A 66,992-nucleotide genomic window follows, 5' to 3' on the forward strand; every position below is an offset into this window, starting at 1 on the left:
GCAAACACAACGACAGCAATTATATATTTCGAAAAAACGGGTGCCGTGCAATTGATGTGCGCAGGTAATTTCAAATGTCTAGGGTAATTATACGCTTTGAAAGTAATTTCTGAATACACATTGTCGAACTTTTCATGCGTTATACGAGAAGGATACTTTGTTCTCCAGGTCTCCTGGGTGAACCATACAAGGCGCATTGCTTATATTTCTTTGAAGTAGGAAGCAGCTAGGGTGTGGGTTACGTACGATAAATGTTTATTCTGTGTAAGGTGATTACGGCCTTTGGTGAAAATTACTTATTCAGGTGTTTCAGAGTGTCATACTAGTTACCCGCAGCGTTTCCCGGAGTCCTAAAAGAACTGTGCATGACACCGAATCAGTGTTCTGTGGACACTGGGGATATGCAAAGTGTAATGTGCGGCTAAGCTTTAACGTTTCCGGCTTAATTAGGAGCACCGCAAATAATTACTGAACCTTGTTTTCTATATTTTCCATGTCCTATACGAGGGCATGGAAAACTTGCTATAGGTTCCCTTGGTGTCGTCGGTAAACTAAACAAGCCACCATATTTATATAAGCCCAAAGTAAGGGATAGGCTGCGGTTAATATGTAGGCAAACTTAAGAGTGTACGTTAATTAGAGCCTTTGCAGAAATTATTTATGCAAGCACTTCGTATCGCGACATGTTTCGCAAACAGCGCGTAGAAAGTAAACCGCTGCCCAAGGAGACTATAAATGCCACCAAGATGAAATTTAGTTGGGGGACATTGTGGCCGATGTCCTAGAGAATTAAAATGCGTGTGGATGAGTTACTTTCTTCGTGAAAAAGCACAATGTGCGGGCAAGGTTCCAAACGTTGTTATTCAATAAAGGCAACGTTCCGAAGTATGTGGTGTAATTGCCGAAATTTTCGGCTCAAGTAGAACTTGTCATTGCAACTGCTCCAAAGAAGCAGCTTCGCTGGAAATTGTGTTGTCATTCTGCAAGGCCGCACAAGTCATCCGTTTTTTTTTCTGGGTGTCCACATAAAATCAATAATCAATCGCGACATTTTTTGTCGTTCAATTTAGTGAATAACTCCAGGGGAAGGAAAGACAGGTAACGTGCAGTTCAAATAACACAGAGACTCACTTCGACATATTCCGTCTTCTGTTACGTGCCTGCTCGCTCATTTAGATCAATTTAGCCCAACGCCCGATTTTCTTGGTACTAATAGAAGCAACTCATCTTCTGACGAGGCTGGTATTTTTACTTCTGTCGCAATCTTTTACCAAGCGGTTGTTCTGCGACTGAGCGCCACTGTTCCCGTGTAGCGCAGGAAGTCTGTCGCTTCCTGCGGCAGTCCGCCGCTGATAATTCGAGAAAAACCGAGTGCTCCCTTGATGTAGCACGAGGCGAAATCCTCTCTTCATATTTCTAGAGCTGCAAAATATACCGTAGTATGTCGCAGACTTACGTTGGAGTAGCGTAAAGCTTTGATTGAGTGGTCACTTCTATAGCAACGCTTGAGCAGCTCCTTGGACAGTTTCACAGTAAAGGTGTCAAGCAAATTTTCGCAGCCGCTTTCGTGCCGCAGTGAAGGCTGGCTAGCGGAGTCATTTTTCTTTTTTTTTACCCGTAATTAGGGGTTTTTATTTATCGTGTCGTGTTTTGCCGGCGCCATGTTCGAAGTCACCTCGGAATCTGTACTCGCTGTGGCGCTGAAAGCTGGCTGAGTAGTCTAGCAACGCCGCCTGCATGAGAGGCTCGAAGTTACCGCATGACCAGGGCATTAGTAATAACATGCAGGTGGCGTCGGTGACGAAGTGTTTCTAAGAACATGCAGAAAACACAGAACAGGCAGAACCCCCAGTGTTAGCAATGGGTGCGGGAACTCACTCATGCAGCGTGACAGCCTTTGATGTATCAGTTGCTCAAAGTGAGATCAATCCGTTTATTTTTTAGATACTTGGCGAATGAAAGCAACTTTTCCGTAACGGGGAATGTCTGTTTCTAGTCTTAATCTTGGACTGATACCGATGATAAAAATTAAAGGATATCACGTGCCAAAACCGCTATCTGATTATGAGACACGCCGCAGTGGATGACTCCGGATTAATTTTGACAACCTAGGGTTCTTTAACGTGCACCTAAATCTAAGTTTTTACACTTCGCCCCCGTAGGAATGCGGCCGCCGTGGCAAGGGATTCCGAAGATAGTGCAGTCTAAAATTTTTACAACACTGAAGATGCCTCTGATAATTTTTATCATACAGCTGATAACATTGTGAAAATGGAGATGGCGATGATAATGTCGATGACAAAGTTGTAAAGCGATTCGACCTCCAGTTAACGTCGATCAAACGTTCTCGTTCCAGCGTGGCTCTCATAATAAATTGCATGATTCATGCACCTCTTTTTCATCCCCAAAATCACCCAGAAAGACAGTCGTTTATTGAACTACAGATTTAATCACCTACCGCTGCTTTTTCTGAAGCACATGCATAAACTTTAAGCTCGGTCACGTCATTTCCACTGACTATATTCCCTCGGCCAATAGTGCGCCCGAATTAGTCATCCATATTCAAATTTTCAGAGACAAATATGCGCGCCAAACACCAGACCGGAAACGTGCCCAAACTAACATGAAATCATGGAACATGAGGCCTCTCTTCGAGTGCCACCTCCTACAAACTAGTCGTATCTAACAATTCGAGAAACGTCTGAATGAATTGTACTGACACCAGGCAACCCTGACTTTTATTCTGGGAACCAACAGAGAAGACGAGCAACCCCATCTGGCAGTGACATGGCGTTGAGTGTAATGTTTTACATCAACACGTAAGGCACGTCCACAAATGCCGCTTAAATCATTGTCCTGCGGCCCGCAGAAATGCTCGTCGCCTCAAGCACTTCCTGGAGAAAAAGAAAAGAATGGCGCACTTGTAACGGTGACACTACAGATAGGTGAAACAAAGTGTTCCTGGCACAGATGATCTCGATGAAGATGTCATGGCACGGATGACGTCACTGCTTTGCGACGAGTGTTCGTTCTTTCTCAAGGCAGACGATGAGCTTAATTGAAAATGAGCAGCTTAAGAAGAACTCGTCGGCACCAGTTCATGGAGCTGCGCTCTAAACTACATCAATACTCGGGACAGGTGTCCGTTTCTTGCAGAAACATTTCTTCTCCCGGTTGCAGAGCGTGGGAGTTGTTAGCGCAGTAGAGAGTTTGAGTCAGACTCTTCTTGCCTCTGTAGGATGATGAAGAAAAAGAAAACAAAACGAGAAAAGTGAGCAATACGACAAAGCGCGGGGAGTCGAAGTAGAAAGGACTACACTTGACGAATGCTTTCTTTCTTGACGTAATACTTCTGCGGAAACCGCAAGGTGGAAAGGTTTCCTTTGTAGCACTTAGCTAGGTTTGGGTGGATGTCTTATTTTCCCTTCATTAATAGCTTTCTTATGCATATTATGCACCGTGCTTGCTTTAAACAGTAATAACAGTGTTCCGGAGCTTCAGGAGGCACAAAATTACGACAAACAAGCAGCACACTAGTCCAAAGGGACATTTGATTGCTCCATATAAACTCCAAATTATTCCGTAAAGGCATACGGGAACACTATGCCATTCATTAAAGGAATACCATAGCTTCATAGAGGGACCACATCATTTTCTAGAGGGACCGCGCGACCTCACAGAAGCCCCGCATTACCTCAAAGGGACAGCTAAAATTCGTAAAGGTACCGCATGACATCACGGACACTCGTAATAACTCCAAACAGTCACTCTGACTTCGAATAAATATCTGTGAACGCCAAATCACTGCTACCAGAATTTCCAAAAGAAAAAAAAAACGTTTCTAGATAGCACCTGATCGTCTGCATCGCGGTTTTGGAGTTTTTCTCATGCTTTCCCTTGCTTGAGCACATTTTTTTTTTTTTTTTTGACGACCGATGTTCACTATGACCGAGTTTGTCACCACATACAAGGGCGAACCAGAAAGTGTTTGCTCCTATTTTTTTTAGCCAAAATGTAAATGCGAAGTGAACATATTCATTCCCAGCAGTGGGCCTCTCTGATCGGCCCGACCTGATCTGCCGGTAGCTCCGCGACATGGCGCTGCTGTCAGGTGTTGAAGATGGCGGTTGCTTCACACTTCCACGGCGTACAAGCAACTAAGTGTGATTCGTTTTCTATGAAGCAAGGGACGAACGCCCATCGAAATCCACAGGTAAATTCAGTCCACGTATGGGGAAGGGCGTCTCACTTCGAGAAGTGTTCCTGGCAGGACAGCGATTCACGTGCAACGATTAAGCCAAGAGAGCAGTCCTACGGTGGTTCCAAAGTCAGTGGGACAAATTCTACCACAGGGGCATTTCAGATTTAGTGCTGCGGTGAGACAAATGCCAGAACCGATGTGGAGACTACGTGGTAAAATGGTGTAAGGCACGTAGAATAGTACGTCTATTTGTGGTTGCCTGTACCTTCTTTTGGCTAATAAAAAATAGGGGAAAATACTTTCTGATTCGTCCTCGTATATGTATACCTATTTAATCTTTGCATTTCGAATAAATGATCAGTCAGGCAGCGAATACCCCGTGCTTTTCCGATCTTCCATTCGTTTCTGTGTCGATTATTATAAACAGCTTTACCGAGGCGAGAAAGAAAACGTGTGGACGAAGCGTGTCAATTATTAAACGTTGCAGAGTTAAATTTTATGAATAAGTCCAAGATTCACCACCTCAGAGCAAATCCACGTCATATTTTGAGGCATGTAATCGAAGACTTAGAGCTGTAGTTTTACCTTCAAACAGAAAACGCAAATTTTATGACATCTCTTTATCTACAACATTTTTTACGAAGCACGCAGCCAGTCATACTCGCTATGCTGTGCCAATGTATTGACTGAAATTACTGACAGTTTTAAAGCCTAATTTAACCTTAAAATAATATAAAAAAGTTGTGGTCTCATGCAAGATATGCTAACTCAACTCGTGGCGCTTCTTGCATAACTGACATAATTTACTACGTCAAAAGACGAAACAAGTAAGTGGGCGGTGTGTTTTTTGACATTTCAATAGTATCATCCTAACAATCAGGACTATGTTCGGGTGTATCTTGTGCCCAATCATGCCACTGGAACTTAGGCAGTCTCTAGCCAACATATATCGTTGATCGACACCCACGGCCAGACACGCCGCCCGACAGCTCAGCATCTTCGACAAAACACTTTGCAGCTAGCACTATGTGCTTCGTTTGAGTAAATAATACAATTAAAGCTGCACGCTTGGTAAATTGCAGAAGGCTTAGGTCGCAATAAATTACGACATCGTCAGTTTCGACACCAACCATTGCTGCTGTTGCCGGCTATGTTCCACGACATCCGAACGTGGTGTCTCCACTACACCGACAATTTCTATATTATCCCGGCTCTAAGAAAACACGCTAAGAATGCGCATATATCACTGCAGTGGGGAGGGGTTCAGACCGCTTGAAGAAGCTGTCGAAGGGCCGCAGCTTGACCGAGTGCACGAACAGCCGGTTGTCCACTTCGGGGTCCAGGTTGTTCCACTGCAGGCCGAGCTCCCCGGCGTCGGTCACTTCTTCCCGCGTGGTGACGTAGTAGGTGTACCGACGCCCTCCACGAATGTCTTGAGGTCTGCGCACATAGCGTTATGAGTGCAGGGAAAGCAAACATGCGACACTGTGCACGAGCTGTAAATACGGGTGGTTGAGTTGCTTATGACGTCAGATCTGGAAGACGTTGGAAGATGTGCAATAAGCGCGAAGTGTGTGTAGAGCACCGGCGCACTAATTGCACATGCAGCAAGAGAAAGAGAGAGCAAATGATAAATGAAAGGTAGGCAGGTTAACCAGGACTGAGCCCGGTTGGCTACCCAACACTGGGGAAAAGGAAAAGGGGACGGAAAGATTAAAAGAAGAAGAGAGAGTCCACCGGGGATACCATTCGGTCACTCAGCCCGGATACAGCAAAATCAAGCGGCTGGCATTGACCTGTCGTCGGGAAGCTTGGTAAAGCCCATGCGCTCCCACATTCTAGAGCTGTCCTCCTTTACCATCTGCGGGGTTGCTATGTTATGCAACCAAGATCACGAGGGATGTCACTGAGGTGGTTTCGCTGTGATGAGTAACATCGTCCTGCTCTGCAAGAAGTAGGACTTTTTTGTTGACAAATTGAGAAGCCTACCGAAGCAAGGGCCTTGCACCTATGCCAACGGTGGCTGAACAGGCGTGTACAGGTGCATATTCTATGCACGCTTGCATACCCCGCCTGCTAAAGAACATATCTGTCTGTTCTCAGAAAGGCACGTGGGTAAAAATCAATGCTCGACAAAAGCTTGATCACTATTGCTCTATTTAGATTGGCGCGCGCACAGTGACTGACCGACCATATAACCAGCCGCTAGCCGTATAGCAATGCGAGGAGCACAGTCTTTAACCGCACAGAAGCAAAAAGAACGGCTCGAAGTGCAGAAATGTATGCGTGTACTTACCCCGCGCGTCCAGCGTCCCGCCGTCGCTGCATTTTCACGAGCCAGCACACTTTATTTAGAAACAAGCCATGCACACACGTGCGAGCGAGAGACACAGAGCCCGTCCATTGCCACAAGCCACGGTAGGGACCTTAGGAGCCCGAGCCCTGTGGCGTCCTCTGGTGGCGGCTCGAAGAGCGAAGCCCCCCAGGGGGTGATTGCCTCGCAATAAGAATCGCAAATGGGAGAGACACAAACCTTTTTCCAAGCCTGACATGAAACTTCCCCTTCAGATTGAGGTAGAGCTGTCCGAAGGCGTCCCACACGGCTCGCTTGGGGGTCTTGGACATCTGAACGGCCACCTGGTACTGGTGCACTGGGTGCGAAAGAGGAGAAAACAGCAGCGCTACCGCAAGAAACGTCCGCAGTGTGTGTTCGACTGGCATAGAGCTCTACATCTGAGGGTTTCTCATTGCGTTGATTTCGCTGTGACGCCACAAATAATAAAATTTCCTTGCAATACCAACCCGAAGGGGCATTGTAAGCTGTATTTATTGTACACTGCAAGGTGGAGATGGACGCCTTTAAGTAAGTGTCATTCGCTTAGCTGTACCCGTGTGACCTCTTTGCATGTCTTCTTTGACAAAACGCCGGCTCCAAGTCAAGGCTTCCACTAGTTCGCCCACAGTCGATCAGTTGTACTGTCAATATTTACGTGAGCACATTGTCGTGGTTCACTTTGCTTTGAGAAAGGCCGACAGGCATGTATGGTGGGGCAATGGTAGCAGAACAGCTTGCGCCACAACTGAGACATACAGACACTGCCTTCCTATCGGATGGTGACGGGGGTCGCCTCGCATTCTGTTGACCATCTGCGTACCATCAGGCGGTAGCTAACGAAGGGAGATTCAACAGGGTGGGTTGACAGTATTGCCAAAGGCACCACCAACCACAGCACACGCAATATGTGGACAGTTGCTAGCACGTTCCCTTCAACAATATACCTAACTGCCCACTATATGTAAATACGCGCATTTCAGTCATCGTTTAACGAAAAGGCCATCCGCATCGTGGCCTCCGAGATGGCGAGGTGCACACTGCCCGATCTTACATTTAATTCTTTCATCTCGAAGGCGAGGCCGCGAATTGATGGCAATATTTGAGCCGTTCCGCTCAATCGCGGATCAGTCGCGCCGCATGCAGCGCCACTTCGCGGGAGCCAATGAAAACAGGTCGTTCGAGCGGCGTGACCTTTCCTTGACTGCCGCGTGGCGGCATTCGCCGCGAGAAGTGAGAAATTGAAGTCCGCACGCCGCAATAACTACCTTTCATGTGGCGGATATTGCAGGTACTGGCGCCGGCAGGCAACGGAAAGAGGTCAAGCATTAGCGCTGCCCCAAGGCAGACCTCAATAGCTGACCAATAATTATCTACTTTGTGTCATACATAGCAGGCAAGGCTACGAAGGCTAGCGAGGTTTCTCTCACTGCTCGCCTTCGGGGTAAAAAAAAAGCAGTCAGATCACACGCTCTGTGTGATTCGATGTTATAGGAAGCAGTGAGCGGGGAGCCTACCGAGTTAACAAAACGACCATGAGAGCACCAATACGTAGGCGGCTATTTCATGACCTATATGACAGGCATGTCATGACATTCATTCCATGACCTATCATTTATGTTCGTCATACACTCTTGTCATACCATGCCAATTTTGGTACCTACCAATTAATGAAACGACCATGACAGCGCCAAGACGTAGGCGGCTAGATAGATAGACACTCTCAATGTTGCAAATGTTCGCCAAGAAATGCTACGCGTATTATAAAAACGATGCTCCTTATTTGACAGAAAAATATGTTATGTGCCACTCAACTCAACGTAACATTCGTCCCATCCTTTTATGTTGCCAAATAGGCCATACTTATTATACGAAAGGCACCGCAGATGTTAAACACTTCAGGTACCACAAATGTGAGCGACGCACTTCTGCAACCGGCGCCCACAGCATGCGCTCGGAACCAAAACGTAGCACGTCGCATACACGAAGCGCGAAGTTGCACGAGTAACACCTGGCTGTACGCAACTCTATGTGCACGCAAGTAGAAAGTGTCGTACATAAAGAAACTGCTCCGTCACGCATCGGGGCGCGGGGGGGGGGGGGGGGGGCACTTACGACCGCGCACTAATTGCGTAGTTTGCGCGGCATTGTTTGCTATACATGAGCAAAACGATGTAAGGCATCGGTAATAACGGCAACGCAGCGCGCCCCGCCGAAGGCGTCGCACGAAATGTCGTACGCACGGCAAAACGGATGGCCGTCGTTGGTCTTCAGGTACAACTTCCGTCCCATGCGCTGGCCGTTGGCGCTGGTCTTCATGCGGTCCGAGTAGAAGCCCATCACGGCGCAGTGCGAGTTCTGTCCGCCGCAGCGCGAGCAGCGCCCGGCCTCGAATTCCTCCCACGAGGCGCACGACACGGCCACCGGGAGGCAGCGCATGTCGCGCGTGATGGACTCCATGTAGTAGTCCAGCGATCGGATGTGGTCGCACGAGCTCAGCCGGCGGACGCCTGCGACGCAAACGAGAAAAAGAAAGATTGTGCAGCAACTAGCGACGACTATCGTCACTGTAAGTGAATGACCCGAAAGAACGAACGAACAGGCAAAGAGGAGAGCGAACAAGCGAAGGTGGTTGTTTCTTTTGACGAGTCCGACCACAGAGCAACCACGAAAACGGCCGAAAGAGGCAAAGGAAACTATTCGCTTTAAAAACAGTTTCGACAAACTGAGACAGTTTTCAGCCTGTCAGTTGGTACGTTACGGATCTTTCTGGAGCGCAAGAAGCAACAGGCCCCGGACTCGTACCAATAGGGACGACGCCTTTCCAGAGCTGTCCTCCTACCTTTTAAGCTAACCAGAATGCTAGCATGTCTTCCCGAGACTCTTGGTATGCATTATATTGCTCATTACTTTAAGTCCTCTTCAAAATTATTTCTTAATAAAGTGCTTAACATGATCATCCGTTATATGCACGCGAACCTTCATGTAAGTACTTTAATCACAGATTCCTAAGTGTCAGCGTTCGAGAAAAGTGGCACTAAAGTTATCTAGACAGTTGTGTATTCAGAGACGATAAAAAGCAACCATAAGGTGGGTTTAAATTGGTGGTGTCCGAATCCACACCCTACCGGCTGTTGCCTCTGCATAACAGAAAGATCTCGAAGGCTGTGCTTTTGCAGACTGCAAGCGCTGTAAATGAGTGTGGAGTCGGACACCGGCTGTGGTCACCATATTTTAAACACCACTCATATTACATGTTGACATGAAAATTCAGCAAGCAGCATCAATACGCCAAGTTACCATGCGATTTTAAGCCCTCTCTCTCCGTTCAGGCCAAGAAACGTCGCGTATACCATAAACACGAGAAGGTGGTCACTCTGTTCATGTAAATAGGTAGGCTGCCTTTAGCATCTAACGTGTGTACTGCCAAAACATTTTATTCACGTTTCTAGCATACCAGTCGTAAGAGGAAGCGATTTAAAAAGCGATTACGTTCCTAATACATCTCTTCGGGTGTGAGGAGGATACGACAAGGTGAAGGCAAGTTAAGCGACAACTACAAACGCAGGGACAGAGAACGCGGCAAGTTAGCTATGCAGAAATGCGAAAAGTGGAGACGCTTTCGCATAAGGCAAGAAATTTGTCAGCGACCTGTCCGGGTTCCCTTTCTAGCTTCATGTTACTCTCGGTTGGATAATTTTCTCTCTTTCTTTGTTTGCTTTCGTGTTTTATTGCTGTGTTCAATTATATGTACCTGACCTATCCGAAATCTACCGAAGTGCCAACAGCAGGCTCCGGTGCTTATTCCATTCACTTATTTTTATTTACCACAAGTTATCCTTCCTGAACTCGCCAAGAAACAGCTTGACGGGGCCTGGTGACCATTTGAAAGAAAGTTGTGAGAGGTAAATTAATAACAGAGAAAATAACTTCATACACGAAATAAAAATACGTTAACCACACGAAAGTAGTCATAATATTATCCACTGGTTAAGGTACGTGCTCTCACTAGCATAACATAAAAAAAGAAATAGGCGCATTCGTATAACAAATGAAACAAGAACAGCATTGTTTGGACAGTCATTAAACAGTAATTGTACAACACAATGTAATTAAGACACTAATTATGCCAATAGAATAAAGAATAACAGCAATACAGTAAGATACACAGAGGTACAGGCTAAGAAAAGTTAAAATCAAGTAACCTACTGCATGGAACATAGACTGCCTCCGCAGAACATGTACTGCAAAGCGATCTGCTGCCATGCTGACAAATTAACGCCTAATACAGGTGGCTTTATTCTGCAAGTGAAGGAACGGTTGCATGGCGTGTTGATGGAAACATAAGCCTCACCTTCAATGAGACCGCCTTCGTCGACAAACTTCCTGAAGTTGTACTTCTGGCAGCCTGGTTGGTTGTTGCCGTTGTTTGGGTAGAAGTCTAGATGACCCACCATCTGGTCCACGCCGAACCCTAAAACGTACGCGAAATACATACACTGCGCGAAGGAGGGAAGAGGCTGGAAGAGGGAAGACCTCACTGAGAAAATCAGAGCTTGTCAGTGCCGTACCAATATGTTTAAACATTCATTTTTTTCCTGAAACGATTAACGATTGAAATGAGCTCCCTAATGAAGTGATGGCAGCGTCCAGTATTGAAAATGCTATTGAGAGGCATATTCTTTGAATGTTCTTTTTATTAATTTCTGAACAGACACTATAGTGTGTGCACTGTTCTATTTCGTTCATTTTTGTTGCTCTAGAAATTATTCTACTCTTAGTTTGTATTCCGCTATTGCGAATTTCAGTGCTTAACCGATGTTGCATATACTGGTGCATTCTTTCGATATTGAACACTTTCCCATTGTGACCCCCTGTATTTAACACCCCTACAATAATGCCATACAGGCAATGTAGGTATGCCGAATAAATAAAATTAAGGACACAAACTAAGACCCAGTGGGAGCCGTGAAGGTTGTCTTAAAAAAAACTACACAATACTATTCTGCACCCATTCTTGGCACCGAGATAGTTTGCAGACCTAAGCTGTCATTAAACAAAGGGTGTATCAGTACGGACGACGCGTATCGAGCAGTCCAGATACGCCACACGGCTGTTCTACTTGAGCTAACAATTCCGGTTACAGATTCTCAAGCAGAACTCGCTCCACAAGCGAACTAGGGACAAACGTTTACTAGTCTACTGCATATACAGATAGGTGGCTTCGATTAGCCTCTTCCTTATATCCGCAATTTGACTCCCCCCCCCGTACCTGCCACTGCAGACCACAGTTCAGGTGTCAGCCAGTGTAGCTAGACAATTACGATACGATCCGCAGAAACATCCCTCCCTTCATTCTACTGGATTTTTTGAACCACCAATGACACAATGACGTTTTCTTTTCTTGTACGTGATAGATGACTGAACACGAAAAAGTCAGATGACACATCAACGGCACAAGAAGACAATGCGTAAATTTGCCTACACAACTTCACGACCACTTCTTCTGGAGAACGACCTGCGTCTCGGCATTTGTTAGGCTCTCCAGCGCATATGGTAGCAATCGTGCCTGAGCACGATTGCTAAAATGAGGCTGGACAGCTGCTGCAGCTTCTGCAGATCGCTACAGTTGTGCAAGTTGCACATGTCTGACTATACTGAGACAACACTCTCTTCCACAATACTTCTATCAACTTGATCCGTTTGCCACTATAGCGGAGTAGGGAGAAGCACGTGCGCCTACACTCACCGCCCGGTTATGCCTCCAAGGTTTTTCGCGAAAGGCGAAGGTGGAGACCTTACGAAACAAACGATCTCGTTTATAATGGTCACGTGGCCACCCAACTATCATTGAGCGCTGTAAGCCTCTTAACTGTGAAAGCTGTGCAACTACGTAGAAGTCACAGCTGCATGCGGACGTGTGCACCGTCATTGCCTTGGCTTTCGCACTTTTACATGGCAAACGCTGCGCAAAAGTGTTTGCCTTGCTTTCGAGTACAAAAAAGTAAATTGCGGGACGCCGGCATTCATGAGTGGTAGTAGCAGCAGTAGCAGTACTAGCAGCAGCAACAGCAGTAGAAGTAGTAGTAGCAGCAGCAGCAGCAGTAACTAACATTTTATATAAATAGATACATAAAGAAATAGGAAGGGAAGGAAATCACTACTGACCGCAGCAACTGTCTAGTGCGATCTGCTGACACCTGATCGGCGCTATCCAGTGAAATGAGGGGGGAGGGGGAGCAAAAGGACCGCGATAGAGCAAAGAAGACAATCATTTACATATTTACAACAGAGTGACCTGGCACAATATATTCATAGGCCGCACGTGGAGCGACTCCCTCGAGAGAGTCGCCCGGCCCCGCACACACCGGCACTGTTAGGTCACGCAGAGCGACTCGTGGTCACGCAAATGCTCGAGGAAGTCGCAAAGTGTTTTGTGAGCGACCTCCCGCGCGGCCAGCCTTGGCGCTGTCGGCCGGCGGCAGCTCGTGTGTACGGTAGAAGCTCTGGAGTTCCTCTTGCGGTGCATCGAAAGCACTGCACCACGGGAGCAAGCGTTCCAAAGTCCCCACTTCGTAACAGCTGACGTAGTAGTTCTGCGGAAACCCGCAAGGTGGAGAGAAGTAATTAATATTAAGGGAAAATCAGACATCCACCCGTTTGTAGCAATTGCTACAAAGGAAACCCATACGGGTTCCTCGAAAGAAAAGCCTCAGAGTTGAAGAAGAATTCGTCCTGGTCCGGGACACGAACCCGGGACCACCGCCTTTCTAGAGCAGCCGCTCTACCATCTGAGCTAATCAGGCGGCTAGCAGATGGCAGGGCGAAGTTGAATTTGTCGGCAACACACGAGGCCAGGACCAGGAAGAATTCTTCAACTCTGAGGCTTTTCTTTCGAGGAACCCGTATGGGTTTCCTTTGTAGCAATTGCAACGAACGGGTGGATGTCTGATTTTCCCTTAATATTAATTCGTAACAGTTGTTGCAGTCGTTCGTAGCGGCGAATTAGCGGCGCTGCCTGTGCGCCTCCATCTACACGCACTCAACTCGCAACTGCAGCATTCCTCACCCGTTGCAGCTGCGAAATATTGGGCACGGTAACCGCGGGCAGGTGGACGGAATGTCCGATTAAAGATACACACGTGCGTGTGCCATGTCCGACCAGTGGCTTTACGATAGCCTAAGGGTTCCTCGATGGCGATTGGTTGATTGTTTGGTATTGGAAGAACCAACGAACACACAGCCTGCGTCTCCACATAACAGTAAATTGTTGATAGACTGAATTAAATTCTCTGGCTTTACGTGCCAAAAGCAAGATGCGATTTTGAGGCATATCGTAGTGGGGGACTACGGAATAATTTCGACCACCTGGACTTCTTTAAAGTGCACCCAATGGACGTTACACGGGCGTCTTTGCATTTCTGCCCATATAAATGCGGCCGCCGCGGCCGTGATTTGATCCCTCGACCTCTGGCTTAAAAGTGCAACGCCGTAAGCCGCTGGCCACCACGGCGAGTGCAGAATAAATGAAAAGCCCAAGAAAAAACGGCAATTCCCTAGCCGTAGAACTTTATGAGTCGAGCAGATGATCCATAAAGTTGAATATTCAGAGAACTAAAAAACAGCGGTGAGTGAAGTGCACTTACCTTCTATAAGAAAGTACGGCAGGCTGGCGTCCGAGTGGATGACGTCAACGAAGTTGGCGTCGCTCGGATCCAGCCGGACATCAGGGTGCGTTCTGTAGAACAAAGGACCGGCAGGGTCCAATCCTGGCGGCGGCCCATTGAGTTCCCGCAGTTAGGCCTAGCGCGAACGAGCTTTCGCGTTCCTTATACGTGAGGCCAGGGCACGAAACCGGAAGCTTCCGGTTGTAACCCATCGGTACCAGTACATTCCGAAGAAAGTCCTGAGCGCAGGCAGGTGTACATTGTTTTTGTTCTATTGATAATTGCATTAAATACGATTAGATTTACTCCCCTAATTAATACGTTTGTTCTCACTGAACTCGTACTTAGAGCCCTCAACAACACCTTTACTTTTGGTACTCGCCTAACTTGAACACGTAACACTCTTTGCTAACGAACTCTTGGATTATTTATCAATTACCTGGTTCAACTTCCGGTTCCGGTCCCGCGAAAAGGCAATCGCCAGAAAGCCATACCTGAGATTCGACCAAGTTTGTGCAGTCTTGAGCCGGCGTAGCCACATATCTGGGCGCCCAAGCTGTGCCCAACGCAGTGGAAGGAAGACGGGCTTGATCCCAACACCCGCTGCAAAACAAAAGGTGTTAGCATCATTTGTCCGTTTGTGCCGATTCAGCAAGCTCGTCTACCTAGTTCGCCATTGTTCAAGCCAAGCATGACTGATCACCACACACTACAAAGAAAGACATGCAATACAAAGAAATAATTTCAGCTTTCTTCGGTTCCTCCCGGTGTTTTGTGTTCGTCGGCGTGCCTGTGTAGGATTATATTTGTGGATTTACATAGACCACTTGTACGATATATTTGTGGATTTGCATAGACAGCTTGGTCCGCTCGGTGCGTTCTGGTTGCTGCTTTGCCGAGTACACAACTTAGCCAGTGCATAAATGTGCACTATAACGGACGACTTCGGCGCTGGGTATTTGCCACTGTGTATGTGCCTCATTAATCTTGGTCAATCCTCTGCAATGGGTGTGCCACTGTGACGAAGAGGTATGAAGTTTCGGACTTATTTACGTATGTGTCGTACTTCTCTGTGCCATATACCTCTCGCTCAACATTCCTCTCTTGGCAAGCATCATACGTGGCCTCCGTGGCCTCCGACAACTAACAGCTACGAGCGACGAGGTTGTGCCCGTGCCGTGTACTACTGGTGCTACCGTGCTAACTCACATGTTTCGGGTCATTTACATTCCAACATAGCGTTGGATGTGAGTGCCTATTTTCTTCAAATAGTGATTTTGTGTGCATTTCAGTGGATAATGACAGGCCAAGCGAAGAAACGAAGATCCACGAAAAGGCGAAGCACCTCAATGGTCTTGACTAGAAAGGCAATCTCTGCCCCGACGACCCTGCCGTTTGCCGTGGCTTGGCTGTAAGGAAGCACGTTGCCTCCGCGCCAATCGACCACTATCACGTTACAGTCCATAGTGTCCAGGAAGCGGTCCTTCATCTCCTGCAAACAAAGGACGGTGGAAAGAAAAAGTTACTGATATCGCAAATACTCTCCTCTGAAAACATCAGGATCGAAAGACAAGAATACCCAGGACAGCGCCCAACAAAAATAAAATGTGTCGTAGAAGTTGCTTTATGTGTGCGATCTACGAAAAGCAAGTACTGGGCCATGGCCTTAAATAATTTTTCAGTGCCAGCCCAGGGAAGTCGAAACACTGTCACTGAGAGAGCACTACTTCCCCAGTAGTTTGTTACAACTTACGGGACATTTATAGGGTCATGTCAACAATCTTTCATCCCACGTCATGGGATAGCTGAGTAGATGGCACGGAGTGGCCGCCGCGCCCAGCGTAAGCTTGCCCATGCTCTAGCAACAACAGGCATTATTCATTCGTACTAATTGCGCGAACTTTTATCGGGATGTACTTACTAGTACCAGAACATATCTCCAGAAAAAAAATAGGATTACACCAGTGGCAACTAAAGTATATCGAATTGGACCGTAGATAGCGCTATAATCCAAATAACACGAAAGGTCACATGCACATAGAGGGCGTTGCGTATGCGTTTCTTTTGTATGGCATGCATTAGTGCGCTGTCTACCCACAATTACGTTATTCCACATCGAGCAGTCTTCATCACACGAAACAACTTGCCGCGTTTGATAACCGTAGAACGTCAAATACATACGAGCAGACTTTGTCAAAGTTATACAGGCTGTACTACCTACGACAACCGCTCTGACTTCAACTCCTGTGGAACGAAAAGAACTCTCGTATTCAGCCTCCACAGTGATGTGAAGTGCCAGGAGCGCCACGGGAACCACAGCACACAACTTAACGACGTACCAGTTGTCCCAGTTAATGTTAGCCAAGCTGTTATGAGAAAAACAAGTACACTATGCAAGACAAGAACGTGTGGTGCTCGTTTATCACAGGTCAGAGGACCGAATACCGCAAGTCTTATAGCTGTATCTTGCACCCTGTTTCTTTCTCTATTTTTCTCGCAACGGCTTGGCTAGCGTTAGCTAGGACACCCTCTATACGGTGAAGGGGCGGAGTAGACCATATAATTTAAACGAAACCTATGCTCACAACACAGTATTTACAGCCGACCTGGGAAGTTTACAGACCAGAGGATCTGAGAAAAAGCTTATCTGCGCAAGCGCACAACTCAGTATGGTGTTCGGATTTCCAGCGTCCAGTATAGTATTCGCGAACAACACTGCGATGTGTGGTTTCGCTGGATACTGCCACAGCACGCTCGGGATTTCTACGTTTTCTGAGATTCCACGATCTATAAACTTTCATCCTTGAATGTACGTGTTTGTCTGACTTTGTGCCGTTATCGTGCGCTGCAAGCTATTCATCACGATCCGACTATAACCTGACAGCGTATTCTCGTAACGTCGTACGTATGTTGTCATTATCGGTTGCGGCGGCTACGAGTGTGTACGGCAATACCTGCTGCACACGGCTAATACAGACGACAAAGCGAGCAGCCGCCATCTTAAGCCTCGTTCCAATTCTGAACCAAAAAAAACTGCTTCGCGAATACAATATCGAAGTCAAAAACGACGCAGACTACATTGCAGTTCAAGCAAGATGGTCGCCTAGAAGCTTAGAGCCAAGTTTGCCTGCCTGAAGCTTCCGCACATAAAGAACATAGTCAAGTTTTCATATACAGTCCCCTATCAAAAGTTCCGAGGCCACAGCGAGTGAACATGTTCACTTCGTGAGCTGTAGCACATATCGAGCTTTTGATGGATGGATGGATGTTATGAGCATCCCCTTTGGAACGGGGCGGTGGGTTGCGCCACCAAGCTCTTGCTATTATACTGCCTAATGTCCTACCTATAGGTTAAACAAAGAAAAAGAAAAAAAAACACAATGAACTCTCACAACCACATTTCCTGACCCCCTATTGCGAACTTTGCTTTTGTATGTCTCGGTTTTTTGTCGTTTCCCTACTTTCCTTCCACCAATCTTCCAATCGCATCTTATTAATCTCTATTGGGTACATGTTTACTTTTCCCCTGCTCTCGCTGAACCCAAGGGTTTCAAAGAAGCCAGTGGAGCCTAAATCGACCGCTGGGTAGATGTCTCCACATTCTAATAAAACATGCTCCATCGTTTGGACACGTACTAACTAGCGCCCCAAGCGACCGTGGCACGAAGCTAGTGCGGTTTCAATGGAACAAGCGGGTTTTTTGCGAATAATTAAATATACGGAACGATTATTGAAAAAGGCGGGTGACGGAAATATACTAGAAGACAATCTACACGAGACAAATGCAGTGATCATGCTGTGAAAATCGAATTTCGTTCCCAGAGCGGTTAAAGATTCAAAAATGAAAGCCTGTGGAAACCACGAAAATTTGTACTCTATATTCTAAACGAAAACAGTAGTTGTGATAAAACTACGGCTGTTATTGTAATTGCCGCTACCACGAACGTAGTCCGGACACTCAGTTTTTGATTGATGCCTATCTCGACCCTCTACACATGGCGCAACACTGTTGCTAAAAGCGATTTTTGAAACACGGTCGTGTCAATTCCCATGGTATCTTGATAAGCAAAAGCGCATCGTTGCGGAAACCTCGGAAGCCGTTAGGGAGTGGTCTAACCGCACGCACCTATCGTCCCGCACCACGCTGGCAGCGGTTCAATACCGTGCTCCGTGATATTCATTTTTCAACAATATATCACGTAGTTTCACATTCTCCCACTAGATGGCACTATTAGAAAACTCAAGATTTGTTTTCCGTTGTTTTTCAGTGGTGTTCTTCACATATTATACTTGCTATCTTTACTTCCTAAAAGGTAGCGATGTGTTGTTCATTTGCAAGTCACACCTTTATAATCCCATTTTATTACTTGGACGAAGAAGCATGCGCCTGTCTTTGTGTTGCATTCAAAAAAAATTATTGTGCCTTATAGCATGGACATACTCGGGAATTCTGGAGATTGCACCTTCACCAATCTGTGGAACTTCAAGGCAATACACATGTGTAAATGAATGGGAAAATGTTAGAAAATTTTATTTCAATACATCGGATGAGTATTGACTTGAAGAAGCACCAAATTTAAACCGTAAACGATTTATTATAGCTGCCGTTTAAACAGTAATTGCAGAGCAAGTGTCATTCAGTCGGTTTACACGCGCATGTTCCGTCTGTTTACACAATGTTCTCGCGCACCTTGTGCGATTACCGTAGGACTGAGGTGCTGCTTGTATAATTTAGGAGAATCGATTTCAAAAGCAGAAGTGCACGGTTGGGCACATGCAAGCACATATCAAGTTCATGAACTTGAGATGCGCCGACAAAACCTATCGAAGCGTTCAAACTTGCTTTATAACAAGGCTACTGCACCATCAATATGCCGGCTGCTTTTAACTGCACCAGATGAAACCGTTAAAGCAATATAAATATTGGCGACACCATTTTATAATTCGATTGCACAGATTGTTAACCTCTAGATACGGAGTAAGCTGAGAAGTTGTGTGCGTAATCAACGAAGAAACGTTAATTACCTTTTCAATACTTGATATAGGTGGCTAATATAAATGAGTAGTTTGTAGCCCCTCCTCGTAATCACATTGCCGAGCAAAGAAATTTCAATTGAAGATGCCTCTGTAAGAGCTATCTGAACAAATACTTTGCAATTAAACACTCTCTGAAAGCGCAACTGACGCAGAAAAAGCACGTCTGTAAGGTCAACGTGACCGCACCTAGCCTTTTATGATGTCATCAATAGTATAGCTCCGTGAGCATGTTTCTTGCGGAAAGTCCGCTTTCCATTGTTATTCACGTTGTTTTTTGAAGGCAAGCACTTTAAAGTTTTAATTTGAATACAGCAGTGAACGCTTGCCGCCGGAAGATTCCTTGGTCGCCAAAGCGATAAATGACGCAGTGATGGTGCAGATGAAGCGCGTCGCTGGCATCAAGACAATGCGCTGCCGCCGAGGCAATGAAGACAACAAAGGTGAAACGCTCGGTAGCTGCTCATGGAGCCGTGCCAATGGTGATGAGGCCATCGTGACGAAATGTGGAGCGGCGATACTGAGACTCAGGCACTTTTTTGTGTTGATTTCGCGTTCAGAAAGACTGTGCTATAAATGCAGTGTCATTCGTTCTTGTCTAGAAGATTTCAATATGGGTTTAAATAAACTCTATATCCCATTCGTCCCGAGAGTAGGTGTAAGCAGGGCAATGGGGGCTCGCTCGATCGCACACACACATACGCGCACACACAAACACAGCCACAGAGATACGACACATGTTCACCCGCACAAACATTCATACGCGCCCACGCATGTACACACGCACAATAATGTACACACGTGCGCATGCACACACACGCGCGCGCGCGTATGCTCGCACACGCATACACACACTTACGCGCACGCAGATTCAAATACCGAGACACAAACAAACGTGCATGCGCAAAGGCAAGTACACACGCACGCACGCTCAAGGTGTGCACACCTAACAGGGGGTTAGGTGTGCACACCTTGAGCGTGCTGTGCCTTGGCAACTTTTGATCAAGACTGTACTATTAAATAAGTTTAGGCACTTTCAACCACCAAAGTATTTAAAATATAGCGATATTTTTGTGATGCCATTTCACCGACGGGAGGTGATTTCAAGACGCAGAGACACGTTCCAGCACTTCGGCTCCAAGCAGTATTCCTAGTCGTCAAAGTAGACTGGCTTCGATGCTAGCAATAATCAGAACACACTACATATGTGCTAAGCCTAAACAGGTTTGGTTCTTATACGACGACACCAGCGTTATTACGAAATCACTTGCTCGAAATTCTCTTACAGATCGAGAGAAGCAAGTCAGTCTGCACAATTGTTCCCATTATCTCGACCGGTTGACCCAACCCGCCAGGCGGACGACACCATCCTCACTGCATACCATGGGAGGCATGAGGCTGGCGAGGAATTCGTTTCTCAACTAACGAGGTCACCTAACGATGAGCTGAACTAACGGATCATGAACGTGTTCGTGCAACGACGACAACCACGCCCCAGCTCATTCATGCTGAATGGAAAATAACTCCGTCTTGTGCTGTTTTTCTGCTTACCCTCAAGTTATTCCCGCTGATTAAAAAACTGGCAAACTGGAAGAGGCCTTGCGTTAAGCTGCAGCAACTACGGTGGATCAAAAAGACCCAAGAAACTCCAAGAAGGTTTTCGTATCTGCCCGTTCTTTCGTATAATTTCTTATGTTTTATTTTTCCCCGTGGATAGGCCGGGACAGACACAGCTTCGAGAACCAGACCACGACCGCTTAAAGAAATTAAACCAAACAAACGATTTCGTGCTTGAACTCCCCAGCACGTGTAATCTGTTGACACTTCAGATCTTCCCTGACGATTCAAGGCTCATGCACGCTTCGTGCGGCTATGTAGACCATCCCGCATTCCTTGCTTCCCCCTGTTCCGCTTCGCTCCGCAACAAGCTGCGGTCAGTGGCCGAATGACGGAAATGTGCAAACGCGCGTGGTTAACGCACTCACAAAAAGCCAGTTTCCGACGAGGATGTTGTCCATGAAGCCGTGTACGATGATCTTGGTAGGCCTCCGCGGCCGGAACACGGTGCTGTGTTGCAGATGATCGACGTCGGATTGCAGGTACTCCTGGACCACGGGGTTACTCCGCGTGAAGAGCAGGAACGTTGTGTTGACTAGATGCCGGTCGTCGGGCAGCAACGACACCGGCCGGTACAGCAGGTGGAACCAATGACCACCGCTGTGGAAGCAGCCCAGGTCCGGCATGCATTTCTCGAAGAGGGCCAGGCTGTCTGCGTGTCGGAGACGAGGGGGACTCAAAGTGTGGACAGTGGGGAGTACGGACGCCAATGGCTAAACAGACGCTAGAGAGCTCAGATCGGCACGATGAGTGGGTACTAACTCACCAATACTATTACGGCTGTACTCTCACTCATACTCACGCCTACTAACTCGCGCTCTCCGCTCGTGCCCGAGCACAGTCGCCAACGCTTGCTCGCTTTCATTCATACTCAGCACCCGCTAATTCTGATACTCGCGTCCTCTCATATGCAGCAAACTCGTAAGCTTGTACTCACGTGCACTGGAACTCACCGGCATTCGTTCCAGTTGATAGCCACGTCCAATCACACCTCTTGTCAATCAAAAAAAGGAAATTACATTCTGGAGTATCACGTAACAAAACCACGATCTGATTATGAGACATGTCGTAGTGGGGGGACTCCCGTCTTATTTTGACCATCTGGAGATATTTCAAATGCACCTAAATCTAAGTGCTCGGGCGTTTCCTGCATTTCGCCTCCATTGAGATGCGGCCGCCGCGGTCGGAATCGAACCCGCGACATCGAGCTATGCATCGTAACGCCATAACCACTGGGCTACTGGGGCAGGGTTATTTTTTTTGTCACCCACTCACACTCTTTTTAACATCTGTACTATCATTCTGAAGCATGTATGAGTCAGTTTGCTCATGAGTGTAAAAAATGAATGCATAACACATTAAAAGACATCAGATTTGTTTGCTTGATGTATTCCAAACAGGAATCCTTCACCCAAAGAATGAAAGAAAGCCAACGAGACAAATATTCTACTTACACAGAATATATCGGCCAATTCGATTTCTATCCCTACTCCTGACTAACGAACCACCCTGTCGACACCAACCAGCACCTGTCACCTTTAGCAACGACATACACACACCACACGTCAAGTCACGCTACTTATCCCCATACTTCTCAAGAATCAATGCGTTGAAATACGTTTTTCCCAAGAATTATAATGGAACGGAACAGTTTAAAGATTTACTATATATTTGCACTCTGTAACCCCTCCTTAATATCTTCCATGTATTTTTCTTTGCATATCTGGGGCTTGCACCCGCCATAATGTATGTACTATATGTAATAAATAAAGTATACATCAGTCGAAGTAAGCTTGCGGGAGCCAACGGGAGCTTCACACTTTCCGTAAACATATTACAGTTGCCGGATGCCGGAACACCGCAGATACCGATGGCAGTAGCATCGTTGATAGAGATACCTTGTGCCGCTTACTCGAACCCCATTGCCTTAGAAACGTCATTGCGTCCTTCATTGTTATCGCAGAAGGAGAAAAATAAATCTACTGTACGGCTATTGACTGTTGCTGCAGGCGTGTTTTCAACAGCGGAAGGGCAGAACATAGCTGTTGTCATTATAGATAGCGTTCCCGTGACGTCACAGACGCAGTTTCTCACTGCGCTAGCACCCGAACATGGTGGTTACGACAACGTCAATTCCATCATATTATCAAGCGTACATTATTTTGCTTTCAACGGTGACCGTGTTTCACTAGATTATCACTGTTGTCGATTTGTCGCTCGGCGTTCCTTGTTTGCGCAGCTTCTCGGCGTTCGCGAACCGAAAGAGGGCGGCCGCGACGACTTCAACGCAAACCATCTATACTTATGTATGCTCTAGTTCTGCGTCACTAGATGGTGCAACCAGCGCTGCTGCGCATGTCTCTCTCCGGAGTAGTTGTGTTGCGTAAACAAGTAATGCGTTCACACACAGGTTAAAACTCTCTACTCAATCGGCAGTCAGGCAGGCACGCAGCACGAAGCGCTACACAGCGACACTTGCGTGTCTAAGGTTCCCCACCGACTGTCCAGGAGCATGGTCCAGTGAACAGCAGGGCCAACCAGAGGGCCCACCAGGGTATCCAACCCCTCATGAACTTCGGGTGTTCGTCGTGGGACCTGAGGGGGCGCCCCCTGGAGGGCGCACCACAACTCTTCGCTTCACAGGCTCTGCGAGAAGAAAGTGGCAGCGTGCAGTTAGAGTCACTAGAGGGGAGGCTCAATCTCAACACCGGGCCTGCAGAATACAAAAAATTGCAATCCTTAGCGCGTTGCTAAGGTTACATGATTCAAAAAGCAGGCGTAAAGGGGCACCACAGTATCAACAAAACACGTGTCGCGTGAAAAGGCGATCTCAGATTTCTTTCTCGGCCGCTGAGGAAGTGTGTCGGGCCGGTGGAGGAGACCAATGAGAAGCGGCCGACTTATGAACATGGGCTAGCAGCTATTTACTAACAAGCTGCCTTAGCTCTTCCACGAACCATCGCTCATTTTATAGCCTTCCTATGCCCGACCCCAAAGATTCTCTCGGAAAGGAGTTATCAACTGGCTGCCCGGGAGGCATATCAGCAATAAAGCACCGAAACACGGCGATGGGTACGTCGAGAAGTGTCAATCATCCAGTTCGCTGCACCGGCGGCGCCAGGAAAAACAAAAAAGTGGCCCGATCGCCAGCTTCTCCGCAGTGCACGATTGCTTAGGACAAACGCGATAGCCTTCTGCCTATGGAGGCACGAGCGGCGTTGATAAAACAGACGCGCAACTCTTCTGCCTTTGGTAGCATACGTAGTAATTCTAGAGCGGACGATCGACCCCAATAGTAATGGCGTCGCAACCCTTCCCACGATGCACGGCGAGGAAGCCAGCCGCACAGAAGACGTGGTTTCAATGAAAAAAAAATTATGCAGATCCCACGCACTGTGGGAATCGATGTAAGCGAAGCTTTCCGTGCTGGATGCTTCGATCGACAAGAATTAGCGGTGACGTTGACGGCTAAAGCTTCATTTCTTCAACGTTTAGGCTAACACGAGAGTGGTGAGTTGATGTTAAACGGTACCTTTCGTGTACCGCTGCTGTTTTTCTTGCGTAGTACACAGAACACACAGGGAGAGGTGTTTGCTTGAGGCGTTCTTGTGCGCCATAGTTTATAACTTCTGAGAGGGTTCAGCGTTGTCATTTAATAACATGGCACATCGCATTGTGGCAGAAGTCTTAAACTTGAATTTGATTATGGGGCTGTACGGGCCAAAACCACACTCGGATTACGAGGCAAGCCGTAGTGGCGGACTCCGGATTAATTTTCACACCGTGATGTTCTTTAACGTGTCCCAAAATCTAAGTGCAGGTGCGTTTTCTATTTCGCCCCCGTCTCAACTCAACTTCAACTTTATTTCGCATTTTCCTCTTTCACAGCAAAAGACAAGGCAAGGGCAGGAACAAAAAGCTGCACAATCGCAGCTTGGCGAGGTTCCTGTCCCGTCTTTGACAAAAAGTTGCAGCATATTCACAAAGAGAATCTGTTACATGTGTACAAAACAATTTCATATTATACAGACATTGATATTCACATCAGAACATTTATAACATCTATATACATATATTCCACATGCGTATCTACACCAACCCAGCATCTTTACATATTTGCATCTGTACATGTAGGCATACATCTGTATCCAGAAAATGGGAAGGAAAGAAGATCATGCACAAATTATAAGCAACACCTGAAAAAATACACTTTAAAAATACCAACAATTTTACTCAGAATGTAGCGGCAATGTTCAGAGGAACAAAAAAAAAAGAAATGCGGAACGATGGAAAAGGGAAATTTGGAACATGCTAAAAAACTAACACGAATAAAAAAAGTCAAAATTAAAAAAAATGCAAATGGTATGATTTATAACATTTGACCATTATTAAATTTAATTTCAGTGCCTTTCTCGTAATAGCATTTAGTTCGGTATGGGAAGCATGTATCAGGTTTAATATTCTCGGCACCTGGTACTGCAATAGCTTGAAACCATAATTAGTTCTTGTGAAAGGTAACACCCACTGGCTCTGTTTTCTGATTTGATATAACGCTTCCCTTGATTTGACTAAGTTGCACAAGTTTATGAAAACACTGTTGTTACAGCAAAAATATTTTTTTAATTTTTAAGACTAAGTTATAATCATAAAAATATTCAATAGGAAGCACATTAAGAGCACGAAATATCTCGAGTTATGTGCATCAAATGGCGCGTTGACAGCATGTCAGTCAGTTTTCTTTTGTAATGTTTTTAAGCTTCGTATGTTTGCTTGCAATGTCGTACCCCACACTAGATTACAATAGCTAACATGTGAAAGGAAGAGACTTATATGAAATCAGTTTTACCTTAGAGGGCAGTATGTGTCGTAATCGACAGACTATTTCACATGCTCTCGCCAAAGTGGACATAATACGCTCAATGTGTGTATCCCAAATTAAATGTTTGTTAAAAATTACACCTAACGTTTTGACATTATCGACTAATCCTATCCTTTCTGTGCCGAGGTAAAGAACTGTATTGCAGTTTACACGTTTTTGTGGTGGCGTAAACAACACAGCCTTAGTTTTATATCCATTAATTGCTAATGAGTTTAGATTACTCCACTTTTGCAATAAGTTTAAAGTTTTATTTGCCATATTTGTAAGTTGTGCAATATCAAGTGATCTGAAAGAAAGACTAGTATCATCCGCATAAACTATGAATTATGCATGTTCAGTAATATTTGTTAGGTCATTAATATAAATGTTAAATAAGATCGGTGGAACGCCTTGTGTTAGTTCTCTTGCTGACGAAAGTTTTGATCCAATTGCGACGCACTGCCTTCTGTGCTCAAGATATTATTTCAAAAGTTTAAGGGGAATCCCGCGAAAGCCATAATGGTTTAATTTTGAAGATAGGGTTTTATAGTTAACCGAAGCGAAAGCCTTAAATAAGTCAACGAATACACCTTGAGTTAACATTTTGTTCTCAAAGCTATTTAAAATTATTTCTTTTTCGTCAGCAAGGCAAGCTCTGTAGACATTCCCTGCCGGAAACCAAACTGCATATGTGTTAGGATGCTATGTTTATCACAAAATGACTTAATTCTCGCGCAAATGATCTTTTCGAGACCCTTCGAAATTACAGGAAGTATAGATATTGGCCTATAATTTGTCAAATTGTTTTTGTTTCCGGACTTAAATATAACAATCACTTTCACTTGTTGCATTTTCTCAGGAAAGACGCCGTTTAATAAGGAAATGTTAAAAATGTGAGTAAGCACATGTAACAAAAGATTACGCACAAACTTAATGGGTTTAATCTGCAATCCATCTATATCGCGCGATGTGCTGTTTTTTAAGGACAAAAGGTCGTGTATACTGCTGGTGTAGCAGGTTAACAAAAAGCTGTGTAAGCATTGGGAGTACTCAGAAATGAAGTCGCATTTATATTATACGTGCTTGGGGTTAAAGACGTAAAGTGGTTGTTAAATTTGTCACCTAATTCTTCACCACTAATTGCTTTGTTATCAAGTGTCAGCTCTAATTCCTGCTTATTATGAGATTCCGGCAGTAGAAGTTTATTTACTTGACGCCAAACGACATAGGCTCCCTGCAATGGTCAGGCGGCGCGGCGATCGGCTCAGCCGTCAGCGCCACCGTGTCAGTTGCGCGAAACACCGAGGCGGCCGCTGTTGCGGAGGCATGCTTTTGCGGCGCTCGTTTGAAACCTTTCGGACGTTCTAAATTGCGGTTTTAATGCAATCGAAAACATCGAGGCCCATTTTGGACCACCGACGCTTGAGAAAGGACGTAAAATCTTTTACTACAACCACGTATACCGTGTCAAAGAAGTAAACAGCACGGACATCACAGTGAGGTGCTTAAATTAAATTGCGGTGTTTTAGGTGCCAAAACCACGATCTGATTAGGAGGCACGCCGTGGTGGGAGACTCCGGAATAATTTGGACCGCTTGAGGTTCTTTAAAGTGGACCTAAATCTAATTAAACGGGTGTTCTGGTATTTCGACCCCATCGAAATTCCGCCGCCGTGGCCGGTATTTATTCCCGCGACCTCGCGCTCAGCAGCCCAACACCGCAGCCACTAAGCAACCACCGCAGGCCGCGAAGTATTTGTCACAACAAAGTAAGTATGCTCACGACGTCGATCTCGAAGTGCGTTAACAAGTCACTATTTTATGCCGCTAAAGTGAGCAAATACGGCCGTGGACGTCTTTGAACTGTCATTTGTCGCTTCCTTACTTGGAGCGTGCCTTGCCCCTCACATTGTATAGGTTTTGGCGAATTGGCAGGTAAGTGCTTTGTTGTCCGTTGACGAAGTGCCTCGAGCATATTCTGGTATTGTCGTTCGGGCTCGACTGTGAGAGGGCATTACCGCTGAAGCATCATAGAGAGCAATCAGCTGAGACTAAACAACGTGAAGACTGAACAAACATGCGCTTGTGTGCGCGAGGGAAATGCTAATTTTCGAATACTCGACGTGTTCTGCAGTGTACTCCAACCTTAGTTCTGTTGTTGTAAGCGCGAGAAAACATCGGCACGAATGAGCTCGGTTCCAGCATTCGCGTCTTAATCTTGGCGCAGGAAGAAGCACAGCGCATACAAGCGCTTACGAAGCTAGAGTTGACACCTAACAACTACTGCAAGTTTGTTTTGAAGCAAGACGAGCTAAACAACTATCAAAACTGATTTACAACTGCCGGAATCAGTTCACGCATTTTTATGCACTTGACGCTTTATTGTGTATTTTTGCAGATGCCGCTGCTGGCTCATTTTCATTTTTCTTGTTTTTGCACTTCCGTCTTAGTTCGTTTAACAGAAATTCGCAAGACCGACACGAACCGCGACGATCCACTTCAGCCGCCGGGTTGCTTCCCCCGGTTTTAAAGGGAAGCGGTACAATTTGATGCCGACATCCCCTTCGCGGTTGTGACATTTCTTAACGCAGCAGTATCTGCGCTTGTTCTTTTTGTTCACACTTCTCACGAAGAAGCTGCCAAGTGGCCGCGGGGAATCCATTGGAAAATTGGAAAAGCAGGCTTGCAGGCGGGCCTGAGCGCACCACGGACAATGGTGAAATGATGGTGAGGGCCTACCCGCGGGTGCTCACCGCCGCTGCCAGGTGGCGCGACATGTACAGGCAAACTGCATTGCAGGGTGCCCATCGCTCCTAGTTCCCGCTCCATTAAAAACGTTTTCAAAATGTCTGTTCTTGGCATTTCTCAATAACTTATTTATAGAGTTTCTGCATCTTTTAAAGGAAGTGAAGTCCGCAGGATCCCGAGTCTTAAGAAACTTTGCGTACAAAGAATATTTTTCACGGATCATTCTGAGGCATTCATCAGTAAACCATGGTTTCCTAATCTTTCTCGATTTTTTTATCTTTTTTTGTACGGAAAACAAACTTCGTAAACTTTTAAAAGTGTATCGATAAGTATATTATACGCTTCATTTGCGTCTGTGCAGTCAAGTACAGAGTTGAAGTTAATTTATTTTTATTTCTGTGCGAAAATTTTCCAGAGTTTTCTGATTAATTGCTTCAATCTGAAGTGGGTCAGAACGATGACACTTCCAAAATGCGCGATTAACCTTATATATCATGTACACGGACGAGTGATCTATGTTTCCTTCAATTACACCAGACTGCACTTAGCCGTCCGAGCTATTTGTGATAAACAAATCAAGCGAGCTTTCGGAATTGCTACAAATTCGTGTGGGTGCCGTAATTACGTTTCTACAGCAGAAAGAATCAAGAATAATCTGCAATCTTAGCGACTTCGGCGTATTTACCAGAGGATTAATATTGAAATCCCCGCCAATGACAAGTTGCAAGTGATTTGTGCTGATAAAGCACAACAATCTTTGAATAAACACATAAAATATATCGGTATGCGGCTGCCGCGATAGGGATCAAATCCACGACCTCTAGCAATGCCATAGCCGCAAAGCTTACGCAGAGGCCACTGAAGTTTTGATTTGACGGTCGACCGCTTCCGTAGTGTCTCCTGTACTTCTCCTGTCTGGATGTCCCCTGGACTCCTGCGGTGCGTTTTAATTAATGCAGCTCTGCTTCTGCACGCCCTGCCCGCGTTGAAACCCGCTTGATATATTCGCATGGCGTTTATTTTTCAGAAATAGCAGCAACGTACTGTATCGTATCTTGAACTTAAGCTTATCCTGTTTCCCCGCACCCACTGTCTTATACTAGTGGGGTTTCTTTGCCTTCTCATGTCACCTCCCCCCTCTTATATTAGAACTGCCTCTTCTCCCTCTCCTCCTCTGCACAGTTCTATATGCGTCCCCTCTGGCCTCGCACGTTGGTAGAAAGGCAAGCGTTGCAGTTTCTGCAATGCTTCTGAGAGGCGTCACGGATGATTACAGCTGTCAAGCGGCTAATGTGGCGACGGCCAGGGAGCTGCAGAAGGCATTGTGCACATTCGACGTGGGGGGGGGAGAAACGAGCTTATCCCGCCGCCTTTTCTCTCTTACTCTCTGAACCATCCCCCGACGCGGTGTGCGTGGCAGCAGCCCACAGCAGCAGCAGTGGGAAAGTCGAAGGAAGAGGCAAAGAAAGCTTAGCATTAAAAGAAAGAACATAAAATACAGAGATATGGAATAGGCTCGACTGTAGTATGTGTATTACAACCCGGTCACCGCGAAGGATGCATTGATGATGTGTCATTAAAAATGTATTGCTGAATACATTTGCCATTGAATGTATTTGAGTACAGTTGCCATTCAATTGCGCGTACTACCACTACCAAAGTCTAGGGTATCGCGGTGGTAAAGGTGAAGCTTGTTCAATGGTAACAACACTTTATTGTACTAGCCTGTGGTCGAGAATATTTTAATTGTCTGATAATTCTTTCGCGCACGCGCAGATGAGTTTTGCAATTGATCCATCCTGGCTGAGCCTGGACACCTAGCCGGTTCAAGCAGGCTTTTCAGGTGACTGTCGTCGTCCCGTTTAATAGTGGAAGCCATCGTAAATTGTCAAATTGTCATTGCTGCGGGATTATCATTGCTGCGCGTGCATGTTCAATGCGTATGGTATCAAGTTGCCGATTCAAAGATTGCATTCAAGAGAGTGGAGGCCTATGTGGGGTTTTGTTAGCTGCCCGCGAGATTCCTTACAGCAACGTTGCGATCAGAAATTCGAAGAAATGAACTCGCAGCGTATTCGCCTGGGCCATTCATTTATACCACGTGTGAGTGTGGAAACAGGACATCTATCTCGAGCTCAAGGGTACAAAAACAATTCTTTTCCCCTCTTTCATTTACCAGGTGTAGTATACATTAGTTAGTACTCCTGCTTTTCTTTATCTTTGTTTCTCTGTGTCACAAGCTCGACACATTCAAAGCCAGCCTAAGCACAAATCGCACAGATTTTTACAAGTAATCACTTGAAAAAAATGTCTGTCCCTATACATGATCCATGACTCATGCTGCCGATTGATGCGCACGTCTTCCTGCAACCTGTTTTCCAGGAATCCGCAGCTCCGGACTGGCAGCAAGGACAGTTCTTCCACGAGTTTTTCCTCCTCACCGTTTCCTGCAATCGCGTTTTAGTTGCCGGGAAGAGGGGCATGGGCTCTACAACAATCGCGAAGGGCCTGCAGTGACTCATCTTTTCAATACAGCATCCGCGTGGTCACAGTTAGCATGAACTACTCACATGGTATACCGCATTCACTGCGTTTCCCCTCTCACTACCCAGTAGATAAGCCGCGTGCACTCGGTTCACACAGCAGCCCGCCTCAAATTCACGTCTCATATGGTGGCGCCCTCTTAATTTAAAATGTGGCTCTTAAACGCTTTTGCTGGTTGAAGGCGTCAGACGCGTTTTCGGGAGCCGTAAACAAGTCACAGACATCGGGTTTTTGGACACCACCTACATTCGCTATTATATGTACCGCGAATACATAAACAAGTCCCATCTTTCGTGACGTCATTGAGGTCTCCATATTGTACAGCTAGCACGGTGAAAATCTGCGCATTGTCTAGATCAGATTTTCTCCAGCAGCACAGCAGAAGCTCCGAAAATTAGTACAAAATTGTGCGAATATTTTATACCAAGACAGCATTCTGTTATCCCTGTGAAATTTTATGCGATTAAAATTCAGCTGCTTTCGAACAGTCATTTTTCGTTCATTTTCGCTCATTCTGCTATTATCGCAATCAAATGTATTCGCTGTTTAGAAAAAATAAATGACTGGCTGTCAATTCATCTGCAATGCTTCCAGCCAGAGCTTGTCGCAGTCAGCACTGAAAGCTCTGGTCCGACTCGTTTCCAACATCGGGTTCACTGCAGTGCAATAGAGGTAAAGCGTCGAAATTTATATCTTTTGAGAGAGGGACTGCAGCTTAATGTGCATGCACAAAGAATGATCGTGCCGCCTCATTGCAGCTCCAAAATTCAAGTAAGCGAGCGACTTGTACCGCGATGGCACTACACACTCAACGTCAAATATGTCGCAGCATCATGAGCAGTTGCCTAGACCACGTGTTCGCTTTGCGTATGCCATCAGCTGCATACACAACCGAAGCGTTACATTCAAGGATTCTTGGTTCAGATGACGCATGTAAAAAAAATGACGTACGTCAAAGTAATCAAGGCCAGCGAACCTAAGCTACACACCACGAACACACGCCCACTATCACTGACCCGAAGTCGCTTCCATGCACAGTAATTATCCGTGTCTTACCTTTGCCGCTGCTACAGTCTCGCCCTCAGTAGCCTCCGATACGTACATGAGGTTCCGTCAGTTGGCAGGGGGTCTCCGCGAAACACATCACAATACCCGTTTCTTCTTGTTCCATACAAGTCAAAGCGCAAGCAGTCACGTGCACTATGCCAAACCAGAATACCGCAGCAGAAAGCAAGCGCAATACACGTGTCGATATCACGCACGGCGAAAAAAGGCCGTTCAGTGCCTATGGCGACCGCTGGGTGGCGTCACTCGCAGTCTGGATGACGTCAACGAAAATCTTGCGAGGCGCACGTGGTCGAATTAGTCAGAAGGCCTGGAAGCAGCGTTGCCCCCACCGGGATTTTCACGTTAGAAAAACACGTGGGCACGACTACCGACGGCAGCAGGAAACCACTTAGTGGGAAGCAAAATGCCGGACGATTTTTCTTGATAATCGGTACCCGGAGGGTTGCACCGGAGGCGAAGGTCAAGCTTTCTGGAGCCAGCAGAAAGGGCGAACAGGGTCAGCACAAAAGGAACAGACCAGGGACAAAGGCTGGCTAAAGAAAAAACCGAAGCGAAGGAGGAAAATATCAGGCTCGATGGGAGAGGGAGTCGCCCACCCGAAAGCAGCCACGAAGCTGCAAGAAAAAGAAAAAACCATGTGGGCCGCTAACGAAGACGGGGAAAGCAAAGACACATTGACCACGGCACGTGCAACTGGTTTATTCCGGGTGCAGAACCATGAATGGACAGATAGAAAGAGGCATGCGCTGACTAATCGCAACTTTTGAGACAACTGGCGTTTGAACGATGCAGCCACCGATTGACAACGCAGTAGCGACGGATCACTAGCACAACTAGGAGTTTTCCTTTCTCTCATAGTATGCTTCGATGAGCTCACGTTCTTGCTTCTGCCGTGAATCTTTATCCCACCGAAACCTGGTTCACCCATACAGGCCTTGCAGTGACAGGTCAATGTGCCTTCCTTTCTACGTGTATCTATTTAGTGGCAAGCATATGGCTCTCAGCAAACGCAAACCAAGGCTGCATAGAGGCTGCAAAGAAGATGAGCATACAGATTTATAGGAACGAAAGCTTCCGAGTTGGAAAAGGAGAAAATTCGTCCTGATCCGCAATCGTAATGATTGAAATCTAGCGTCTTTGGGGAGGGAGAGGAGGTGTCGTTATATAATCTGAGGAGGCCGAAAGACTAGATAATGGCAACCGAATTAATTGACAGCCCGAATCGTAGGAACGGTAAATAAGCATAGCCTCCAAAATCAGTCGGCGCGAGCTCATTTCAACCCATCTCAGAGGCCATGAGATAAATGAAGTTATGCACAAATCCACATGCTAGAAAAACTTTCAGGGAAAATTGTCATCCGCCCGAAACATAGGAAAGAGCCGATATATAAACCCACATGAGGGTTTATCAAAACCAGTTGTATAAAACAGTAGAATGGGGGAGGGGCGTGCTTCTATAGTGAATCCTCACGGCGACAATTAAGGGATATGGACTGCGTTAATGCGCTCCTTGAAAAGGTGGCTTTATCAAAGAGGTGAAAGGATTTATTTTCTTGTCTGCAAATTTTGGCAACCATAGTTCCCGAGGGATATCGTGGGAGATCGCGTGAACAGCTGCACTTCAATGCGCCAGTGAAATGGTGAATTTTTAACACCTTATAGCAACTCTGCAATCAATACGCGCTGCTCCGACAACCGAATTTAAACGACCGAAATTTGCGCCAGTGCAAACGTTGAAATTCCGTGCTGTACGGATCTTTTGAACGGGAGTTGCCAGGCCGCTGCCACAATCAGCCATAACTGTCGCGAACACCGACTGGAATATATTATTCATTGATCGTTCGCTTACAGACAATAAAACAAGGTTGTAGTAAACAGGCGTACAGAAAGTTGCTCTCAACGTTAAAGACAGCTTATTTTCTCCCCGGAAATTATATAGGTCAGAGAGGTCCATCAGCAGAGTGCGAAATGGTGTTTCGTAAAAGAAAGTTGTAAGCGAAAGATACAAAGCCAAATGAAATATGCGGATTCCACGCGCTGCGGGAAACGATGTAAGCGAAGCTTTCTGTGCTCTTTGCTCTGATTGACGATAATTACCGGTGATGCTGACGGCGGACGTTTAATGTCGTCAACGTTTAGTTCAACGCGAGAGAGGCGAGTTGGTCTTAAACAGTACCTTGCGTGCCCCACTGTTGTTGGTCTGCGTAGTACACAGAACACACAGGGAGCGGTGTTTGCTTGAGGCATTGTTGTGCCCCATACTTCATGACCTCTGAGAGGGTTGAGCATATTGATTGCCTCACATGGCACATCGCGTTGTGACAGAAGTATTAATCGAATTCTGGGGTTGTACGGGCCAAAAACACAGTCGAATCATGAGACACGCCGTAGTGGCGGACTCGGGATTAACGTTGACGCCGTGGTGTTCTTTAACGTGTCCATGAATGTAAGTGCACGAGTGATTTGTATTTCGCCCTCGTCGAAATGTGGCTGCCGTGGTCGGGGTCAAACGCACGACCTCGAGCAATGCCATAGCCGCAAAACTACCGTGGCGGGCACAGAAGTGTTGATTTGACGTGTGACCGCTTGAGTAGTGCCGCCAAGACCGTACAGTGCGCTTTAATATGGCTCTGCTTCTGCACGCCCTGCGTAAGTTGTCCGCTTGACAAATTTGCATGGTGTTTATTTTTTTAGAAATTGTACAAACGTACCGCACCGTGCCTATAATTTAAATTTATCGCGTTTGCCCGCAACCCCTGTCGTGTCTATTATAGCAGCGTTTTCTTGCCTTCTCAAGTCACGTTTTTTTCTACCCCCCTCGCCCTACCTTGTATGTGAACTGCGAGCAGAGTGAAAAGGCTGTCATTCACTCGTGTCGCGATAGCCCCCTCTCCCCCATTTCTCTCTACCATTCTATCTAGCTTCCCTCTGGACTTGCAGGTTAGTCGAAATGTAATCGCTACAATCTGCAATGTTTTTGCGCGGGTGTCACGGATAATTACAGCTGTCAAGAGGCTAATGTGGCGACGCCCTGGGAGCTCCAGAGGGTATTGTGCACATTCGATGCGGTGAATAGGTCGAAACGAGTTGCTCGCCTCACCTCTCTAGCGCGTTCCTGTAATCTACGAAGAAGCTCTGAATCACGGCCCCATGCGATGTGCCAAAAAGCAGCAGCAGCAGTGGTAAAGTAAAAAGAAGTTGCAAAGAAAGTTTCGCTTTAATAGCACGCTGAACGGTTGCTGGAGCTATGGCGAAGACATTTTCTGTCTCGGAAGCCTGAACTACTCCGCGGGATAATGAAAGCATCAGGCCGGCGTTACCACGTGGTCTGCATACGTAGTGTAGTGACCAAGCTCAATGCCGATTAGCTTCGGTGAAAATTACAGGCAGAAATGTGATGTACATACATAGTAGAGAGTTTTAGAATAGGGGCCCCAATAGTTTGGGGCCCCAAAGAGCTTTGAGGGGGTTAGCGTTGAGGCACGCAGGAGTGAAGAGTCTTAAAATAGGTCTTTGCGTTTGCGCATAGCGTCTTGCGCTGACAGCGCCAATACGACGTCAAAGAAAAGCTATTAGAAATAATTCAATAAAATATACCATTTCATCATAGGAATCGTAGTTTTGACTTTCGTGTATTCGCGTTTAATTACAATTTAGAGGTTATTCTGTAAGCAACAAACAATTAGTTGCGCTTAGTTTTGAGTAACCAACTGTGCCTTCACCAGCCAAGCTAAGCCGTGTTAGGCCTGCGAACCGTAATATCTACAATTGAATTCGGAATCAACGGCGTCTAATGAATCAATTTTCATAACACACGCTATAGTTGAGAGAAAGCGATAACCGCAGTCATTTGTCCTAACTCGCGAACTTCACACGTTACCACGAATCGAACCCAGTTTGGTGCTGAGCCGTCGCTTCGATGGGTGCTGCCATGTTTGTTTACGCAAATATTTTGGGGCAACTTATGGGGCTACCGCTAAATCAGTGAAATAGCGTGCCCAAATTAATGAAAAACCCAAACGCAGCTTGCATCTCGCACATGCGCAGTGGCTTCGACTATGTCTTTGGGACCCCTACTATAAAACTAGCATGTATATATACGCGCGTACAGCTCATTTCAACGTTCACTTCTACTGCCTGTAAGGTGTACTGGTAATGTGCACGTACTGTCGAGCGCAAAAGTTTACGGAACACGCGTTCCACGAGAAATGCGAGTTTCTGCTCTCTTAAAGAACGACGCTTTTAATTAGATGGATCGCTGTATGGCTTGCGAAGTCTACTGCAGATCCAAAATTTGACTTCGAGGTTAGGTGCTCAGGCTCAGCGAGGATGGACCAACTGCAAAACTCATCTGCGCGTGCGCGAAAAAGTTATCCGACAATTAAAATACTCTCATTTGAATGTATTCAAATACATTCAATGGCAAATGTATTCGGCAATACATTTTTAACGATACATCATCAATACATCCTTCGCGGTCACCGGGGTTTGTCCTGAACTATTAGAGTGCCGAAATGCGGACTTCCTGCCCCTCTCTGAAGCAGTGGGCGAGGAGGACATCGAGGCACCCTGCTAAACTATGAGGACATGAAATTTTCGGAGTAATTGACGGAAAGCCGCTGTGCTCGCTTTCTCTCTCATCGTGGAGAGTGCATGCACTTAGAGGCACACCGTAGTGGGGGAAGCCGTGAATTTTAAAACGGACACCTAAATTTAAGTACAGGAGCATCGTTGCATTTCTCCCCCACCGAAATGCGGCCACAGCTGCTGGCATAGAACCCCCGAGAAGTTACCGCGTCATAGGAACAAGGCTGATCGTCAAGAGAGTCTAGCAAGCACGTGCTGTGAATCCGGCGCGAAAGGATAGTTGAATATCGCTGCTAGCTCCTATGGATAATTTTTGTTGCACACTGGACACAAAATAGAGGAACGGCACTGAGAAGAAAAGGACTACACGAAGGAGTCACATCGCAGCGTTGCCGTATCAGCTAAGAGGAATGTGTTCTTGTTTTCGTTAGCTTCCCTGGAAATATGGGCGTTTCACGTTTGTCTGTAGCTCACGTCTCTTCTCGACCTCCGCGCACTGTTTTGGTTTCTGAGAACACGTTGCTGTCACGTTTTTATTTTCCTGTGTCGGCTCTGTCCTTTGCCAGAGAAGAAAGAAAAATGAGACGCTCGTCACGTATTTGACCTTTCCAGCTTCCCACTGTTGACAGCAAGCTCTCTTTCACTGCGCAACTAAATGGTCTATCTTCTCCCACTCCGTACATGCATCGAGGTAAATGACGCAGTCATTGCTTTGACTGCTACGAGACAACGTCGCCGTGTGTGCATTAATTGTGCTGTTCTTGCTGCTACAAAATGACATTCCGTTTCTTTTCGTTCACATTATATTATATATATATATATATATATATATATATATATATATATATATATATATATATTACTTTTTCACCACCACCGCCACATTTTGTCTGCTTGCGGAAAACAAGGAGAGATGTGACGGATGACATTTCTTTTTTTTTTATTGTTTTTTTTTTTTGCCCGTGGCAAAAAGTATGCAGCAAAATTCGCAATGACTGCCCCGCCTAACGGGAGTGGTCTACTCCCCATGCCTCATCAAGACGGTGAGAACAGTGAAAGAGAAAGCTCGTTTTTTTCTTGTTCTAAGTACACTTCGGTGGGCTATCGACAGACTAATGCGACATACAGATTCTCCCATAGTTCCCTTTTATGCATGTCGGCCTTTTGTGCGGAAAACAGCAATGTCCGCTCAGAAAACGCCGGAAAGGGGTTAGCAGTCTAGGCAAGGGTCAAAGAGAAGAAATAGTGAGCAGATCACCTGCCTACTTTCAAGATGGTACGTTTGTGCGAACAGATTGTGCGACTCCAAGGTTACAAAAAAATTTTTTTTTTTTTAGTCTTAGAAACGCGTGGTCTCGAACAACCCACTTCTCCGTGTGTTTCACACTCCGAATCTTATTTCAAACGATGCCACCGACAAACGATAGGTAAATAGAAACATCCCTCCCTACCTCATCCATTATTTTCTTTTCTGAGAACGAACTCCGAAACAATCCCTTCGGAGAGGCCCGCAGTTGCTCGTAAATCGTTCGCGTTTCAGTTCTAACTGCATCGGGGTTCTAATTTTATTCAGCGACCCTTACGGCTAAACTTTGCCTCAACGATTCCATACAGTGCAGTGAGAGGTATACGGATCCCGTCAGCCAACATGAAGAAGAACCGCCGTTTCCCACAGTCAGCCTGTGATTCACGTGACGTAGACCGAAGGGACGAGGGAACGGAGGGAGGGAGAGGGGTGGGAAATGCTAGTATACAACGCGGGGTTAGGTTAGAGAAAAAGCAGTGAAGCTCCGCGAAATCATCAGTAGTAACGCACGAGGGGTTGACGGCATGCCCCTTCCTCCGGAAGACGCCGCGGCTTCTCGACGTTACTGGTTCATTGACACGAGTCTCTGGCCTACACTGCGCGGCACGCTATTAAAGCCCCACTTCCCCGCGTACAAAGAACTGTGCGGAGGTCAACCACCCTTTTGTCGGAGGTCAAGCACCTCTTGTTTTCTTTTTTCGCGAGTCGTTCATGGACTAGCCGCTAGTCCACGACTCGCGGAAGTGTCATGCTACCGAGCACGTTCGCCTAAGGTCGCGAAAAACTGCGCTTTTTCTTCTTTTTTTCCTTATGCTTTCGCGGCGCCTTGACTCGCTCTTGCAGAAAGAAAGAAAATACAAAATGGGCCGCAACGTTGACATTTCGCTGATGGAGACGGCGAGCAGCAGCAGCAGCGGGCTGCTTGACAGAACCAACAAGAAGTAACAAGGGCAAGGCACGCTCGAAGATCGTGCCCCGTGTGACCTGGAATTCCTCGGGCAGGATGGCGGTCGCGACTTCCTTGATTGCTTGGCGCCCCCGCGGAATATTGCATTGACTTGTGGTACAGATTGCATTTGCTGGTACAGAAAGCTATTTCTTTTTCTTTTTTTTTCGTGTCGCTCAGTGCTTTATTGCCAGAAAAGGCGAACTGTGATTAGTACGCGACTCAAGCCGGTTGTAAACCGGGTGTCCTGGAGTGCGTGTCGCATGAGCAACGAGAACCAGAGCAGACCACTGGGCAAACACAGCAAAAATCAATTCGCATTGTCGAGTGCACAGAAGCACGAACGAGAGGCGAAGCTCAAAAAGTGTAGATTCCAGTTTGAGCGTGCACGTAGCACACGCTCGAACTGAGATGTCTTAAGAAAGCTACTTAAGATATTTCGTTTTCGAAAGCACTGCCAAGGATTATGGGTAGTGTTAGCTGCGGCAAATTATTTTATCATCCTCTCAAATAGAGAGCTGCGCGAATGTTGGCGTGCCTCAAAACCGACAATACTCATGACTGTAAGGCCTCTGCGTGTGCGACGTGAAAGATTCAAAACTGCAGAATGTTTGTCACACAGAGCGCAGATTTGAATGTAGGCTATAGTTGAGTTGTATTTGAAGATATTGTTTTATACTTTGATATTACGACTACGTAGAATGAATGTGTGGTGTTTAGTGGCGCAAGGGCCAGGTATGGCCAAAGAACGTCATACGAATACGCAGTATTCCCTGTGTTAATTGACGTCATTTATAATTAACCAGTTGCTTATTTTGTGATATGTTAATCATTTCTCACTTTTGTTTCATTGGTATCCACTCGTGCATGGGTCCGAAGGGGGCGTGCGCTTTGAATAAATATGAGAGAGTTAATACTGGAGACGCAAAATCTCCATAAACTGGAAGTACGTCAGAAAAAAAAAACTTAAGCAACAAGAGCTACGTATTTACCTGCCCGTCGACGGTAGGAAAAGGCGGAGTACATTCTTATTGTATTCCGTCGGCGACACAAATTAAGGGGTCTTAAACTCATCTTAAGGCAGTAAATTGCCGTTGTAAACGTGTAAAGCTTAAACATCCTACCAAATGTTGTATACGTTCATGAAGTGTACGGGACACACAGTTATGAATATGTTTACCTCTTCTAAGTTCCATGAACAACACAGAATGCAAGGATGGCGCTCCAACAAAACTCAATACAATTTAACTTAGCCACTTCGCGCGTTCATCGCAATGCATTAGCCCGGTGCATAATTGCGGAAGAGTGAAATAACTTCAATCTACACAATTGTGCGTAAGAAGAACTATGAGGAGAAATCTAGATTAATTATTGTAATTGGCGTATACAAATTATACAGACGCATACGAGTGATTGACGAGGACTGTTCACGCTTAAATAGGCACCACAAGGGGACGAGGAATCGGTATGTCACTATCCCACCATACAAAATAACTGGCTAAGTAAGCAGTAGTTCCCTATTACTAAGATGTGCAAGGTTGTTGCCGACGACAACAACTTCGCACCTCTTATCTCGGGTGGCCTGTTACATCTTCATCAAAATAGATTTTTTTTTTCTTTTTTACTTCCCGCTGCCACGAAGTTCCGCCTTGCGATCGTAAGAGCACCCGCATGTGACGTAACGGGCACAAGAAGCCATCGATCCCGCCCGCCGGCAATCATTTCGACAGGCATTTCAAAACGAACCGTATGTCGCGAACGTGCGGCGCACACAAGTACATATACTGCGCAGGAAACACTACTACGCCTATACTTCCGTCAACCCGTGACAAGTACAACGTCGGCGACACGGAACAGCAACAGACACCCGCGCGCAGGAATGTCAAGCAAGCATTCCTTTAATGAGACCAGCACGCCTCTAGAATGCTGCCATCGAAGAAGACAAGCGGGACAGGGTCTGCCTTCTCTGCGAACGCATCATTCACGTACCACCACCATGCAAAAATCATCGCGCGGCACAGATCCGAAAGCACGCTTCGAGAAAGCGAGACACTCGGATGCTCGGGGGAGTCGGCTGGCGTGTTACGTAACTCTTCCCCCCCCCCCCCCCCCCACCGCCGAGATCGTCCCGCGCTGGTTGCATTTCCGCCACTACGTATTGAGGAGGTCGAAGAAGCATGCAGTGCCCCTTTTCCAGCTGCTGTTTCGTATGTTCGTTTCGTTGTACGATAGGAAACCAAATAACAGCTGCGATTGACTGTGCGTTGCACAAAAAGGCCAACTGGAAGCCTCGTTCGCCCTTCTTTCTTTCCCAAGCATTCGCTATTGCGTTTTCCGCAAGCCAACGGAAGACAAGCCAAGAAGTTTATCCATCATCGAACTCTCCGCGGTGCTTCCGGAACGACTCGCACGTGTGAAGCGCGGAGGCGCCCAATATCGTCTGGGCGCGCTGCGGAAGGCCATGCTGCTATAGCCTCGTTCTTCACATTTGTGTTATTCTCGTCTGCTGCCTCGCCTTATATTTTCCACTGCGCAGCATAATACAGTGCAGTATGTACGGTTGGAGAAGAAACGGTGTCGATAGCGCTGGACGTGAAAAAAGAAAGTGAAAGGCATCGAACCGCTGCCAGCACCGTCGTTGCTGGTGGTCCCCACTGCACGCAACAACAGAAAGTGCACGGTGTGCGGTTACCGAAGAACCGGTGCCGGCGTCGCTGACACCGAAGTGAATTAGGCGCTACCAAGCCGCAGCTTAGTATCTTGGTCGCAAATCACGCGTGCGCACAGAGCCGGCCTGAACGCAGTTACGTAACAGCCCCATTTCCTCGCCGCTGCCGGGCATCAAAAACACTTCCTTCCGGCCCGAGAACTTGAAAACGGGTCCTCCTCTCTTCGCGTTGATGGCCGGTTTGTTCCGCTCCAGACGCGATGCTGTGGCTCGCGTCTCTACAAGGGCTTCGTCAAGGAAGTGTTTTTATCCCAGAGCTTTCGGTTTCCGCGTCCGATAGGCACCTGGAAAGGTCCGTCGACACGGTCAGCAGACTTGAAGTAAGTATACACCTACGAGTGACGCTTTCCCGCCATTCCAGACCCTTTCACATGCCCAATCTTTGCCCGCTGGAGCGACCGACAACAACAACGCCGACAACACTTCCCGGTGTGCCCTGGGGATCGCCTAGTGCACAGGCAACAAAACAATCACCACAAGCAATTAGTGCAACGCGTTTAAAAGCGACAGTACTATCAAGCTCTAACCCTCGAGGCTGGCGACTGGGTTATTTTTCCCTTTCCCTCTTCCATGCATTACCCAGCGCGGGGTGCCATTATTGGCAGCAGCATCACACTCCTAATTACCATTTGTGGAGGGCGCCAAATAAACGCGTGCAGAAGCGTACAGCGCCTGAGTTGGCCCCGGGCCCCGCATAACAAGCGCATATATATACGAACAATTGCTATACGGAAGCGTTCAGGAAGAAAGGGCGCTACTCGCTTCGTCGGCACGCTGGGACGAATGGAAAATGAGCGGCTGGTCGGCTCAACCGTGGAATATACGCGCACGCTACGCGGCTCGGCGATGATGATACATTACAAATACGATCGCATCGTGAAAAGACGCGCAACGAACATAGGTGACCACGATTGAGGGCCACGCGACGCTTCCTACTAGAACGCAGTGCAGCTCTTGCGATGTGGGCGGACGGACGACTTCATGATCGCGTTCAGCGGGTTGCACCTGTAATGTCTATATGTGGATGACGTTCGATAAGTTGCACGTAATGTCCATGCGCAGACTGCACATTCAACCGACCGTGTATAATGCCCGTGTGGCATAAAATGGGCCCTTTAAAAAATATTTCTTTATGTTTCATATGAGGCATTCAGTAAGGACGACGTCATTATAAGAAAACAACCTACAAAGCAACGTTGACGTATATTATCGGAACGTTAGAGTATTTTACTATGTAAGACACTTATTTGGCAACAAAAGTCGAATACATACAATCCCTTAGGCAAACCGAACAACGTCAAGCAAAACTAACCGTATCGGTATATGAACAGAGGTAATAAGCAAAAAACGAAAATGAATTAGCACGAAAGGATAATGTGATTACAATTACAATAATATTAGGAATAAGCAACGCACAAAATTAAATAAGGGGTATCACACATTTTGCGGTTGCACAGGAACAGCAATGTCTTGGAGGAATTTCTCAGTTTCGGCAACGACATAATCAGGAAAGTCATTCCATGACCTGAAAGCATGAGGAAGCCCAGACCAAGTGAAAAGGGTTTGTGTGTTACTGTGACCATATACACCAACGTCAGCTGCATGTAGGTCGTGCTAATGATCGAATCGCTTCTTGAACGCCACAGCAACATCTGTTATGGACGGGCGCTCATTTTCGCGGCCGAGTATTGCAGCGTCGTTGATCCCACAGCGGTCGCTTGAGTTTTCAGTCGCATGCCGAACGGCCACCTGCCGCGTAATCCACATTTCCATCTCCCTAGACATTAATTTTTTACCTGCTTAGGTGTTGAAAGTCGTCATTGTGAAATACTTAGTGATGGGCCAGCTTGGGTTTCTTGATGAATAATAGAAAAATGAACTTATATGCGTTAGCATCGTTCGTCTCTAGGCCTATGATCAAAACACAAAGCCCCTCGCGAAGCCTTTTGTCGTAGAACTTCGCTAACACGATTACACCGGCCACATTCCAGTCCTCCCAGTTCAAGTGTTTGTCTGCGAACGTGTATTTAGACGCTATTGCTAAATACCGCATAATACGCGTCGCGATGCAGTGCTTATGAGCAACGCGGACAAAATTTCTTAAACATACTCGAGCAATGTGCGTATCTTCTTCTGTCATTGAATTCACTGCTTTAATGAGTAGAATGCGAAAACCGTCTGTCATGAAATTTCACTAACAGGAATAAGTTGATCATATTCCGATCCAAGTTTACATCTTTGTTTACTGTTTACCTGCTAAGATGTTTACCTGTTTTAACTGAAGTAATGCCTAAGGCGCAAGCCCATCTTTCTCGATGGACAAAGTTAAGATTTCTCGAATACCCTCAATTTTCGTCTCTTTCGTTCTGTCAGTGAATTTACTTCTTCAAAAGGTACAGCTCGCGACAGCTTCCGTCATGGAAACATGATTAACACGGTTACGCTGGCCTCGGTTGATCGTGACGCTGAAGCTGTGTCAGAGGCACAAGGATGCGGGAAGGTGACCCGATAACCGTATGCCTCGCAAGCGCAAACATTATCTGTGCACAGGCACGTTACTATGGCCGTGCCATTCACACTTGTTGAGCACTCACCCGGTTCAATTCAGCAACGGAAAACATGTTATCTCATGATTTTCACAAATTGAACTGGACTTCATTCACCGTGCGCATATTTAAAGTTTTCTTCCTTTTTCGAACAATGGTCCGAGTCCGAGGGGCGGAACAGTGCTCCCAATTATATATCTATTGCTATTCTGTTTTCAAAGAGCGCTGGAACATTTCAAAGAGCTAGACAGCAGGTACGTAAAAACACAATTTCATGGTTCGTGATGAATGCTTACGGAAAAGTGGAACCGGGCCGTTCAAACTAATCACCGCAGAGTCTCGAGTCACACTTGTCTACAGTCGTCAATCTGCCAGTTTGATGGCCGTGAAGAGCCGGGCCGACGCCGCAATGAGACCACGCGTGGTCGGGTCGATGGCAAGGTCCATGCGACATGTGGCAAGCGTTAGTAGAACCCAGCAGTTACTGCGAGGTAGGAGCTGCGGACACTCGCGCATTCCACAGCCAGCCACTCGACCAAGACAAGTGGGATTCGAACCGTAGGCTACGACTAAAGACTAACGCACTGACAAGCAAGAACTGAAACAAGCGGAAATCTTAGGCAAATTGCAGGCGAGGCATCAGAGAAAAACGGAAGTCAAGCATGTACTGACCATGTGGTCAACGTTCCAAGGGCGGCAGGGTCACCAAACTTGTGGATCCACCTCGTGCTTCGCTCCAGTGGCGGTCATGTTCACACGGTGTTTCGAGCTCGGACAAGGTCACGCACCAAACCAGTCGTCACAGACCACCTGCACCACACAACACTTCGAGGGTCAGCGTCCAGCGAACGGGACCAGTAGGACCTGCAGCCACGCCGACACGCGCTTACAAGAAGTCCGGGTCCAAGCTTTTGGCGCGTGACGATGCCAAGCGACCGCGAGTTGCCCAACGAAGTGGAGGGCGTTTCTCGGGCGAGAGCCACACCGTCTTCTTGAACAATGTGAAACTGATTGCTATGCAACAGATCGGCCTCGCGTACGAGTTTATCAAGAAATGCTGAAGCTTTAGTAAATACGCCGATAAGCTGCGTATCTTGGTTCTGTTAACGCGCTCAGGAAGGCTAGAAAAAAAAATGATCACGAACTTTTTCTTTCTTTTCAAGAACGGCCAGCGGCAATTCGCCCTTAATAAATGTCACGGAAACCTTCACCTTCGCCTTCAGAGAAATATCGTTCCAAGAATAAAAGAGGACCCCAATCTTCTTTTTTTATACCTATGCTTCTCATCCGTAAAGCATTGAGTGTCGGCCCACGGCACTGCAGATCGTCCCAACTGGCTACTGGCAAGTGGCGGCCGTTCTTGGTTGGCTCATGGTTGGCTTGTGTTGGTCGACTTCGACGGTGGTGGAGAGACGCTTGCCTCACCCTCTCATTTCTCCTTCGCTGCCTGGCCGCACTATTTCAAACGTGGGAAGAGCGGGGAGGGGGAGGGAGGGGGGGGGGGGTGCGAAGACACGTACTCGTACCATCACCGTCGTGCCGACTATACCCCCCTCCCCTTTCCTACGAAATCGCTCACTCATGCCGGGTTCGCGAGACACGCGACCGGCGCCGCGTTTCTGTCGCGTCATGCGCCTCTGAGCGCTACTGGACGCGTAGGCGCGAGCGCCTAGTTTGAGGGAACATCCGGAAGCGAGACGGGACGGCGGCCGACCATGTCGTCGCTTGGGTCTCTTCGCGCAGCCGCTTTTGTACGCCCTACTTGTGTGATGGCGGTCTAGCAGCATCGTATAGCACTTGCGTGTAGATTGTGGTCAACTCTTCGGGTCTGTTCGATTCGCCTGCACCACTGTGAACCAGTTCACGGCGGCTCACGAGTAGTTCACAAATCGTGCAGCTCTATTCATGAGGTACAGGCCCAGCGAAGCACTCGAAACGAATGCAATGGTGCAGACACGGTGCAGGCTTTATGTCAGACTAATGTGCACGGAATGTGTATGTTTTAGAGGCCGTGAACTGCAGGTATGATCGGCGTCTGGGGCGCAAATACGCACCACACTTGCGTAGACACATCAGACGTGCGCAAGCGGGGTTTTAACGGAGCTCGCGCCCGTGTGCAGCGTCATCTGCTGCGCCGCTGCTTCGCACCTGTACGCCTGCACCAAGTCGGCACCGACAGTCGAGTGGGTGCAGCAAAATCATGAACCAGCCCTGCACCTTACCTGCACCTTGCGAAACGAATGTCGTGGTTCAGCGGGTGCCATTGCTGCGCCGCTGAAGCGAATGGCAAGGTGCAGCACCTCGTGAACTGGGTCAGGTGGTGTAGTCGAATCGAACGTACCCTTAAAGTACACAGGAAGAGCTGTAAGGTTGAGGCTAATTGGCTGTGTATCAGCGTAACTTAAAGCACAAACGATTCGGAAAGTACTGCGACAGACATTGTTCTGTTTCCAGGTTCACCTGGAGCACTGTGCTCCGGACGTCGGCAAATTCCGCCATACTGGCAGCTTCTGTAACGACGGTATCTTCAGCCAATCGCAGCAGCACTCCGTGTCAATCAGAGCCGACCAGGTGGCGAACTCGACAATGTGGCGGAAATCGTCGATGTCCTGAACAGAACCCCCTGCAACTGTAACAGCAGCTTGATTCTGACTCAAGAACGTTCACTTAAAAGTAGTGCATGCTTAAAAACCGGCGACGGATCGACAACTGCATAACGCCAGCATATATTAAACTTTAGAATGGGGGCCTAGAGCTCAGACTGCCCCAACAAGCGACCGCTTTGCGTTCACAGTGCTTTAGAATATGTGGTCTCCGGCTTGCGTTAGCGTCACGTGATTGCAGCTCCCTTTCTGCACGCGGGAGGAAAATGAAGACAGGATGCCAAAGGCAAAAAAAGAGGAAATAGTGCAATCCGTAATATGTTACGGGATAAAAGTATACCAGAAAGTTTATTATTTTCAATGAGGGGGCACTGACGCGTTTTTTCAGATGTTAGCGACGACGATGAGACAACGAAAAGCAGCTTTGGGGCGTCTGGGGCACCCACGCCGTTTTATATTTAATTTTCGTTAGAAGCGCGTAAAAACTCAAACCCAAAGATACCGTTTGGGTTAAGCGCATCCGCTGTGGCAAAACGCTAATCATTGGGAGGCCTCTGGGTGTCCCTATTCTAAAACATCTTCATGTAAGTAAGGAATGCATAGGGGAAATTGTGTATTGTTTTATTTCAAATGTTGAAACTGTAATTAAGGTAAAGAGAAATGAAAGAGGACGAGAAAGAAACCACTTGCCACTCGTAGAAGCCGCACCCTCACCTTGCAACATCTGCGTAACGCGTTCTAGGCTTTACCAATGAGCTACAGCGACGGCTGTTTGCCCCATCCACATTCACGGGCATTCGTGGGTGTGGACAAGATTCTGGGAGTGTTAGGCGGCGCCACTCGTGGCCGTAGCGGCGGATAGGGCGCATCCTTTTGACTTGAATAGCAGCTTGGGCTTGTTGGTTTTCCATCCTGGTGTTAACAGCGCAAAACGTAGACGGGACACGAGACGAGAAGACAACACCACAAGCGCTTGTGGTGGGTCAATAAGCCCATGTATTTGCTACCCGAATGCATCAAACCTTCCGGAGTCTAGACCCTCGCTATGCAACGAGCCACCAAAAGGGGGCGAGCCGGGGGTCCTTAAAATTAAATTATGGGGTTTTACGTGCCAAAACCACTTTCTGATTATGAGGCACGCCGTAGCGGAGGACTCCGGAAATTTCGACCACCTGGGGTTCTTTAACGTGCACCTAAATCTAAGTACACGGGTGTTTTCACATTTCGCCCCCATCGAAATGCGGCCGCCGTGGCCGAGATTCGATCCCGCGACCTCGTGCTCAGCAGCCTAACGCCATAGCCACTGAGAAACCACGGCGGGTGCCGGGGGTCCTGATTTTTTGTTAGCCCAAATTATAGGAAGCCAACTGATAATAAAGCCCAAAAAAGCATATTATTTTTTTTTTCATTTGTTATATTCCGGGGTTCCTAAAATCGCGATCTGATTGCGAGGCACGCCGTAGTGGGGGACTCGGGATTAATTTTGACCAACTGGTGTTTCTTTGACACGCACCTAAACCTAAGTAGCCCAGCCTTTTTGCATTTCGCCACCATCGAAATGCAGCCGCCGCAGCCGGGATTCGCACTCGCGTCCTGAATCTCAGCGGCGCAATGTCATATATACACTAAGCTACCGCGACGGATAAGCCAGGCAAAAATCTAGGGAAAGTACTCGTCTTCTCGGTGCACCTAACATGGTTCGGCGTCCAGCACGAATGTGTCTCAAACAAACGTCTAATCAATATGTGCCTCCTGCTCAGGGGCCGTATTTTCAAACGTTCGCCTTCCGCGACAGTTTCGCCGCCGCGATAGTCACGTTCAATAAATCCAGTGACTGCTTACCTGTGATGTCAGCGTGCACTACAATACGCGCTGTCGAACGCTTCACATCGCCTGAGAGAGCACACCGTGCAAGTCTAGAGCGGCTCGGGTGTGTTGTTTTCGAGTGTAGGGGCCGCAGTACGGATTCTGCGCACTGACTACGGCTGGTTACGGCGGCTTTAGGTAAAATAAATTGAATAAAGACGTGTGAAATCATTTATTTTAAATGAATCAACAAATATCGCCGCGAAACAATGCGTGTAAGGGGACACCAATAAGGCTACTATAAACTACCACCTACCGTATCTCTACTCCAGTCAACCATCAACCGAACGCCAAAGGACGTGTTCGTTAATTCAATATATGTCAAGAGCACCCATCGACCCCGTGACGTTAAAATGACATAGGCCGGAACTACTAGATGGCGCTGTTTATTTTCCGGTTTTGCTAAAAGTGCCAATCAGCGCACGCCGTTGGCGGAGGCATGGCCAAGGCGATAGTTTCGCGGAATGCGAACGTTTCAGAATATGGGCCCAGAAGTGTCATGCACTTACCCTAGCGTTTTCTTCCCGACGCGACGACGTTACCTCTCCGCGTGTCCCCGACATTTCTGGCTCGAAGCGAAACCCGGCGTCTCGGACGAAGAAATCTAACTTCATTTTTTTTTTCGAACTACATGAGGAAGGGAGAAAATGGGGATCAACAGAACAGAACGTTTACTTTTCTTTCTTTTTTATGTTCGTATTCAACTAAGACTGCGAAACTCGTTTCTTTCCTTCGGGGCATGCCGTTACTCTCCTTGCGTTCACCGTTCTCGGTTTGTCTCCCTTCGAAAGTAGGCAGAAGACGGGGGCGAGGGTTTGGGTCCCTCCGCGTGCTACCGCGTTTCCCGGCGTCGGAGAGTCGGCTTAATAAAAGAACGGGGCGTTTCCTGGCCTTCCGCGGACAGATCCGCAAACCGCGTCGCTTTCGGCACCGATGTGGGGAGAGCGCGCGCTTGTGTGTGCGTTAGTGCGCGTGCATGTGCGCCCTGTGACCCGCTCGTAACCCTGTCTCCGCCGCTCTCTGCCAAACAGCCGAACAGCAGCTAGTGGAAAGGATGCTAATCTTGAGAAAGGGCTCAACGCCCTTTCCCCCTCCTCATTTAGTGCACTATGTCTGAATGCGCCGAGCTGCGCCCGCGGTGATTGGCAGACAGAAAAAAAGTACTCGCGCCGGAAGTGCACATGGCTGGCTGTGAATGTAAGTTCGGATAATACGATTATCGGCTTTTACGCCACCAAAGCCACGATCTGGTTATGAGGCACGTCGTAGTGGGGGAATCTTGAAAATTAATCTTGACCACCTTGGGGTTTTTCTTCCTTTTTAATGTGCACTGAATGCACAATAGAAGAGAGTTTTTTTTATATTCCGCCGCTATCAGAATGAGGCCACCGCGGCCGGAATCCGAAGTGCGGTGGATCTTTCCTACGCAATGCAATGCCATGAGCTACCGGGCCGGGAAGGTCGAAAGACTGCGTGATCCGTGTAGTTTAGAGGGACACTGAAGAAATACACTCACTAAGTCGGGCGAGCAAGGCTACTCTTCTAAGGATCTGCTGTCGTTAGTTTTGAGTCAAGGGGTTGATTAGTAAAAGGCAATATGAACACTAAGCTTTCAGTTCTTGAATTTCGCACCGTAACCTCGGCGTCCGTACGTAAGTGTGACGTCATGTACTTCAGAGAGCATTCGCGCATGCTCGTATACCGGGGATCGTTTGTGATGCTATAGAAGCTATCGAAACCTGCCAAGTTTCGACAACTTCTCCAGCGGTCCATTTAGTACAATAAAGTCACCCACCGAGATGGCGTAATGGCTTTGGCGTTGCGCTTCCAGGTCATTGAGTGCACATTTGACAACCCCAGGTTGTCAAAAGTATGCCGGTGTTTCCTTGCTACAGCATGTCTCGTAATCATATCATGGTTTGGGCACTTAACACCCCAGAACTTTTTTTTTTACAATGAAGCTAGTTCACTTTGGCCAATAAACAATTAACAAGGCCGGAGCATCCACTCCCTCTCAGTGCGATGGTGTCCTTTCAAGGCTCGTATTGCGTCTCTCCTAGCTTATCAAGCCTGCTTTCACGATTAAGGTGTCTTTTCTTTTTCTTTTTCTTTTTTGTTAGTGTAACAGCGTAGTTTACCAATACAGCTCAACTTATCTTTACATTTTGTCTCCCTTTGATGTTCTAAAAAGAAGCATCAGTGGGAGACTTCGGGAAACACTGTAGATTATATATGAAGGTGAGCTCTAGAAATAATTTTTACCACTTACGGCGGGCAGTCCCAAGACCGGACTGCCCCCTGTGTGGTGGTTATGCGGACTCAGAGCATGTCCTGTAGGGCTGCGCCTCTGCCGGTCCCCCTTTCACCCAAGAGGAAATGATGCAGCTCATTAGGGCCCAGGACCAGACCTCTCAAATCCTGGCAGTCCAGAGGGCCCGCGAGAGGGCCTGATCGTCCCCGAGTGGGCCTAGCCAGGTGACCTTGAGTGTACTTGCGTGTATTGCGGACCGAATAAAGTTGTTTCACTCACTCACTCACTCACCACCTACGGTTCTTATTGCACTTCGCACCCACAGAAACACGGCCAAGAGCCGAATCTCGGATCTCGAGCAAGGCGTATGCTCAATTACCGACGGCATTTCCGCGCAAGCGGAATGCAAAAACGCTCCGTGCGCTGACATCTCAGTGCGCGTTAAAATGTAGCAAGGGGTAAAAATGTCCCGAACCTTTGATTTATTGATTTATTTATTTATCCAGATTCGCATATGAAGCGCTCAAGGCGAAAGAAAAGCGAACCCGATACAAGCCACATTGGTTCCTTGACTGCAGCTTTAATTAGGAACGAATTAAGAACACTGTAAAAATATAGTGTTCATTGTGTACTATATTATTCACTGTGTGCTATCTTGTAGAAACTGTGAATGTAAAATATGTACATATTTTTGTGAATTTATTGCCTAATACGAGCAACACGCGTACGCTACATTTCTTTTGTTGTTATGTTCATGCTTTTCTATGTTAATTTGTGTTTTACATGAACGTGACACATCTTATGTCTTATGTTCTGCATTATCACTTATGTAATGGCCCTTTCGGGGATTAACAGCATCAATAAACAAACAAACGAACTTGAACCCGCATAGCGTACTGCCACTAAGTACGGTGCAAGTGCTACTAAGTACAGTGCTCATTACTGCCACAAGTAAGAAGGTGAAGACATTGTTCTAGAATATGCTACTGGCTCTCAGAGCAGCTGCCAAATCATTTCCCCCGCAGGAAAAGAGAAGACGAGGCATCTCATAGCGGAGCATGGTTGCATCCATCCGATTTCGTACCACTGGCACTAGCCACAGCTATTGCCGCAAACGCAGTCCGAAGCACATATCAGGCGTGTTCTAGACAAGTGTCTTGACCTCCGTGAAACACGACAGACATGCACAAACACATAATCGATGATTCGTTGCTTAAATTATGTTGTCCATGACAGTAGGCCCTGTCGTGGCGACCCTTGTAGATATCACCCACAGCGAGACGCATTTTAACAGAAAGCATATTGAATGCTACAATAAGTCAGTAGAAACACCAGAGATTTAGTGCTTCCTGTAAGTCTGGGTTCTTGTCCTGGTCACTCCACGCCGCTTGATTGCTCCCCTTCAATGTGGAAAACCAACTACCTTAAAACAAGATTCTGCTTCATAATATTTCAAACAATGGTCATAGGAAGGGCGAAATATTGTGGTCTGTAAGGATGCATGCACTTCGAGCGAAATCAGACCATGTCGAGCTATATGAATTTTCTGTCGACAAGAATAGACAACAAGTATAAGGCCTTAAGTCTATTGACTGTTTATAGACCAGGCTACTAATTGTTTAGGGGCAGTTCATGAACAAGAGTTGATGAAGAGTGTAACATACGTATACATACTATCTATAATGCATTCTTATATAGGAATTATCTACATTCAGTTCATAAACATTAGTCGATAAAGAAGGTAAGGTCATACGTCTGTACACTGTCGATAAGACAAGTCTATCAACAGTTCAGAGACAAGAGCACAACGTCATACGACAAACCTATACGAGTTCTCTACAGACAGTTCATAGAAAAGAGTCAACGAATAGTGAAATTTCATAGTCTAAGTGCTGCTTTTAAATGTCTAGGATCTCTCTGTAAGACAGTGTATAGAGTCTGTATACATGTGTTTATATATTTAGAAACAAGAGGTCCGGACACCGACCAAAACGGTTAAAAATATATATTTACTTTCCGGCTTCCTCAGGGAAGCTTTGTTCACCTGCGTTTCACCACGTTCCCCGTGTGTTTATATACGTTCTATGGACTCTCCATGCAAACGGGGAGCCCGTGAGCATGATTCCTTGATAACGCGCGGCCTGTTAGCCCAGGCTATTTGTGAAATACGGCTTATTTCCGTGACCCCACAGCTTTCCGGGATGCTACACGGTGGTTTACTCTGAAGAAAGAAAGGGGGTGTGGGGTTGGGTCGAATAAACAGGGTGTGGCATATAAGTTAAACGAAGCTTATACGCGAGACGCCTATACGTATTGTACGCGCGCTCGAGTGTAAGGAAGTAGCGTGATGCCAACGAGGATGTTCCGCTTAGATTATGCGCAACGGACCCACAGCGGGAAATTAATTTCTATGCTGGTCGGAAAACAATGCTTCCCGGACAGGCAGGGACGGTGGCACCGTCAGAGTGCGCTATAGCCTGCGACGGCATCACGTTCCCCGCTTGCTTAGCGTTTCGAATCCTCGGTCGGCGTATACCGCGGTGAGAGAACGCTCTTTATCAAAGTATAACGGGAGCGGGAAGGCCAGCTCAAGCGCGTCGACGAGGTTTCCTCAGTGCGCGGCGCCCCCGAAGCGTAGATGTCGTTTATTGTTGTTTGGTTTGTCAAACCGAAAACAGCCGGAGACCGAGAACGACGAGAAGAAAACAATGGCCCGCCGACAACTGCCACCGGAATGGGCACGACGCTTGCGTTCGCCAAGAGGACGGCAGGAAGAGATAAAAATTAGGAGAGAGTGAGAGAGCGAGAAACGTACCGTGAACAGCCACAAAAAAGGGGGGACTACTTCGACAAAAAAAAAATATCAAAGAGAAGAACCAGGGAAAGTCACCTGCGGCCCCTGGTGCGCAGATACGAAGTTAATTTAGGCACGACTCAGACCAGTTCCTGGTGTCTCGAAGCAGCACTCTCTCAGTGGGCCCGCCAAGTTCCCTTTGTTGTTGCTGTTGTTATTGTGGTTAATGCAGAAAGTTAAACTAGTTGGAATTTAGGCCGACCAAGTTTAGGTCCCTTTGTTTCTGTTAGTGTTACGTTTATTGCACAAAGCTGAGCTAGTTGGAACTGCAACATCTGAGAGATTTCCAGCGCTTTACAGGCAAACAAAATATTGCGAAAGAATAGAGGAAAGACGACACAACAGGAATGTTTTAAGTGATTTTACTGCACTGGGGTAACCACTCAGTATAGAAAGTGACGCGACAATATACCCAACTGCTCAAAAACATGGCGCATGCGTCAGACCACCTTTAACACGCGTGTGGCCCACGTACAACCGTTGTCAAATATACCCATTTCCTTTTGCGAACTGGGCCCCGAAAGCAGTGCTTGCAAAATTGTCAGACTCCTTATTGACGCAATAGGCTTCATGCGTGACAAAAATGACACAGGTCTCGCCTGTAGAAGGAAAGCATGCCACTCCTTTTATCACATTCTGGACATGGGTTGCCTACAGTATTCTCCTATCCTGTGCCGAGTGCTAAACATTGGCCATACCGGACGATTCATGACGTGGAAGACTGAGAGAACATCGCGCGCAAGTACCTGCTTAGCGTGCATCCTGTGGTCGCAAGGCTTAAACACCAAAGAATGGATGCATAGGATTCATGGCTACATTGATGTATTAATGTATGGAGGCATGGATGTATTCTTCTCTCGTGTTTAAACATTTCCACCACAAGATGCGAGCTGGCTTTAGCAATCCGGATATCAAGATTGGATGATCACAAGTGCGTGTGAAAAGGGATTAAATCGAATAGAGGTAAGCCGAATGGAAACGATGGGGCGAGAGGGATCCTCGACAACATAATATGGGAATGCCCATACTCTCCTGGGGGGACGCACAATATAGGTTGTAGAGACACCTGGGAGACCCTGCTGCGCAGCTCAAACTCTGAGCTCCGGCTCGTCCAACTAGCTGAAGAGGCTGCTGGGACCCAAGACCTCCCAGCCTGCATCTGAGGCGGCGGCACCCGCCCCCTTACCTGCGTGTCGGGGGGTGGGTAGAACACCTTATCTGTTGGAGAATAAAGTTTATTCTATCTATCTGGCGAAGACCTTGCGATAAGAAAGAATGCAGTCACGTTACCTTACGTGCACAATGTGTGACACGGAATAACGAGCGAGGTGGGTAGATATGAGGTAAAACTGGTTTTTAGCGTTCGGCACAAGCTTGACCAGATTTGCCCGGCCGCTCGTAACAAGCTTAACTCTCTGGCTTCTGCGAGACGTACTGGGTGCAGAGTTGCGCGCAATAGCGGGTATGTTAACCGCGCTGTTGCATATATTTACCAATTTCTCTGTTCATGCTGTAAAGATCAAATTCGCCGTTTCGTGAATACCAGCCTTCAGGACCATGGCGCTCAGCGTTAGAAATGGGACAAGGTCGCATTTCGCTGTTCATTGTCGCATGTGTTCTTGTACCTAAATAAAACTGAAATAAATGTTGACGAAAGTCTGAAGTTAAGATATATATCTTGGACGCGTTTTTTATGTCCGTTGAAGGTATTCATTGCGTTAGAGGAGTATCGATCAACTTATCACAAGCAGAAGACACTCCTCTCCGTAAATATTTCGTATTTGTTGGTGACTAGTCATCCTTGTCTCGCCTTACGTGCTCGCCCCCAAATTTTATTGCTATATTATTACAAATTTTGCAGTACATGCCGACGCAACGCAGACGTGTAATTGGCGAAAGTGGTTAGAGATCCATGTTATCCTAGCATTACGATTATTACCAGCGTGCTAGGCGTTGCTAGAAAGCCACGTTTTGAAGCCACAACGGCAACAACGTCAAAACGTAATTTGCTTTGAAACAGCGAAGTCCTGACATATTCGAATGATTGAATTTAAAGCTCCGAAAGAAATGGGGTATTTAGAAACCCCATAATCTATGGAAGGGCTATCAACTAATATCTACCCCCTGGGACTGTTTGACATCCAATCAAAGCACATGGACGCCTTTTCATGGCTCCCTCATGGGAGTGTGGCTGCCGCAACAGGAATCGCACCCCCAACGTAGTGCACGGCGGCGGAAGAACACGGTGTCACGTCGTATAAGGACTATTAAGAGCCGAACACTATCATGACACTGATAATCCTATAAAAACAGACACCTAGAAAGAGTAACATCAACGACGTGCGGCACCATACCTTTCAAAACGCATGCATGATGTCTTCTGCTACATCTCAATATAATGTCTACTGAGAAGTAAAAAAAAAGTTTATTCAGAAAGACCACATAGTTGCTATCACGACTTTTCTAAGGAATATAGACCAGACTGCACCAGTTTAGAGTAAGCGGACTTAATCCTTGATCCCAGTTGCCAGCTGTCCGTGCAGCTCACGCTCGGTTACCAATTTCATCACGGGGAAGCTGAAGAGAAGACCTTGACAAGCGAACACAGGCAGCAAGCGTGCGATGAGAACAGACCGGACATTATCACGGTTGCCCTTTTGTTCTTTCCGCCAGTTCCCACAGTCACCGGCAAAAGATGGCTGCCCCCTAGAAGCGTTGCATATTCTGGTCTAAGTCACTGCGTCACAGCCGCTGGCGTGCACGAACATGCGGGAAACTAGAGCAACTGTCACACGTGAAACGTCTAGTTCCGCTCACTTATCAAATGTCATCCGCTTAAATCGGCACGACCGATATGGCGATCGAATAAGCAAATAAATGGCCTCCGTTCAATACCTAGCGTTTAGGCGACCCCGATCGCACTGGCACATTGCTTCCGAGCGAGCGATCTGATTCCCTCAGGCCGCCGGGCCGATTTTAGCTCTCGGGCATACGAGAGAGGGAGAGAGAGGGGGAGGGACAGCGAGAGAGGACGTGGAGAAAGTGGGTCGTTTAGCCTACGACCTTCCCGATCGTGCGGCTTGTTACGCAACGGGTTTCATAAGAAATAAAGCAGGCACTGCGATACGATCGGCACCCTGCTATTCCTGCCGTGGGCCGAGCGCTTTAAACAGCGCACGTTCCGCATTGTCCGCCCAACAACCGCTCCCGCTTTCTCTTTCTCGGCTGTAGGTCAACGAAATGCGGAAAGGAAGATAGCCGACCCCGAAGCTTCGCACGTATAAAAACAGTCCCTCCCCCTCCAACCCCCTTCATCGCTGCCAACAAATGTGGAATGTAATAGAAGTTTATTTGAACATTTACGATAATGTTCAAGGGCGCCGGGACTAAAGCCATGCATCATTGCCTCACGACGCCGCGGGCCCGTGAGATACACCCATACAGCCCAAATAAGCACTACAAATCGCACACACGGCTATGTCTGGCAGCTGCCGTCTAGTGACAAACAGCACCAAATAGGAAAAAAACAAAGACAGTACAAGCTCTAAATAATTAGAACAGTGCGACAAAACAGGACTAGTACTACAGGCAATATAAGAGGTATGATTTAATTAGACAATTAAATAGCCGTAGAGCAACGAATGTCACTGGGTCCATGTCTAGACGAAGAGACCTGGCTCTGTCTAGTCTCTTTGTCCAAACATTGGCTGCAGGGACATTCCTTGTTCTTGCTAGGTTAATTGCACTCAGTATTGCCAGCTTAGAACTGGCAGGTCGCGAGAACCCGACAGTTGTGGCTAGAATGGGTTAAGGCATTGTTGTTCGCATAGTTTGTCCAGGGCATTTAAACAGGCGCCGACAGGTGGAGGAACTGGTGCACTTATCCGCAGTAGGTTGTTTCTCGGATAGCGAGGCACACATGCAACAGTGTTTCATACAGACTTACTTTAGGGGGATGGAGAGGGGTACTAATGAGAAATGTAAGAAAGCCAAGTGACTTTTTAAGCATTTGGATTAGTAATTGGAATATTATTTTGAAATTTTCGCGAAAGCAAAGCAGCGCCAAGCGCAGCAAAATGTTCAACTTAGTCGCTTCTCTGGTGTTGCCGCGATTTCGCAACATACCAAGTCTGAGCTCCTGGATCCAAACGGGACCCTTAGGTCAGCGAGAGCCCTACTTTGACAACATGTGCAATCATGATGTCAAAAAAAGCATGTCGGCGCTCTACCTTCTCTGATTCAGCTCATTTTGGGAGTTCGAGCCTCAAATAAAGGTATAACTGCAATTCAAATTATTTTTTTTTGTTCAACAATAAGAAAAAGTGGCGCTATGATGCCAAATTTTTCAGTTTACAAGTAATCTCTTATTGACATCATCGGTCAATGACATCATCGCTCATTCTTCAAACACAGTGCAAACACTCCGCAAATTTGGACCACCTGGGATTCTTTAACGTGCACCTAAATCTAAGTACACGGGTGTTTCCGCGTTCCGCCCCCATCGAAATACGGCCGCCGTGGCCGAGATTCGATCCCGCGACCTCGTGCTTAGCAGCCCAACACCATAGCCACTAAGCAACCATGGAGGGTGCCTACACGATCTCTCCTAGTCCGATAAATATGCTGAAATATTTATTTCATATTCTGTAAAGCAGTTTTCAATTCCCTACAACGTATAAGTGATATATTCAACAATAGATCTGCGACGTTTCAGCAAGAAATGTTTATTCCCCTGTTTATATACGCCGATAATTTTAATACATATTTTTTTTTCCTTTTGTAAGGATATCTAAGGGATGCGGCACTACTTAATTTATTTTATAGCCCTCCAGCGTTTCATGAATTTTAGTCTTTCCTTCAAGCGAAACAAACACAACGTCGCTTTAAATAAATCTTTTAAGACAGCAATATGGAGTAAATAGCAAAAAGCGACGTTCTGGGAAGGGGGGGGGGGGATAGAACATTTGCAGGAATCGCTGTTTGAACAAAATTCAGTGTTCTCTTTTCGCGCAGGCGGCCGTGTGAACCTTATACTTCTGAAAACACAACTAGGTTAGTGTCACTTAAGTGGCTCCCATGGAAATCCGCAAGATTTAAGTAAGGAAAAGTGCCACGGTAGGGGGGGGGGGGGGGGCATGCATGTTGCTACAGAAATAAATCTATTTAGGCACTTTGGAAAAGCACACTTTGGATTTAAGGAACGTTTGTGGCGGATCTGCTCCAGAGTAACAAGATGCACTATTCAAAAAGATTGGCACTCACACCCGAAGGCGAAGCATTGAGAGCATGCAATACTAAGGTTTATCGTTCGCGCTCAAGGCGTTAGGGATGAAGAGCGACGGCAGTGAGGTTGCAGACGTCGCACCTGGACCGGGCACTAGATGAAACAAATGGAAACCCACCGCTGTTTTTGAACGCACAATCAAAGGATTGCATTGATTTAGCTGGGCGTTTAGTGTCCATTCCTCTCAGACCGCTCAGATACGCTCCAGCCCCGGAGTGGAGCGGTGGAAGGCTGGCCTGTCTTGTGCATCAGCGGATTGAGCGGAACGCGAGAGGGCGTTCGCTCGGCTTCCTCGCTGCTTGCAGCCGAACGCACTGCTCATATTTCGCCTCCCTGGAGGCTTTGCAACCGGACACGGGTGGGCCGTGAGTGCCCAGTCGATACCGTGACAGCACAACGGCGGCGCCAACGGCTCGAATGTACTTCGAGTGGCCATGCAATCGGTGTAGTGTAGGGACCGAGGTTAGGTCCACTACAGCAATGAGTCAGTCGGCAAGCGAGAGACCTGAGAACCGTTGGCACCGATAGCAGGAGGAGACGTGGCCCTCTTTTTTTCCCCCTTTTTTTATTCTAATCTCGCAGCTCGCTGCCCGACGCACGAGATACACGCGTCGGATCGCGCGTTGTATAAAAGGCGGCCGAGGAGGATGACGATGGCTGCTAGAGTAGCGATTACGTGTTATCAATTGACAGGTAAAATGTCATGACACTTGATTGGACGAGTAAACTCGCTTACTCGCTCCCACGAACCCTAACAAATGCTCTCCTTAAACACTAGGGTGTATATGCGCTTTTTGGACGGACGTTGAATAGAAGCTTCGATATCAAGGCGCTCACTGTTAAGTTCTTTAATTAGAACCCACAGAACCGGGTCATCTTTCGCGCAACGCTATATATTCGCTCGCAGTATCACGCACACAGCGCCGGGACACAGGCGTCACACGTTGTTCGGTTCCGCTCAGTAAACACAGAAGCAATTCCCCGGCAGTCGATCGCTCAAGAGTCCACCGCGACGCATTCCCTCGCGTCACTCAACAAATAGAGCCTCGGCACGCTTCCGCGATCTTTGTTTGTTTTCAGGAGTTTCATTCGTATGCGCGTCAACGGCTGGCTGGCATGCCGGTAGCCAATCTACTACCGTAGTACCGTATTTATTCGAATTTAGACCATGGCTTCGATTCTAGGGACCCACCGGGGTTTTCTTAGTGGCTTTGGCGTTGCGCTGCTGAGCATGAGGTCGCGGGATCGAATCCGGGCCACGGCGGCCGTATTTCGATGGGAGCGAAATGCAAGAACACCCGTACTGTGCACTGGGTGCACGTTAAAGAAGCCCCAGCTGGTCAATATTTAATCCGGAGTCTCCCCACTACGGCGCGCTTCACAATCAGATCGTGGTTTTCGCACGTTAAGCCCCAGAATTTATTTTTCTTTTCGATTCTAGGTCAACACCCCGAAATTTAGAATATTTCTTTTATCTCTCTCTCACTCTCCACGACTTTTGTCTCTTTCTCACTCTCTCCACACCCAAGGTGTGGAGAGAGTGAGTGAGATACGCACATCACTTAAAGTCAATGATGGAGCCGGTGAAGGCCCTTATTCCAAGGCCTCGCCGGTGCCATTCTTCAACGCAGCGTCGACAGACTCAACCTGGCACTCTTGCGCCGGAAAGGAGGTGGTGAAGGTGTGGCGAGAAAGAAGGAGTAAACACTTCCATAAAGCTGCTGACCAGCCCCAGCTCCTGCCTTTTTTGGTATTCTCTAGACAACGCGTACACTATTTAATACAAGCAGATCAAGTGAGATACAGTGCAGAAATTGAAGAAAGAGAAGATCTGGACATTATACAATGAAACAAAAGAAACTTGCGATGGGGTGCAAGTGTGCTAATAAAATTTTTTTCTAAGTCACCGCTTGTAGTCAATAGGCAATATGCGCAAACAGGCGAGGTCAGAAAAAAAAACTCAGTGTACCTTCCACTCTGTGAAGATAACCAGCGAAGGTGTGTATGTGGGCCCCTTAATGCCGGCATTGTCCAAACTTCGGGATCGGCGCACGTGTGGGGAGTGCTTAGCACCTGCGTCACCTCCATCGCTTGTTGGCCCGGCATTGCACTATCAACGGGATCGGCCCAAGTAATGACGTTTTGTTCTAGTATGGCCGCGTCAATCACGACCCATACTCGACGGCACGTACGCAGGTGGCGTCTGACGGGGACGGGGGAGGAGAAGGCTCGAGTTTTGTGTCGACACATGGACACGATCCTGGGGGAACTAGCTCTTAAAAGCTTCACTGTAAAACTCCATGTATATTAGTCTAATGGCAAAAATGCGTTTCGACTGCGAAAAGAACTAACATCGTCGAGAGGCAGCACATTCTTAATGTTCTCATTGCCAGATCGGGCAGAATTTCCTCCGCGCCTCCGCGACACAGTTCACTATTCGTATACTATAAACATTTCCCAGGCATGTCCAAATAGACAGGCGTCTGAACTTGTTCCGAGCAATGCCTCGAAAATTCGTAATGCCTCCTTCGAGCCTTCGCCTGTATGGTCTCCGTCATTGCGGGTATTCCCGCTTATACTTTAGTCCTGATGAAATGAGTGGGATCTTTTCTGCATCTTGCAGCATTGACTTTTCCGTGGTCAGCCAGCGAGTTGCCGCGAAACCGTAATTTTCAATTTACTCTACCTTCGACAGTATCATGAAAATCAGCGCACAAACACAGCGTCGTCCTTTTTTTCGCCGTCCTTGTGCTTGTGTGCTGGAGCTCGTGATGCAGTCGTGCCAATTCGCCCAACTTACTGCGCTCCCCCGACAGTGTTCGCATGGCAACTCTAAGGACGAGGGCGCAAGGAATCCGCACAACAGGACGAATGATGTCCTACGTGCTATTTCCGTCCTGGTCCTTCGCGTCGTTGTATGGACACTGTCAATATGCACTAGCTCGCCGAAATCAAGGTATTGTTCCGGATACCATCTTTCAACCCCTTTAGAAGATAGGCCCACATTCGAGTATATACGGTATATGCTCATCTCCGTGTTGTTTTCTTAGGTGCGTCACGGCGTTCGGCGTCTCCTTTTCATGAATGCTGAACGACGACTACGCCAGCGGCAGTGAACGTTTATTTCGGGAACAGGGTTATAGCCATCGTCGTATAGACTAGTAGGGCCGCGGACTCTTCAAGGAGCAACGAGTGCAGGAGACGTTTTGTGGCGGCGTCGGATGACCCGATTGCGCAACAGCTCCAATTCTTCCTCCTCGCCGACTCGTTTCTCTTCTTTGATCTCGTTTGCATATTCAATGTTTCCAATTCAGGAACGCTGCAAGCTCTCCGTCTCCCTTCCTTCTTATGTTTCTTTTTTCGTTCTCTGCTGCAACAGTGCCTGCGTTTGGCTTCCTCGCCTGCTCGCTAGTTTGCTAGCTTTGCTTGATTTACTTTGCTTGCTTGCTTTGCCTCGCTTGGTCGTGCCTTGCTTTGCTTGCTTCCTTGCTTGCCGTCTTTGCCTTACTTTGCTATTCCTTGCATGTTTCGCGTTATATTGTTATACATTGTTTTACCTTACACTGTTTGCTTTGCTTTATTTTGTTATACTTTGCTTTACTTGCTTTTCTAGGCTTCGTTCTGTTTACTGCATGACACTGTTAAACGAATGACAAAATCAACGATGCCGACACAGATGTGCGCACATGTGTGTCAGCTTCGTTTATTTTTCTCCTTTGTGTAGCGGTATAGCGCAACGAGCGGAACGACGCCATACCGACCAGCCCCAGACGAAGCTTTCTTGCTTTGCTTCCTTTGCTTGTATTGCTTCCTTTGCTTTGCTTGATTTCCTTTGCACCTTTGCTTTCTTACCAGCTTTGCAGTGCTTGCTTTTCTTGCTTTGATTTGCCTAGCTGGCCTTGCTTGCCTTGCTTGATTTGCTTGCTTTACTTTACTTGCTTTGTTGGCTTTGCTAGCTTTTGCTTGCTTATTTCCCTGCTTTGCTTGCTTCCGTGTTTTGCTTTGCTTTCTTGCTTGGTCACATTTGCTTTCATTTGCTTTGCTTTACATTGCTTTGATTTGCGTTGTTTTGCTTGCTTGATTTGCTTTACTTGATTTTCATGCGTTTCTTGCATTGCACAGCTTGGTTTGCTTGTGTCCCTGCTTTGTTTCGCTTGCTTTGCTTGTTCGCCTGCTTTCCTTTTTTTTTTTTGCTTGCTTGATATTGCTTCCTTGATAGCCTTTGCTTTGCTTTGTGTCACTTTGATTGTATCGCTTGATTTACTTTGCTTTTTTGCTTGGATTGCATAACTTGCTTTGCTTTGTTCTGTTTGCTCGCTTGCTTGATTTTCTTTTTATATTGCTTTGCTTGTATTGTTTGATTCGCTTTGCTTTTTTTGCTTGCATTCCTTGCTTTGCTTGCTTAGCTTTTCTTGTTTTGCTCACTTCTCTTGTTCACCTGCTTTGATCTGCTTGCTTGCTTTCTTTGCTTTCCATTGCTTTGCTTGCTTGCTTGCTTGCTTGCTTGCTTGCTTGCTTGCTTGCTTGCTCACTTTGCTTTATTTTATACCTTCGCGTACATTGCTTGCTTTGCTTTACTTATTTTGCTTTGCTTGCCTTGCTTGTTTCCCGGCTCTACTTTGCTTGTTAGCCTGCTTTGCTTTGCTTGCTTGCTTTTGGTAAACTTTTTTTTTACTTTACTTGGATTGATTTGCTTGCATTGCCTGCTTTGCTTTCTTTGCTTGCATGTCTTGCTTTGCTTGATTTTCTTGATTTGCTTGCATTGCCTGCTTTGCTTGCATTGCTTCCTATGACTGTTTAGCTTTCCTTGCTTTGCTTGGTTTGCCTCCTTTTGTTTGTTTGCTTGCTTGCTTGCTTGATCGATTGATTGATTGATTGATTGATTGATTGATTGATTGATTGATTGATTGATTGATTGATTGATTGATTGATTGATTGATTGATTGATTGATTGATTTTCTTTGCTCCACTTCGCTTTGCTTGATGTTATTGCTTAGATTGCTTTGCTTGTTTGCTCGCTGGCTATGACTATTAATATGGCCACTTACACTAGAGTAGTAAAGCCCCTCTGACTTGTGATTTATTTGGCCACGTGGTGCTTTTCTAACGTGCACCCAAATCTCCATATACAGGACTTTTTGCATTAAGAAATTCGTTACGTTACACTCACGTAACGGCGCTCCGATTGTGGCGCGGCATCCAGAAAACAAAAATCTGTCCTTTCACTTTCTCCGCTAGTATACCACTGTAAAGCTTATTACGCTGAATGAATGCATGAAGTGCATAGCTTCAAAGGAATGCATTACCAGTTTCCATTGATTTCATGTTGTTCTTTAAAGTCCATTTGAGCAAAAGCACATGTTTCTCTAAGCGCAGCCGCCGTTCGCAAATGGCGGAAGTTGTTCTGCCTTGTTCCGGGCGCTTCCGCGCACCGCGCAACGTGACCACGTCCGCCACGCTTCTTGAAGAAGAAGCGTGCGCGAGTGCACACGAGAATGCTATTACTTCCGAACGACGCTCCTGTCCTGTGATTTATCACTCAATTAGGCAAACGAGGCTGCGGAACAATGGCAGAGAGAGAGAGAGAGAGATCGGAAGTTGGCGTTTCCACTGGCTTCGAATGTACGCAGATCGGGGTCCCAGTTCCGCGGTGGTTCGGCTTCCCACGCGCGTTCAGCGCTGCGCATTCGTTTTGTCCCGGTTAACGGTAGCGGCGGAAGCGAGATCTCGCGCACTTCCGCGCATGCTGTTTAGGCGAAGGGAAGTAGCACTGCAGCGGCAACCGGAAGCACCCGCAGGCGATGTCGATGGATCGGTCAGGCGCCGCCGCTTGTAAGGGTCGACCTGGACGGGTGCACGGTGGACAGGCCGGGCCAGGCGGCGGCGCCTTTACGTAACAGCTGACCCAGGAATTTCGAAGGAGGAAGTAAGTGTCTGGGCACGTTCCGCTTATTCTCCCCCTCCCCCTGCCCCCCCCCCCCCCCCCCATGCTCCCCTCGGAAAACGGTGCGCCCTTGAGAAACAAAGGTGCGTCCACGGGTGCAGGCGGCTCGATGCGCGTAGAGGCGGCCTGGGCGAGGTCCTGTCGTTCCGTGTTCTGTATGTGCGCTCCAGAGAGTAGACGTCTGAAAGTAGGAAGACGTCGCAGCGCTTGTTAGCTCGCGTTCAGAAATAACCGCAGCTGCGACGACGCAAGGAAAGCTGAGCGACGTTATTTGAGGAGAGAAAAAAGAAAGCGTTGACTTTTTTTTTTTCTTTGTTTCGGTGCCGTTTCAGGTAGGGGCTTTCAATCCATACGCGATATATTTTTTTCTCGTAGGCCTCATTGGCGTGCTTTGCCAAGGTACGCGCCAGAAACTGGGAGCTCATCGGGAGCTCTAAGAAGGGAAACTGCCGAATTCTTCCACGTGTGTCTTTATTTTAGCCCGTCGTTGAAGGCGTAGCCCTCAGGTTAGCCAATACCAGAGCAGCAAACAGTTATTTTGACAACAAAGGAAAATTCCAGCAGACAGTGTGAAACCCCATGTCCCACGTGCATTGGAGTGTATAGAACCAAACAAATCTTTCAATATCGTAAAGCGTATGGTGAAAGCCATGACGTCACAGTTATGGTCTGATTACCAATACGCTCAAATTGAAGCGGCGGTGAGTGCTCATATTTTTTTAAACAATGTTACTTGGTCCTAATCCACGCCCCCGTGACGCTCTAGGTATCAAATACAGATCTTGAAAGTCATGCTTTTGCTGGTTGCATGCGACGGAAGCGATTACGAGACCCGAGAACACCTCAGAGATGTCAGGTTTTGGACATCACCTATTCCTCCCCACTTGGCGTGGACGGTTATTTGGCCGAGTAAACTGGGTCGGCCCAAGAGGCAATGTAATCAAAAGTGGTTTCTTGTTGAACCGATCGTTAAACCAGTGCCCAATGCAAGAACTTGGCGTCTATGACGTATTTCCGGCGCTGGAATCGCTTCCGGCGCATGCAGCCAGCAAAAGCATGAACTCAAGAGATCTGAATTCTGTACTATGCTGCGCGAAATGTACACCGCAAGGTGAGGGAATAAAAGGAAAGACACGAGAGTGAAGAGTGCAGTATGAACCAACAAGCCGGCAAAAAAGTACTTCGATATCGGTGACTACTAACTAGAGAGAGCTGCCGCTGAGGCTCGGATTGCACACCACCTATACACGTCCGTGCAAGGTTTTGGTGCACTTATTTGCAGGGAAATCGTTGGCACATGATGCCAACTCGATCCCTGCTCTTAGCGAACAGACGAGGTGTATCTGAATACGCTTTAGGCCAAAAACTTATACAGTTCCTTCTAAAACTTCCCAGACCAGTGATCGTGCGGCCAAAGTTGCCCTAGCCACACATTAGGAATCTCAGTCCTCAATCGGCAGCTTTAAACTCTCTGAAGATACAGAATGTTTAGCTTTACTATTGTTTTGTTTTTTCTTTATTTTGCCTTTTCAACATAAGCTAATACCTTAAACACACAATTTTGCCTGTGGCTTCCCACAGACATATGACAGCCATGTCTACTCAGCTTAATTAACCATTTTCTTGTGGACAAAGTAAAATGTGCTATGCTGAGCGTTCGGTAGAGACCACGCGCTGCTCCACGTATTTCGCTCGACGCTCACTAGGTGCCGGTCGTGATCCAGTGTGTACCATTAACCGCGCTTTTCACCGACCACAAAAGTGTGTTTGGCAACGGTACAACGAAACATCAGCATGTGGTTACGGGCAGTTGCGCAAATAGTTTCCGCGCCTGCGAGCACCTCTTCTCCTGGTGACTGTGGATCGCACGAGTCTCATGCGCTTCTCTGTTTCACAGCGATCTGCTGCGTGTTAAATCTGTCCTGTCATTTGCTATAAGTAACACGATATTATGATCACGTCGGCTGTTTAAATTTCATATTCAAGACCGAAGAGAACGCACTGCAAAT

General features: G+C 47.1%; 1 protein-coding gene across 3 annotated transcripts; it reads right to left on the reverse strand.

Moving 5' to 3' along the window:
- Positions 1-2,706: 2,706 nt before the first annotated feature.
- LOC126544607 (pancreatic triacylglycerol lipase-like) lies at positions 2,707-45,586 on the reverse strand. Of its 3 annotated transcripts, none has more exons than XM_050192033.2 (12): positions 45,456-45,586; positions 44,854-44,991; positions 23,349-23,497; positions 21,220-21,503; positions 15,546-15,692; positions 14,695-14,803; positions 14,180-14,302; positions 10,888-11,007; positions 8,777-9,043; positions 6,735-6,852; positions 5,471-5,641; positions 2,707-3,232 (listed from the first exon to the last, which is right to left on the reverse strand). In XM_050192033.2, exons 3-12 carry the CDS (start codon positions 23,419-23,421, stop codon positions 3,124-3,126), a joined length of 1,521 nt encoding a protein of 506 aa, XP_050047990.1. In that variant the 5' UTR covers positions 23,422-23,497; positions 44,854-44,991; positions 45,456-45,586; the 3' UTR covers positions 2,707-3,123. The 3 variants fall into 3 exon arrangements, with proteins under 3 accessions (XP_050047990.1, XP_054933742.1, XP_050047989.1); XM_055077767.2 differs by lacking the exon at positions 45,456-45,586 and adding an exon at positions 45,072-45,429; XM_050192032.3 differs by lacking the exon at positions 45,456-45,586 and having other exon boundaries at positions 44,854-45,429.
- Positions 45,587-66,992: the final 21,406 nt, after the last annotated feature.

Source organism: Dermacentor andersoni, chromosome 10, assembly GCF_023375885.2.
Source record: "Dermacentor andersoni chromosome 10, qqDerAnde1_hic_scaffold, whole genome shotgun sequence".
Taxonomy (NCBI): domain Eukaryota; kingdom Metazoa; phylum Arthropoda; class Arachnida; order Ixodida; family Ixodidae; genus Dermacentor; species Dermacentor andersoni.

What these genes read in the sequence shown, in the direction of transcription:
- LOC126544607 (XM_050192033.2), bottom strand. Translation starts at nt 23,421, where the DNA reads ATGAGGGGTTGGATACCCTGGTGGGCCCTCTGGTTGGCCCTGCTGTTC. An exon ending in CAAACTTGGTCGAATCTCAG is followed by an intron (nt 14,303 to 14,694) that starts GTATGGCTTTCT and finishes GGCCGCCGCCAG; the next exon opens with GATTGGACCCTGCCGGTCCT. An exon ending in CGACGGCCATCCGTTTTGCC is followed by an intron (nt 6,853 to 8,776) that starts GTGCGTACGACA and finishes TTTCGCACCCAG; the next exon opens with TGCACCAGTACCAGGTGGCC.